Source organism: Cydia splendana, unplaced genomic scaffold (genome assembly GCF_910591565.1).
Source record: "Cydia splendana unplaced genomic scaffold, ilCydSple1.2 scaffold_49_ctg1, whole genome shotgun sequence".
NCBI lineage: Eukaryota > Metazoa > Arthropoda > Insecta > Lepidoptera > Tortricidae > Cydia > Cydia splendana.
The window spans coordinates 1,155-73,243 of NW_026946892.1; the positions used below are offsets into that span (position 1 = coordinate 1,155).

Consider the following 72,089-nt stretch of genomic DNA (forward strand, 5'->3'; position numbering starts at 1 on the left):
ACGACATTGGTCTAAGGCGACTGGCGGGGCGGCTGGCGGCGCGGCAAACGCGAGCGACCGCCAGGCATGCCACGTACTTTCAGTAGCGGCGGCAGCGACTAGAAGCGGCTGGGACGTAGACGTATTTAAAACATGTTTTTTTTTTCAAAAGTGGCACTTCAGTGCCTAGAATATATTTAATTGTTTGTCAATGGGTGCATGGGCTAAATACAGGACGAGAAATTTATTTACATCTAGTTTAGTATTTTATATTATATTGTGTATAGAAAGCACCAAAAAAAACACGAGTACACAAGAATGAGTGTGGAGACGTTACAACATAATTAAATACGCGAAAGTACATTTAAAATTTCAATAATAAACGCTTCCGTGTCCATGTCGCTCGATAAAAAAACAAAATGTTTTGTTCCGCACGCCACCGCTCGTTCCGTCTCGCCGCCTAGGCCGGTCGCGCCGCTCTAAAGTCGTGGCATCGCCCGCGCTGCCCGATACTAATGTTCGAGTCGCGCGCCGCCCCGCTCGCCGCCGCCGCCGGTCGCCCGGTGCACGCCGCGCGCGTTGCCGCTCGGCGACAAGGCTCGTGGCATGCATTATGCGTCGCCGGGTTATTGTTTTTGCGACTTACCGCCGGTCGCCGCCGCCGATCGCCTTAGACCAATGTCGTGGCCAGGCCGTTAGCGCTCGACCGCTGCGAGTGTAACGACGGCGTGTTGCTCCCGTCTCGGCCGTCGGTCGCGTCGCCGGTGGGATGCGCGGGAAGGGATGCGTCGCCGCTCGGCGGAACTCTGCTGGCGTCGACGACGGTTGAAGCCGCGGCCGTCTCTTTCTTGCGCTTGCTCGGTTGCCGCACCGCAACCTTACGAACCTTTGGTATTGCGCCGGTCTTCTTAAATTTGAAGGAATGTGATCTCGGTGAATATGTAGCGGTAGTATTGACGATCGCCTTGATTTCTGCCGGCTGCAATGTAGCTCCGCCGGCGGCCTCTGTAACCTCCTGTACGTTACGGTCCACAATAGTACGGTCTCCCTGCTCGGGATCGAGATTCTGTTGACTATCCTCCGCGTTACGCTTTGACTGCGACCGCGTAGTCATATGACCTAATAATTTGTCCATTTTTAAAACTATCACGAAAGTCAATCAACTAATACACAGGGAGCCTAAAACCGAACGTAAACCTAATTAGTAACGAGCGTAAGTATCGATCGCGACGAAATAATGTCCACGTGTTTTGAAATCTCCTCGCGAAACGAACACGACGTAAACCTAAAAATCACTACGACCCTACGTAGTAATATTCCTCCTAGCCTATTTTACGCGTGATTCGACCGCACTGAATTTATTGTGTAAGGATCATTATTTATTAATAGCTTATATTTTGATAATTCTTACTTTTATTTATGATTAGCTTATAAAAGAGTATCAATTGACTCATACTTGTCACTGGTTCCCGCCATTTTGAATTGTTATAAAAAGGCCGGTATAGCAGTGACAAGTGGCCAGTTCGAGTACGGACAAGTTAGAGTGAAGACGTCTTGAATAATTGATTGTAAATTGGTTGTTATAATGTTTGTAACAAATGAATAAAGTTAAAATATTGGTACAAGTAATAGTTTTCATCATCAACCCGGTAATAACCCAACAACTCAGAAGTTGGATCCAACAAAAATCGATAGGATTTTTGCCACGCCGCACGAACGTAAGGTTTTCTTTTCTTTTTCGTTTGTATCAGTGAGTAAACTATGTTTATCGAAAAGTGTATTAAATTATGGTAAGTCAGTTTTTATTTTATTTTAAATAAAATTGGTTTGATAACCTACCGTCATGTCTGTATTAAATATACTGTATAAGATAATGATGATGATTTGCCCAATTTTGGTATATGTATGTGTAGAAAGAACGTACGAACGGATGACAGGTAGTCTCGTTTATAATAAAAATACGAAATTTAAAATTTACAGTTGTCATTTAAGCGTTTTTGAATATTACATATGAGTTAGTGAAAATTAGATCAAATGTCATTATAATGCTTCTATCTTATCAAACTCGATTGTATGATGGTGTACCACATCGATTATATCAAGCTCAGGCTAAGGACTCATTATTTAGTTTTGTTGCGTAGCAAGATAGCATAGTACAACTGTAGTAGCAGACTACAGTAGGATATTGTTTTATGTACATTAAGATTTACGATCTGCTGCACCTTTTGAGATCAATTTGCGTTACTAAAATTGTATGAATACACTGGCTTTGTAACCGTGAAACCGATGAGTAAACTAAAAATAAAATCTTGCCAATTGAATACCTCTGAAGTAAACCCCTGATGCGTTTGTATTAGCAATGCCTCTAGTACGAAGTTTTTAAACGCGATTTACGTCAGTGTATAACTTAGTATTGTTACGAATGCATCTAAGAGATTTTTTATTAAAATGTTGGGCATTATAATGTATGAGCTTTCGGAAATCCACTTTAAAATTATTCTGATCACTATGTAAGTTTATTCATAATATTGCGAATCAATGCGCACAAGAAAAGAAAATGACGTGTCGATCTAAGTTCAAATTGGAAACCATAATGCAGGGTTACGTTATGTAACTTGTGTACTTAATGCTATTAGCTATTAATGTTTTTTTAACCTAGTGGTTTTATACTGATACCGGATTTCATTCAGCGACGCTGTCCAACGCAGCATTACTAAAAAAAGCCTAGCCTCGATGAAGCTAAATGACTAGAACACGTGTTTATAATTATCTCCCTTCTTGTATGGAAATACAACACCTCTATGACATGTTGGATGTTAAACGTAATAATAGTATGAATCAGAGTTGGGCACTTGTGATTGCAATCTGTGTGTTAAACTAAAATAAAGCTTAGTCACATGATTTAATAAGGAATAAAGTAGCGGTCGTAAAACGAACCTTATTTTAATTGTATCAACTAAAACGTTAGTTTGAGTAACCATGATAACCATCTGCTCGAATAATTAAAATACTTTCAAACCATGATCGATGATAAAATCATAAGTGTGTCATATCGAATTCAAGCTAATTGGTAAACTCATTTTTTCAAATTTTACAAAATAAGTTGCCGTTATTAAAACTAACGTTACCATTCTCATTTTTTTTTAATTTAACTAACTAATTTTGCCCAACTCTGGTATGGACATACATCTATATTAAATCTCCAGGTTATGGAGCGTATGTCGTTTGTTGAATACACGAGTAGTAACTCGTTAACGAATGTACTTATGTAATATGCTTCTATTGTTTTTCTATTGCCCACTCCTCAAGATACGTAACTCGTAACTTTGTGCGTAGAGCATTAAAGTATTTTTTGTGTCAATTTACACATACTAGATATCGTGAACTTGAATCTCAATAGATTCAATTTAATAACAGGTCACATTTTGTTTAGACTGTATAACTTTATGTCATCATGTCTAAGTTTTATGACTAACTAATGTAATCAGCTTTATCATAACAACCTTGTAAGGGCCAGTAATTTTGGCACGAGTACATAATCAATGTATATAAATCTATGTGTGTTACCATGATGATCATGGAGAAATACGAGGTCGATGGGAAATCGATATGCTTAACTATTTGATTGCGAGATACGCATACTTTAAACATTTAGAAACTCCCCCCCTTATTTATACCCCTTTATTTATAGGATGTGAATCATAATTTCAGTGTTTTATCTGACAGTAACGTTTGCTATTTCTGTTTGTTTCTGTAATAGTAGTAAATCATACTTACCTAAATGAAAAACAAAGGACCTTAATTGGAATAATAGTGTATTCTGTGGATATCTTTGAAAGTTGCGTGTAGTACTGTAGAGTTGGAAACTACGCTTATGCGTAATATGTAGTCATATGTAGAGTCATATGTAGAGTCATATGTAGAGTCATATGTAGAGTCATATGTAGAGTCATATGTAGAGTCATATGTAGAGTCATATGTAGAGTCATATGTAGAGTCATATGTAGAGTCATATGTAGAGTCATATGTAGAGTCATATGTAGAGTCATATGTAGAGTCATATGTAGAGTCATATGTAGAGTCATATGTAGAGTCATATGTAGAGTCATATGTAGAGTCATATGTAGAGTCATATGTAGAGTCATATGTAGAGTCATATGTAGAGTCATATGTAGAGTCATATGTAGAGTCATATGTAGAGTCATATGTAGAGTCATATGTAGAGTCATATGTAGAGTCATATGTAGAGTCATATGTAGAGTCATATGTAGAGTCATATGTAGAGTCATATGTAGAGTCATATGTAGAGTCATATGTAGAGTCATATGTAGAGTCATATGTAGAGTCATATGTAGAGTCATATGTAGAGTCATATGTAGAGTCATATGTAGAGTCATATGTAGAGTCATATGTAGAGTCATATGTAGAGTCATATGTAGAGTCATATGTAGAGTCATATGTAGAGTCATATGTAGAGTCATATGTAGAGTCATATGTAGAGTCATATGTAGAGTCATATGTAGAGTCATATGTAGAGTCATATGTAGAGTCATATGTAGAGTCATATGTAGAGTCATATGTAGAGTCATATGTAGAGTCATATGTAGAGTCATATGTAGAGTCATATGTAGAGTCATATGTAGAGTCATATGTAGAGTCATATGTAGAGTCATATGTAGAGTCATATGTAGAGTCATATGTAGAGTCATATGTAGAGTCATATGTAGAGTCATATGTAGAGTCATATGTAGAGTCATATGTAGAGTCATATGTAGAGTCATATGTAGAGTCATATGTAGAGTCATATGTAGAGTCATATGTAGAGTCATATGTAGAGTCATATGTAGAGTCATATGTAGAGTCATATGTAGAGTCATATGTAGAGTCATATGTAGAGTCATATGTAGAGTCATATGTAGAGTCATATGTAGAGTCATATGTAGAGTCATATGTAGAGTCATATGTAGAGTCATATGTAGAGTCATATGTAGAGTCATATGTAGAGTCATATGTAGAGTCATATGTAGAGTCATATGTAGAGTCATATGTAGAGTCATATGTAGAGTCATATGTAGAGTCATATGTAGAGTCATATGTAGAGTCATATGTAGAGTCATATGTAGAGTCATATGTAGAGTCATATGTAGAGTCATATGTAGAGTCATATGTAGAGTCATATGTAGAGTCATATGTAGAGTCATATGTAGAGTCATATGTAGAGTCATATGTAGAGTCATATGTAGAGTCATATGTAGAGTCATATGTAGAGTCATATGTAGAGTCATATGTAGAGTCATATGTAGAGTCATATGTAGAGTCATATGTAGAGTCATATGTAGAGTCATATGTAGAGTCATATGTAGAGTCATATGTAGAGTCATATGTAGAGTCATATGTAGAGTCATATGTAGAGTCATATGTAGAGTCATATGTAGAGTCATATGTAGAGTCATATGTAGAGTCATATGTAGAGTCATATGTAGAGTCATATGTAGAGTCATATGTAGAGTCATATGTAGAGTCATATGTAGAGTCATATGTAGAGTCATATGTAGAGTCATATGTAGAGTCATATGTAGAGTCATATGTAGAGTCATATGTAGAGTCATATGTAGAGTCATATGTAGAGTCATATGTAGAGTCATATGTAGAGTCATATGTAGAGTCATATGTAGAGTCATATGTAGAGTCATATGTAGAGTCATATGTAGAGTCATATGTAGTCAGAGCTATACATAGCTATACGTTGAGTGGTTTTCATGTAAAGAGTCGATGACGTATGTCCAGACGCTAGTATCAGTAGATAGGAAGCGCCATCTTAATCTTGTGGAATCGATGTGTTTGTGTAGGTATACACAATATACAACGCACGTGGATGGACGTGTGAGACTTTAATGCACGTGGATGAACGTGCCAGACTTTAAGGCACGTGGATGAACGTGTGAGACTTTGACGCGCGTGGATGAATGCGCTAGACTTTTATTCCAACTTTCATAAATATATTTACAACAATTTAAAATAATTAGTCAACCATATATCAGTATAATTTAATCATAAAAACATAATAAAAAGTAATAATAATAAGCAAAGAAAAATTTATAAAATTTCTACACGTCTATTACTAATATGTTGAGTTCTCATCTGAGTGCAGTTTAGATTAAAACGGTATGAAATATCATATTATGTGTGTTATACACGAGTTGCTAAAATCCTAACATCTTAATAATACTTTTATATTCACAAATTAAAAAAAAAGAGACGAAGGAATTAGATACCGACACTTGAATAATAAAGGAAACAACGATTATCGCTCGTTCGTAAATATAAAATTACATGTAATGGAAATCGATACACGCGTAGATTAATGATACCTGTTTTCTTAATGTTCAACTTGAACTTGGCTGGGCGCGTGAGCCATAGAGATTAGACATTCATAATGTAAAATATATATAAAACCAATGGTTATTACTGAGGAATATACGGTAAATTCTCTGCAAAAGAAATAAAATGTTGTTATGTTTAATTCATAAGTAAAGCTTTTAAATTTACACGGGAAGTCATTTCTTCCATTATTTCAATCACCATAGTACAACATCATTATGAAGTTTTATATATCAAATAATAATTGATAAGGTGCTCCGCTTTTAATATACTGTCAAACTGTTCAATATTACTTGACAATTAAACATGATTATTATACATATGTGAATTTACATATTTTTATATTCTAATACCGTGTTCGATAATCGATAATTCATAAGAAAGTCCCATTTATTTGAATGTCAATTTCAATACGAGTTATAAAGTTACAAAAATTAAATATATCGTTTTTATTTAATGAGGCTTCAGAATACGGTCCTTAATTTGTCTTACTTTAATTATTTACGAATATCTCGATCTAGTAAAATAGTATTATAAATAATATGCAAGATAAACTGTATTCTATATACCCACACTTTATTGTGTCCAGGGTTTTATACGTGAATTATAACAGTAATAATATTTTCCTTGTGACTAACGAATTAATTTATTAATAAGTCTTAATTTCGTATAGCCAGAATAATTTTAATAATAAACATACTCCAAGCATACATGCATAATTACATGCATTAATTGTCGAATCTGATTTAATTAGTATTATCATTAATAAGTCTTTAGATATGTCCGAATAAGGAATTAGGATAACAAATGCACCGTAATACCTATTAGACTTTAGTTTCCTTAAAAAAAACACGACTATAGCTGGAAATTAAATATTTGGTATTCAAACTCAACTACAATAATAAACTTGTTGGTTCAGATAAAACCTGTTGAAAAAAAAAACATAGTATTTCTTAGTCACTTTGTAACATGAATATTCTTCGATCTAGATTCGCTAAGAGTATTGTTATAATGACCAAATACTTTTAAAAATAAATCGCAATGTAGATGTTCATCATTCATGTGGAATAATTAATTAACTAGTTTATGTCTGATGTTTAAATCCATTTTATGTGATGAGGAATTTGTTCTTGTAATGAAGTTACGAAGTTCTGTAATAAAATTATTCATTCGTTCATTCAAATTTATAAAACCTAACGGTTACTTAGTTTATGTTCTTATACCTACTTGATGGATCTTTAATGGCTATATTTATGACCTAAGGCGTGTAAGCGGTTCGAATGAGGATTAGTCGGTCGCATTCATATTAAAATATAAAACTTTGACTGTTGGTAATAGCAGGTTAATAGAACTACCTCTACAATAAGATATCTTAATAAAAAAAAATCGTTGGCAACAGGTAACGTTCGAAGTAATATCAAAAGTTTGTGTTAATTTAAATCAACATATTATATCATCAGATAATCAGTAGCCCAAACAAAAAAATACATAATATGTCACTTTTATGATTGCATTCATGTCAACTACGGGCTGGGCCCGAAGATATAAAATCAGAACCATGCATTTTTTATAGAGATGTGACACTTATGCCCTATTTTCATTATTAAACCTTATTGCGCAATACATGATATAGTGAATTGTGGACTATTTTATTTACAAATATTATAATAACTAATACAAATTAGGTACAATTTGGTAGCCATGTCGTTTATGTACTAAAATAATTGAAACGTGAAACAATAAATTCATAACATGCTTAAATCGATATAACTATAAAGATTAATGATTAAATAAATCAATGAAATAAAACCACGAGTATTCAATAATAATTTAAAAAGGGAAGTTTTAATTTCATATATCTAAAGAAAGTCTTGAAAGTTTCAGAACGACCCAGGAGCGTCCAGGTGAAAGGGCCAGGGTTTGGTATTCCATTACCACCCAGGAGTGCCCAGGTGAGAGGGTCGGGGTGTGGAATCACTTCCGACCCAGGAGTGCCTAGGTGAGATGGCCAGGGTGATGACATTCCTGTTCCTTAGCAGAACTAAGGTGCTTCTACGCAGAAGTACGATCGTTGACTACACCGCAGAGTCTTCGAATGCTGGCATCATGGCACGCGAAGCTGCGGCTAGTAGCGGCACGAGATCCGGTGCCCCGTGTTGCGCAGCATCAGCGTGGTTGGCGGCATCATCATCGAGGACAGCTTCAGATGTGTCGACGGCACTATCGCAGTGGGCAGAGCTTGCGTGGTCGGTGGCACCATTGCAGTTAATGAGAACGTCCGGCGTCGGTTAGGCAGACGGCGCAACCCGCGGTGACGCAACTATCTTCTGTTGGGGAAGTGATCCATGTATAGCGGTTTGAATATTTACGTGCGAAAGTGAATGGTGTTGTGTACGTATATTATATTATATTTCTTGATCATAATTATTGAAATTTAACAAGTGTTAAAGAAAACTTAATAATGCTAGATTGCGTAATCTTACTATTACATAATGAAACATAGTGTACCGTCTATTACGCTTATCGTATGAATTTTCTATTGTTTCATATTTTGTTATATTTCTGCAGGCCGAACTAATTAAATTTATTCGTTTCTATGATGACATATAGTTTCTATAACCTTGATAACAGACTTGTGAAAATTCTTCGAAAACCATAATTTGAACGATTAATAATATTATGTTCTGGTACCGGCCACCTATTTCCTAATTATCATTAATTATCATTTTATTAATGCCTAATAATTAACAATAATACACATTATAATTATAATCTTATTAATAGTATATATCGTGCAATCATGAGTGCACATGAGTATTACGTGTTTGTAATTTTATTTTCTCTTGTTACTTATTATTATTTAATATGCATATTATGTGCATAAATATCATTCACATAGTAATATTGGATCAGTGAATCTTGGTTTGTTTTAATGTATACAATTTGATTCATTATTTTCATAAATTTGTCTTTATTTTTATCATTATTTTTAACTATTTTATATTAAGGTTTGGCGAAGGGTCTCGCCTCGAACAGGATGGCCGAGCTGTAAGGATCATTATTTATTAATAGCTTATATTTTGATAATTCTTACTTTTATTTATGATTAGCTTATAAAAGAGTATCAATTGACTCATACTTGTCACTGGTTCCCGCCATTTTGAATTGTTATAAAAAGGCCGGTATAGCAGTGACAAGTGGCCAGTTCGAGTACGGACAAGTTAGAGTGAAGACGTCTTGAATAATTGATTGTAAATTGGTTGTTATAATGTTTGTAACAAATGAATAAAGTTAAAATATTGGTACAAGTAATAGTTTTCATCATCAACCCGGTAATAACCTAACAATTGTTCAAATAAATCGCTCGCGAACACTTCTCACTTCGGCGACCGATATCTTGCACGACGTTATTCGTGGGGCACTCCTCCTGAAGCTGCAGGTCTTGATCCGGCTCGAAGGACCACGCAATGTAGGCGATGCACGGGGCCGGAACCCCGTAGGCCCACATTCGAACCTAACTTCTTCGATAACTCAGTTGAGTGCTCTTCGGTATAGTCCTATATACTTTTACCGGCTGCAAGTCTGTGCACCCACGAAGTCCTTGCCTACTACTTTCCGGGATACTGAAGAAAACACCACTAATATTGTTATTGTCTATAATTATCGTTATCACTGAATAGAAGACATTAAGTAAGGTAAGTAAGTCTTTATGCGTTTTCTAATTGTGAAACTACTAAAATACCACAGCCTGTTTATAACACACTAAGTTAAGTCTATATGTAAAAATAATTAAATCTGCTTAAACCACTGAACACTTTAGAATAAACTAGAATAGAATCCAGAACTTTCCGGACAGAGTAACCCCGAAATTATTAATATTTACTCGCTAACCGGTGAAGATGCACTGCTGGCGCGAGCGGCGCCTCTAGTTTATATACGCAATTTTGATCCCATATGGGTGGAAAAAATTGGGGAAAAATTAGCCAATAGTATCCTAGATATCCATTTCCGGTGGATTTCTAGAATGTTCCAACGAACCGGGTTGGTTGCGCAGGAGCAGCCTTACTATTCTAACATACGAGTATATTTCTACTGCCTCTTTCATGCCGTAGAAGGTTCTGGAAACTAGATCAAAAGAAATTTCTCTAACTACTAATACAGTATACCTTATTACAAGGACATAAGGTCCAGCAAATTCAACAGTGACTAGTGCATTGTTTTAATGTGATTAATTATTTATCTATAAACCTATACCTGGCAATTATTGTACTAAAAGTTGTGGAAAACTAAGTATTTATATAATCTTAAAGCTGATTTAGCCGGAAATGATTTTAAATGACATAAAATGCGTTTTTTGTTAATAATTCTTAGAATATACAATATTTTAGAAAATTACGACACTTAGGGCATTAAATATGTTATTCCACAAAAATGTATAACATTTTCATATTAATTAAAAGCCTTATTATAGAAAAAAGCGACAGTAACATAGTGGTAGTATGGCGCTGTCTCTTTCAGCGCGTCAAGGACAAAACGATTCCCTGCCGCTTCGCACGCGCAGTGACCTTGCGTTATGAACCTATTTAATGCCTTATTCTAGCCTAACTACATACTAAACTATATCTACGATTCTATATAATAAAATGTTAACTTATTAGGTACGTAGGTACTAAAATAGTCGCTGGGTGTCCGTAACACGGCCCACTATCAGTCATGCACGGCGCGCACCGAGACGTGTGACCCGTGCTGCATCCCACCACCGACTGGTGTACATACGACCTTTTTGCGCCGCGTTGCCGAAAATGTATGAGTGGTGGGGATAGCGGTATATATTGCGAGGTGGCTTCGCGCGCGACTCTTACATCTATGAAACTTCGAGGACTTAGAACTTAATATAATATATAGTGGCCCGGAATGAAAATCTCAATGCACCCTGCAAACTATGATCGTGAAGTTGACCGCCCCATATCGAGTGCCCGCAAATGGCATATCTATATCGTTAGTTCATCGTTAGTTCACGTTAGTTCAGTATATTAAATCGTTAGGATCCGACTACAACATCGATTTTTTTAAAAAACAAAAGTGGGGAGGTCAACTTCACGCTACCGCCCCAAAATCGATTTTATGGTTTTTATCAATTAGAATCGATAGATAATCGTTAGTTCACGTTAGTTCAGTATATTAAATCGTTAGGATCCGATTCTAAGTATTTTTTTTTTTCAATTTTGTGGGGCGGTCAACTTCACGTGAAGTTGACCGCCCCATATCGAGTGCCCGCAAATGGCATATCTATATCGTTAGTTCATCGTTAGTTCACGTTAGTTCAGTATATCAAATCGTTAGGATCCGACGCATAACTTGTGTACGAATTTTTTTTTAAAGTAGGGGAGCGCCAACACCGTCTTCCGCTCCAAAATTGTATTTATGGTTCCAATCAATTGGAATCGATATGTAGTCGTTAGTTCATCGTTAATTCATGTTAGTTCAGCATGTGAAATCGTTAGGATCCGACTACATTACGTATTTAAAAAAAATAACATAAGTGGGGCGGTCAACTTCACGCTACCGCCCTAAAACCGATTTTATGGATTCTTTCAATTAGAATCGTTAGTTCATCGTTAGTTTACGTTAGTTCAGTATTTTAAATCGTTAGGATCCGACTAAAAGATGTTTTTTTTTTAAAAACGAAAGTGGGGAGGTCAACTTCACGTGAAGTTGACCGCCCCATATCGAGTGCCCGCAAATGGCATATCTATATCGTTAGTTCATCGTTAGTTCACGTTAGTTCAGTATATCAAATCGTTAGGATCCGACGCATAACCTGTGTACGAATTTTTTTTTAAGTAGGGGAGCGCCAACACCGTCTTCCGCTCCAAAACTGTATTTATGGTTCCAATCAATTGGAATCGATATGTAGTCGTTAGTTCATCGTTAGTTCACGTTAGTTCAGTATTTTAAATCGTTAGGATCCGACTAAAAGATGTTTTTTTTTTAAAAACGAAAGTGGGGAGGTCAACTTCACGTGAAGTTGACCGCCCCATATCGAGTGCCCGCAAATGGCATATCTATATCGTTAGTTCATCGTTAGTTCACGTTAGTTCAGTATATCAAATCGTTAGGATCCGACGCATAACCTGTGTACGAATTTTTTTTTAAGTAGGGGAGCGCCAACACCGTCTTCCGCTCCAAAACTGTATTTATGGTTCCAATCAATTGGAATCGATATGTAGTCGTTAGTTCATCGTTAGTTCACGTTAGTTCAGTATTTTAAATCGTTAGGATCCGACTAAAAGATGTTTTTTTTTTAAAAACGAAAGTGGGGAGGTCAACTTCACGTGAAGTTGACCGCCCCATATCGAGTGCCCGCAAATGGCATATCTATATCGTTAGTTCATCGTTAGTTCACGTTAGTTCAGTATATCAAATCGTTAGGATCCGACGCATAACCTGTGTACGAATTTTTTTTTAAGTAGGGGAGCGCCAACACCGTCTTCCGCTCCAAAACTGTATTTATGGTTCCAATCAATTGGAATCGATATGTAGTCGTTAGTTCATCGTTAGTTCACGTTAGTTCAGTATTTTAAATCGTTAGGATCCGACTAAAAGATGTTTTTTTTTTAAAAACGAAAGTGGGGAGGTCAACTTCACGTGAAGTTGACCGCCCCATATCGAGTGCCCGCAAATGGCATATCTATATCGTTAGTTCATCGTTAGTTCACGTTAGTTCAGTATATCAAATCGTTAGGATCCGACGCATAACTTGTGTACGAATTTTTTTTAAAGTAGGGGAGCGCCAACATCGCTTTCCGCTCCAAAACTGTATTTATGGTTCCAATCAATTGGAATCGATATGTAGTCGTTAGTTCATCGTTAGTTCACGTTAGTTCAGTATTTTAAATCGTTAGGATCCGACTAAAAGATGTTTTTTTTTTAAAAACGAAAGTGGGGAGGTCAACTTCACGTGAAGTTGACCGCCCCATATCGAGTGCCCGCAAATGGCATATCTATATCGTTAGTTCATCGTTAGTTCACGTTAGTTCAGTATATCAAATCGTTAGGATCCGACGCATAACTTGTGTACGAATTTTTTTTAAAGTAGGGGAGCGCCAACATCGCTTTCCGCTCCAAAACTGTATTTATGGTTCCAATCAATTGGAATCGATATGTAGTCGTTAGTTCATCGTTAGTTCATGTTAGTTCAGCATGTGAAATCGTTAGGATCCGACTACATTACGTATTTAAAAAAAATAACATAAGTGGGGAGGTCAACTTCACGCTACCGCCCCAAAACCGATTTTATGGATTCTTTCAATTAGAATCGTTAGTTCATCGTTAGTTTACGTTAGTTCAGTATTTTAAATCGTTAGGATCCGACTAAAAGATGTTTTTTTTTTTAAAACGAAAGTGGGGAGGTCAACTTCACGTGAAGTTGACCGCCCCATATCGAGTGCCCGCAAATGGCATATCTATATCGTTAGTTCATCGTTAGTTCACGTTAGTTCAGTATATCAAATCGTTAGGATCCGACGCATAACCTGTGTACGAATTTTTTTTTAAGTAGGGGAGCGCCAACACCGTCTTCCGCTCCAAAACTGTATTTATGGTTCCAATCAATTGGAATCGATATGTAGTCGTTAGTTCATCGTTAGTTCACGTTAGTTCAGTATTTTAAATCGTTAGGATCCGACTAAAAGATGTTTTTTTTTTAAAAACGAAAGTGGGGAGGTCAACTTCACGTGAAGTTGACCGCCCCATATCGAGTGCCCGCAAATGGCATATCTATATCGTTAGTTCATCGTTAGTTCACGTTAGTTCAGTATATCAAATCGTTAGGATCCGACGCATAACCTGTGTACGAATTTTTTTTTAAGTAGGGGAGCGCCAACACCGTCTTCCGCTCCAAAACTGTATTTATGGTTCCAATCAATTGGAATCGATATGTAGTCGTTAGTTCATCGTTAGTTCACGTTAGTTCAGTATTTTAAATCGTTAGGATCCGACTAAAAGATGTTTTTTTTTTAAAAACGAAAGTGGGGAGGTCAACTTCACGTGAAGTTGACCGCCCCATATCGAGTGCCCGCAAATGGCATATCTATATCGTTAGTTCATCGTTAGTTCACGTTAGTTCAGTATATCAAATCGTTAGGATCCGACGCATAACTTGTGTACGAATTTTTTTTAAAGTAGGGGAGCGCCAACATCGCTTTCCGCTCCAAAACTGTATTTATGGTTCCAATCAATTGGAATCGATATGTAGTCGTTAGTTCATTGTTAGTTCATGTTAGTTCAGCATGTGAAATCGTTAGGATCCGACTACATTACGTATTTAAAAAAATAACATAAGTGGGGAGGTCAACTTCACGCTACCGCCCCAAAACCGATTTTATGGATTCTTTCAATTAGAATCGTTAGTTCATCGTTAGTTTACGTTAGTTCAGTATTTTAAATCGTTAGGATCCGACTAAAAGATGTTTTTTTTTTTAAAACGAAAGTGGGGAGGTCAACTTCACGTGAAGTTGACCGCCCCATATCGAGTGCCCGCAAATGGCATATCTATATCGTTAGTTCATCGTTAGTTCACGTTAGTTCAGTATATCAAATCGTTAGGATCCGACGCATAACCTGTGTACGAATTTTTTTTTAAGTAGGGGAGCGCCAACACCGTCTTCCGCTCCAAAACTGTATTTATGGTTCCAATCAATTGGAATCGATATGTAGTCGTTAGTTCATCGTTAGTTCACGTTAGTTCAGTATTTTAAATCGTTAGGATCCGACTAAAAGATGTTTTTTTTTTAAAAACGAAAGTGGGGAGGTCAACTTCACGTGAAGTTGACCGCCCCATATCGAGTGCCCGCAAATGGCATATCTATATCGTTAGTTCATCGTTAGTTCACGTTAGTTCAGTATATCAAATCGTTAGGATCCGACGCATAACTTGTGTACGAATTTTTTTTAAAGTAGGGGAGCGCCAACATCGCTTTCCGCTCCAAAACTGTATTTATGGTTCCAATCAATTGGAATCGATATGTAGTCGTTAGTTCATCGTTAGTTCATGTTAGTTCAGCATGTGAAATCGTTAGGATCCGACTACATTACGTATTTTAAAAAAATAACATAAGTGGGGCGGTCAACTTCACGCTACCGCCCCAAAACCGATTTTATGGATTCTTTCAATTAGAATCGATAGATATTCGTTAGTTCACGTTAGTTCAGTATATCAAATCATTAGGATCCGACGCGTAACTTGTTTGCGAATTTTTTTTAAAGTGTGTACCAAAAACGGTCACCCATCCAAGTACTGACCCCGCCCGACGTTGCTTAACTTCGGTTACAAAATTGGGTAATGTACGGAACCCTTGGAACGCGAGTCCGACTCGCACTTGGCCGGTTTTTTTCAACACAGTTTAATATTATCAATATCTGTGTCCGATTGTTTTCCTTTTTACGAGCATAGAGGGCTATTGCCATAGTAAATTTTGTAGTCACGGTACATTTACTGCCATCTATCGACACACGATTAAAACTTAAAATAAAATTGAAAATGTATAAATTAATCAAAATATGTATACGGATAAATGATTTTTAATTTTTATTGTTCCATAGTGACCCATGTTCTTTCACTGATATGTGTTCAAATTGTTCAACGTCAACGCCTTCTAGCCGAGAATAGGCCAAAGGTATGGCGCCATCTATTCGAGAATGACTTTTCTTGATTTCCGAGGCACGTTTTTTTCTTAGACTTTATTTATCTTATACGGAGTTACATAATATATATATTTGCTAGAGCCGAAGGGCTGTTTAAAACGATAAGCTTATGCGATTTATGCATACAATCCCGATCGAACACAGCACAGCGCCATCTGTTGTATACTGCTTTAACTACGTGGCCCCCGTATCTCTGCTCTGACCATCGGCCACGTAGTTAAAGCTGAAGTATACAACAGATGGCGCTGTGCTGTGTTGCTAAGCTTCTAGGCGAATTGAGCCTGGGTTACTATAAGAACCAGTGTCGCCAAAATTTGGGCCATACTATCTTATTACAAAAGAGATTATGAGCCATCACCCGTCCCGATCGTTTGAACTTTATGAACAAAGAAACTTTGTCGACATTGCCTTACACACTTTGATTTGTTGAAAATAACGCCATCTAGCATCGAATAGTTAAACTACACACACGGTGTAGTTCCACTTCTCCACTAAAGATGTCACAACCAACGCCTATGCTCTCCTGTAAATGTCGAAATATTAATTGGATTGCAGATTTTATTTTTATTTTATTATTAAGGTTCACCAACAGTGGCAACAACAACTTATGCACTAAGACACTTGCGTACTATTCAATTGTGATTGCGCCACCAATTACAGGCGAACACAGCATGCGTATTACTCTAAACATTTTAATATGATAAGAAGAAGGAATAAGGATATTGATTGATTGAGTTCAGTTACCTAGAATCAAGGAGTACAAGATGTGCAATTGTCACTTAAGTGTTTGCAGAAGGTACAGTTTTAAGTCGCTTTTAAACTTATTCTTATTTGGCTCATCCCGAATGTTCTCGGTTAGACTATTCAGGTAATACGAAATTCTTTTCCTAAGAGTTCTGTCACCATAATAGTTACTAACCCGGGGGACTTCAAAGTTTCGCGCGGTTACGGGACCCTATTACTAAGACTTCGCTGTCCGTCCGTCCGTCCGTCCGTCCGTCCGTCCGTCTGTCACCAGGCTGTATCTCACGAACCGTGATAGCTAGACAGTTGAAATTTTCACAGATGATGTATTTCTGTTGCCGCTATAACAACAAATACTAAAAACAGAATAAAATAAAGATTTAAATGGGGCTCCCATACAACAAACGTGATTTTTGACCAAAGTTAAGCAACGTCGGGAGTGGTCAGTACTTGGATGGGTGACCGTTTTTTTTTTGCTTTTTTTTTGTTTTTTTTTTGTATGGTACGGAACCCTTCGTGCGCGAGTCCGACTCGCACTTGCCCGATTTTTTATGTTTATGAGCCCTTATTCTTTAGTTTAGAGTTGGTTTAGAGCGAGCGTTCACCGATTGTGCGAAATAACACTCTCGATAGATGGCGTTAGCGCTCGGTACGCGAGCGCCGGCAACGCTAAGCGCGTTTCAACGCAGACAAGTATAATTTTGATACTTTTCAATTTAATTGCAAGTAAATTCATTTTAACGTTATATTGGCACTCTTTATTATTACAAGCTTGTATTTAGTTTCACCTGTCCCGTTGTCTGTAATCAAATCTTGCAAGTTAAATTTCAAAGTGGATCACCACTTCCCGGTAATTTTGCATGCATGTATAAATCGGATGCCAATGCAATATTATGGTACCATCGAGCTGATCTGATGATGGAGGTGGCCATAGGAACTCTGTGATGAAACAACGCAACCTAATCCGACTACATTACGTATTTAAATAAAATAACATAAGTGGGGAGGTCAACTTCACGCTACCGCCCCATAATCGATTTTATGGTTTCTTTCAATTAGAATCGATAGATATTCGTTAGTTCACGTTAGTTCAGTATATCAAATCATTAGGATCCGACGCGTAACTTGTTTGCGAATTTTTTTTAAAGTGTGTACCAAAAACGGTCACCCATCCAAGTACTGACCCCGCCCGACGTTGCTTAACTTCGGTTACAAAATTGGGTAATGTACGGAACCCTTGGAACGCGAGTCCGACTCGCACTTGGCCGGTTTTTTTCAACACAGTTTAATATTGTCAATATCTGTGTCCGATTGTTTTCCTTTTTAGAGCATAGAGGGCTATTGCCATAGTAAATTTTGTAGTCACGGTACATTTACTGCCATCTATCGACACACGATTAAAACTTAAAATAAAATTGAAAATGTATAAATTAATCAAAATATGTATACGGATAAATGATTTTTAATTTTTATTGTTCCATACTGACCCATGTTCTTTCACTGATATGTGTTCAAATTGTTCAACGTCAACGCCTTCTAGCCGAGAATAGGCCAAAGGTATGGCGCCATCTATTCGAGAATGACTTTTCTTGATTTCCGAGGCACGTTTTTTACTTAGACTTTATTTATCTTATACGGAGTTACATAATATATATATTTGCTAGAGCCGAAGGGCTGTTTAAAACGATAAGCTTATGCGATTTATGCATACAATTCCGATCGAACACAGCACAGCGCCATCTGTTGTATACTGCTTTAACTACGTGGCCCCCGTATCTCTGCTCTGACCATCGGCCACGTAGTTAAGGCTGAAGTATACAACAGATGGCGCTGTGCTGTGTTGCTAAGCTTCTAGGCGAATTGAGCCTGGGTTACTATAAGAACCAGTGTCGCCAAAATTTGGGCCATACTATCTTATTACAAAAGAGATTATGAGCCATCACCCGTCCCGATCGTTTGAACCAAAGTTTGAACTTTATGAACAAAGAAACTTTGTCCTCATCGGGGTATGACAGTTCAACTCCCAAAACAGTCGTTGCGGCGCTACCATCACGTCTCCCCTCGCCCCGCCCCCCAGCCCCCCACCATTGCAGCCGCCATTATACATTTGAAAAGTTTTGACGACTTTATTGTGACGAAAGAGCAACTGCTAAGGAGACGCGTGTGTGAATAACATTTCGACAAACATCAGTTTGAAAAGTTTGAAGGCAAAAGGCTTCGGTTTTCGTATCCTTGCCTATTTACGGATGATGAAATAACACACGGTGAACCCCTTGCAGCAGTTGGAACCGGTGAGTACACACATTTATTATAACTACGTAAATAAATATTAATTAAATACCACGTGCCTTGACATTATTATATCCTATCGATATCGATATTGAAAACACATAGCATTACTTTTTGTCAGGATAATTTTATTACGATAAGTACTTATTTGACTGTTGAATTAAAGCCAAGTGTATGTTTCGTCTCAGGGATTATAATATTTTGATCTACCTAATACTTAAACTTTAATTTTGTTCCAGTCTCACATGCTCTGAGTGACCACAATTATTTTAAAGATCAAGATGATGAGGAAGACAATGGAACAAACACTTGTCATTGGAAGGTCAGGTATGTGTTATCACTTAAGTACGAGTTTATTCATAGGTACCTACTAATTTATTACTTATAAATGCGAAAGTATTGAAAGTGACTCTGATCTATCTAATTTATATAAAATTTGGTATGGAGATGGTATCTCGCGTGAGGAAGGACATAGTTTTCACCAATCGTCATTGTGATATTCATCATCCCACATAGACGAGGTCGCGAGCATAAGCTAGTTTCTTATACATAGACTTACATAGACAATAAACATCACTTTGTGAATTTTATTAATATAAGTAAGTTGATGTTTACAATTTCATCTGAGTGGTCTTTTTATTTTAACATAGGAAATACATAGCTGCCCATTTTTAACCGACTTCAATTTCATTGTTAATATTATTTATAGTTCATGCTACCAATTATACAAATGTGTCATGGTATTTTAACCATGGGAAATATAACTGCCCACTTTTAATATTGTTTATAGAGTAGGTATGCTTAAATACAATTATGCAAATGTCTGCATGGTACTTTTATTATGGGAAATAACAACTGCCTATTTTCAAATAGGCTATGATGTTTCTGGTATGACTTGACATATGTCGACGACCGGTTTGGCCTAGAAGATTGTTCCCTGCCTATGAAGCTGATGGTACTGGGTTCGAATCCCCGCAAGAGCATTTATTTGTGCGATGACCACAGACATTTGTTCCCATGGTTCCAATTTTTATTTATATGAATACAGAAGAGAATAGTTTTGTTCATACTACATCTTTATGATGATGATATATTCCTGTTACTCATTAGGGATACTGAATCTTAATAGATATTAAATATATTACATGTAACAATTTCAGGTGAAGGCTTCCATGAACATCCGTCATGCTCATATTCTCAAGTTGTGGCCTTCGTCCCACAGAATAAAGGTATGTTAGAATATTACTACTTTTATGTCGCACTATAGTAAGTTAGTGAAAATTATTTGAGAGCTACCTAAGCTGCTACCAATTTTCACAAGCTTTTATGTCCTTTTGTGGCCTGTCCCGTAATCAGTGTCTGTATTCAAAAATTGCAAATTTAATTTGACCCACTTCCCGGTTTCCGTTTGAACTGAAATTTTGCATACATATGTAAGTCGGGTTACAACTGGTGACAATAAAATATTATGGTACCATCGAGCTAATCTGATAATGGAGACAGGAAGTGGCCATAGCAACCCTGTAATAAAACAACGCAAACTAATTGTGTTTGGGGTTGTTAAATTTGTCTCGATAAGTATTAGTGCCTGTGGAAAGAAAAGTACAGTCAACTATAAAAAACTTGTACCAGAAATTTAAATTTCTTTGCTATTACTAGGAATATGAATGGATATTAGTTATTTTATTGACGGTACCTACTAGGTATCTCACCTAAATGACAAGTAAATAAACCTTAATAAGTATATTAATAAACCATAAATATCCATACATCTTACCAATAATTACTATGTCATTGGTGGCTAACATTTAGATTTTACACTTTCAGGTGTGGTCGCAGTAGATGAAGTCTCATCATCCTTACCAAAAGTAATTGAAGAAGCCGTTCTGGAAATCTCCCCGGCACATACAGGTTTGTATCTCAAGTCAATTTATTCTTTTACGAGTAGATGTGGTTAATAATGTAATTATTTGTTTATGTTAATAGAGTTAGACCAAAATTAATCTGCTACGATTTTGATAGCACATCAAACTTCTATGAAATTATTCCTCTGTCTAACTCTATACTATACGTTTTTAAAATGAGATTTTTTTGTATTTAATGCTATAAAATTTTTGCATCTCAAGAAAGCACAAGTAAATTTTTATACCTTAAATATAATTAATGCGTCATTGGTGGCTAACATTTACTTTTTTCTTGTTCAGGTGTGGTAGCAGTAAATGAAGGCTCATCATCTTTTATTACCAAAAGTAGTTGAAGAAGCTAGAAGTCTCCCCGGTATGTGATTCAAGTTTTTTTTTCTTTTATATATGGTTAATAATGTAATTATTTGTTTATGTTAGTATACTTATCGAACGAGCGAGCGATGCGAAATACTTAATCTGTATTGTGACTTAAATCTATCAATTAAAGGTTCCACAGACATTGCAATAAATCGCACGTGGTTTTCTATCCATAGCTGACTTATGTACGATTCCCATCGAACGGGCGGAGTCGGCGCGCATTTCAAGTTTGTACGGCCGCAAGCCGGTCGACTGCTCGCGGACGCGGAAGACTCCGGACGGGCGTCATCGCTTCTACCATACATCATACATGATAATATATATATATAGGCACATTGAAAATGCGCTCCGGAGTGGCCCGACTCCAGCCGGTCAGTGGGAATCGTACATTACAGATGGAACAAATTCAATCGCTTTATAGTTCGTTTTTTTAGCATTAGAAAGAACTTCAAAGAAGGTAATAAGCGATCTTGACATGTCTTTTAATTGTAAAACGCTTTTTAAAAATCAGTAACTATTACTTATGAAAGCAGAAGAATATAAATCATCGTATTAAATTCATAATTGTTACATATTTGCCGTAACTTATTTTTAAAATGTGATTTTCAATTAAAAGACACATCAAGATTGTTTACCTTATTTCTAATGCTAAAAAAAATCGGACAAGTGCGAGTCGGACTCGCCCACCGAGGGTTCCGTACTTCTTAGTATTTGTTGTTATAGCGGCAACAGAAATACATCATCTGTGAAAATTTCAACTGTCTAGCTATCACGGTTCGTGAGATATAGCCTGGTGACAGACGGACGGACGGACGGACAGCGGAGTCTTAGTAATAGGGTCCCGTTTTACCCTTTGGGTACGGAACCCTAAAAACGAACTATATATCGTTTTTGGCAAACCGCGAGGTCTCAGATAAATTGAGAATTTAATGGTAACATTATTTGTTTGTGTTTGTTTAAATCTTTGGTTGCCGACTTGGTTCGTTATTTATTGTTTATTCTGTTTCAGATATCAAACCTACGCCGTCCAATTCCACCCAGGAGGTGGAACAAACACAGAAGCGTAAAGGTATACATTTTTCATTTTCATTTAAATGTGCGTGTGCGTTGTCGTGTTTCGCACAGATCTCTTTTGCAAGTATGAGTAATCTTTTGCATGTGTTATTTATTTCTTTATTAATATATAACTGGTCAAGCAGATCTTGTCAGTAGAAAAAGGCGGCAAATTTGAAAAAAGGGATATCATCACATAGAAAATTTTAATTTCGCGCCTTTTTTTACTGACAAGATCTGCTTGACCAGCTATAAACTGTTTTGTTACAGGAAATTTCTTATCTGTGGAAATGTATGTATATGTGTATTTAAACTTATTATTATTCATTACAGGTTCGATTATGAAGCAATTAAGTTCAAAGGGAAGGAAATTCGTTAAAAACGTGATGAATATTGCGTCATCAAGTTTGGGTCAGACAAGTGAAGAAAGACTTTCACAAGCTAAATCCTATGGAAGTAACGAGCAGTTGTTTAAGAATTTCGACCTACTTAACAAACAGGCACAGACTTTTGTGCTAATGCAATTAAAGCAATGCCGCAACAACAAAATGGCCAGAAGGTTCACGATGAAGCAAAAACTTATGGCTCTAATGCTGATGAAGCAAAGCCTAAAGGCATAATTAGAAACTCCTGGAAACAATAAGAGGACATTACATAGACTTTCTGAAAAAATATGTATGAAACCAGGAGTTAACGCACAGATATTTTCTCATATCCGAAATACCGTGAAACACTGGGGACAACAGCAAAAGTTATGCTCAATAGTATTTGATGAAATTGCATTGACACCGTACTTAACATACAATGAAAGTAACGATCTAATTCATGGTTTTGTGGATGTGGCTGGCGAAAGGAAAATGAAGTTTTGTGATCATGCCCTGGTCTTTATGGTAAGAGGCATATGTTCTTCATGGCGGCAATGTATATCATACCACTTCTGCGAAGGAACAACATCTACAGCCGAAATGCAGGAAATTTTAAAGCAAATTGTCTCAGAAGTAGCTCAAACAGGACTAATACCTTTTGGACTAGTTTGCGATCAAGGATCGACGTTTAGAACTGCGATCAAAAGGTTCCGAGAGGAAACAGTACGTGACTGTAATGACGAAGCCAATTCGAAAGATGGTAAATATAAATATTATATCATAATCAAATTAAAAATTAAGAGTCCGCAGCAAGCTCTGTTCTCCATACTAACATAGTTACGCTCTCATTCTTAAACGACTAGCCAGATTGCAACTTAAGTAGTACTTTTTACCAATCATCATCATTCTACGCATACGAAGTCACAAGCAGAAGCTAGTAATTACATAAATTAAGAGTTAAAAAATATGGCACGCATGCATACATAGTGAGTCGAATTATAGATTTGTTGACACTTTGTAATAAGGCGATGTATGTAGTTAAGTAGGTACATAATATGTATCTTCGACGTCAACACCATTGTTAAATACAGCTATAAAATGATACTGTATTAATATTGCTTATATTGCTGTATTAATTGTTTCAGATGGCACAATCAACATTGCTGGGCATCATTTAAGTATGTTATTTGACCCGCCTCATCTTCTCAAAGGGTTGGCGTAGCGGCGCAAGTTTTTAGTTCTCGAACGGCGGCCATGCTAAACTACACAGCTGCGCTTAGTAAGTTCCTATATTTAAATTTAACTATTTACCCCGTTCTGGCGTCATGTCACCGACAAGAGCCATTACTCTTAGGTAAATTATTATGATGATGGCGTCATATGTTAACGGTCTCCTAGCCTAGCCTATAGTTCGTTTTTTTAGCATTAGAAAGAAGGTAAGCAATCTTGACGTGTTTTTTAATTGTTTTTTTTTTTTAATTTGTAACTATTACTTATGAAAACAAAAGAATGTAAATAATCGTATGTGATTCATAATTGTTACATATTTGCCGTGACTTGACTACAATAAAAAGACACGTCAAGATTGTTTACCTTTTTTCTAATGCTAAAAAAACGAACTATAGTCGGTAGTGACCCTGCTTACGTAAGCAGGAGGTCCCGGGTTCAAATCCTGTTGAAGGCATTTATTTGTGTGTTTTAGACAAATATTTTAAATTCCTGAGTTTTGGATGTTTTATATGAATATAAGTATTTGTATATAACTATATATTATACATATATGTATATCGTCGCCTAGTACCCACAACACTAGGCTTATTTGAGCTTAGGTACTGTGGGACTAGGTCGATCCGTGTAAAACTTGTCCTATGATATTTATGTTGCCATGAAACTATGAAACCTTTCATATTGTAGGTGGCGATGCAATAGTTGAAAAACAAAATATGTCATCAATTAAGTATGCCAAATCTAGAAAAAACAAACTACAATAGACAAAAGACTTTTTTGCGACTGGACATTAAGAACCAGTATAATTTGCGGGTATTTAAGCTCATCAGAGACCTTTTAAAACGAAACTTGCATAGTAACTTACTAATGATTTTATTTTTACTTTCAGATAAGGGGCTGTCCATAAATAACGTCATCGATTTTAGACGATTTTGGACCCCCCCCCCCCTATAATCATCCAAAAATCATGCATCAAATGACCCCATTTCCTCCTACTTCATGCTACCGTCATCCGATGTCCAGACCCCCCCCCCTAATTTGAAATGACGTAATTTATGAATAGCCCCTAAGCTTCACACTGGTTCAGTCTCAAATGACACCATGGAAGCTACAGCTGAAATTATCGAATATTTCGACACCCTGTTCGACAATGTGAATGGCTCCCCTGGCGGCACCACAAAACGGAAACTGAGAAAAGCAGTAAAAAAAAACTCAGCACATCATCGTTTCTGGTTAGAAGCAATTGAAAAATTAAATAAATTGCAATATGAAGACACCAGTAGCAAATTGGCTCTAAGGCAAAGAAATCCTCGATTGGTTCGAGTACCGTCTCTGGAAGGATGGATTGTAACATTATCAAGGTTCAATAGGTTATCGAAGATATTGTTTGACGAATATGGCGTGGTATATTATTACCCTCGAAATATTAACCAAGACACACTGGAAAACTTTTTTGGAAGGGTGAGGGCTCTCAATTACAGAAATGTAAAGCCGAATGCTAATAGCTTCATTTATACTTTTAGATCATTGCTGCTGTCCAATTTGCTGAGCCCTCATTCAAAATTTTCCACTGTGAAGTGGATAACAGAGCTAGACAATATTAGACGCAAGTTTTCTCTTCGAGTTAGATGATGAACACAAAGAAAATAAAAGTCCCAACATTAATTCTCTCCCATCCACTTCACAGGATCGTCCAAGTGGGTCTAAATTAGAAAATATAAAAACAAAAAATGAAGTAATATTAGAAAAAATTAAAGTACAGTGTTCCGCTTATACCGCAGGGTGTCTATGCAGAAAAATTACAAAAACAATTGACTGCCAGAGCTGCATACAAACTTATATAAGCAGTTCTAAAGAAGAACACCACGCCTATATTCAACAATACAGAGAATATAAAAAACTAAAAAACAATAACCTTCAGTATCCAACAGAAACATTTTTAAAATTATACGGAAAAGCAAGTACTGTGATCCATAATTTCTTATGCTTTTGACCGCCAAAGACGGCAAATCACGTCGTCGACATTCTGTGCCACTCACGTCACTGACGTCATTTGCCGTCCAAACTTAATTTATCAAAAACTCTTGAATAAATAATTGTGTTTCTTTGTTTGTATTTGCATTATTTTATTTTGCCCTTCTACTTTATTGTATGTCTTTATTATAAATATTATAATTCAACTATGAATAGCAGGTTACAAAAAAACAACATTATGTTATACCACGACTTATACAGTAAATAGCATAGCTATGCAAAAGCGTGACTTGTTGTCGCCTAGTGATGTGACCGAGTCATGCAGGAATAATATTACCTATTATATTGAGTAACAGTCTCCTAATAGAAATGTCTCAAGAACCCATCAACGTGGTCACTAGCGCTACTGGTAAATAATTGTGATTATTTAAATTTTACGATAGAGAATTAAAAAGTAGGCTACGTACTGTATTTTGTTTTTAAGTACCTTTTGAATACATAAAAACTAGTTTTTATGTATCTGGATTCGTCGATCTATGAACTCAAAACAAAAACGGCCGTTTTAACTTTGGACGCATTTATTTTGTAGTTAGGACACTGCAGTTCGCTAATTAGTAGGTAATAATAATAGACAACAGCTTTGCACATCTCTGGGTAACGTGCGCTTATCAGTGTCCCGTGCGCCATTGACGATAAACAACGCTAAGTTTCTGATGAGGTTGCAGAGTTCGTGCCGGAAGAAATTGAAGGAGATTTTGAGGCGAGTCTAATTTTTTTTCTTTTACTTACCTTTAAAGTTTAACCCTTTGACCGCCGTTGGCATGTATACAAGACAACGATAGATGGGTACATTGGCGCCGCTGTCTTGTATACAAGACAAAAATTCAACCGCTCGGTAAATGTGGAAAAATTATCTATTATAGTTTTTTTACACTCATGTTAATGTCTTTGTTTTGAAAAAATGCATTTAAAGCTGCTATATAAATCCATTCTTTTATAATAAGGTTATCAAAATAATTGCTCCAGATTGCAATGTTTTTCATGTTCCTCGTCGCCATTGTCTTGTATACAAGACAGCTAGGGATGGGAATGTTAACTCGATATGAGAATATTCAAAATAAATATCAAATCGAAAATCTGCTTTTATTTAAGCATTTGAACACTTGTTAAATGCCAATTGGTTGTAACTAGTAACTAGAATAGGTACGTAAAACGAGACGAGAGACAGTTATAACTATAGCTGAAGTTCAGGGAGCTTCTACAGCTGTTGATAGTAGAGTCAGTCAAGTAAATCTGACCTTGTGGTTTATTTGCGGAACAAATGATTCATTTTAAGATGATAGTGTAGTGGAGAGTCATACCCTGCAGTAACCGCTTCGCACAAGAATGGTACAGGCGCACGCTAGGACTAGTCGGTGTCGCCTAACTATGAGAATGTTATATATTTGAAATTGACGAAAAATTGTCATGGCATACTTAAGGGAGGATGTAATACGGGAACTGAGAAGCTTATCTAAGGAACATGTCGAATGTGAAACATGCATTCTCGAACATTTCCGATCCCCGCCCTTTTCCAATATTATCGTTCTTCACTCATTGCCAATTCAATTAACCCACGTGTAGTAATTTTCCCCAATGCAGTTCCGGTACTTACATTATACTATCGACACACGATGCGCGGCTCTAACGTTACGCTTATAAATTTTACGTACCGGCAAGCGCTTACGCCGTTGACCTAGAGACTATTATTACTTAATCCGCGCGGAAACAGTCCTTGTCGGTCTGCACTGCGGACAGTCCATGCGCGCCGTTGTCTTGTATAAAAGACTTCTCGTACAGCCTAGTGCGGTGATATTACGTCATGAATCGATATTGTTTAGTGGTTGTTTTTAATGATAAAGACCTTTATTTTTAACATTGTCGTGTGTAAAAAATATGTAACATTTTGGCATTTTCGAAATAAATTAAAGTTGGTTAAGAACAAAGCCAAATTGAGAAGATTTTTACCATAAATTGTAAATATCGATATCACTATTTGCAATCCCTAAACTTTTTATTAGTTGTTTACTTAAAATTTGCTCTGGCGTGTGAGTGAGCGTCTTTGCGGACTAGGTCCGGCGGCCAAAAGGTTAAAAAGGCCACGCCAACCGACTTAGCACTTGGTATGTAGGAATAAGGCTGAATTTAACCAAACTGGAATAAGTTGTATTCGGAGATTAAGTAACAAAATGCCATAGAAATATTCCGGGTTGGTTGATTCCCACCCAAATTTGATTATGTGCTGAATGTGGAGACACAATATTTTTTGCCAGTCTGTGTCAAAAATTATTAGTGCGTAATGCACAACAATTTATTACTAATAAATAATAATACAAGCTGAAGTATCTTTTTAATAAAATAGGTAAAAAAGGGGCCATCCCAATATTACAATAGAAGTTAAGTTACATATTATATATTTATATTTTGTATATGGGTGGGTAGGTTATAAAAAGCCACCTAAGATATTTAGCTATGTTCATGATACGTTATCCTCAGTGAGCGAGTTCGACTCATACTGGACCAATTATTTATGTCTTAAATATAAACTATGGAATGTAAGGAAACACATATTTATATAAATTCATTGTTTTATTAATTTTGGGAGCCCTACATATAATAAATTATGACAGTAGGGCCCCCTATTTGTGCAACTGCCGCACGCCACCGCTGCTGGGCAGATAGGATCTCTGCCTTCGTCAGGGGTCGCCGGGGCTGCTCCGGTATTAACAGCTGTCGGTACAGCCGGAGTCGCTCCGGCAGGCCAGGGCGCTGCATGATGGACGGATGCCCTGGCTCCCGCTCGCCCAGCAGCGGCTCCTGCTCTGGTTTCCTATGAATATAACATTAATTATTGTTTGAGTTACCACTATATTTTGCACTTGTGATTATTTGCTAAACTCTGTTAATACTGACTTGTCTGCTTTAACCCATAAAAATACAGTATTATAAAAAAATTGACTTAAGTAGAAATCAACAACTTGGACAAATTTGTCACCATATTTCTAAAGTTTTTGTCCACCTTGTTATTGAACATAGAGATAGTGCAAATTAGATAAAAGCTTCTAAAAAAACTTACCTTTTATACCAGGGCCAGCAGTGGCAGCATGGCTCTTCTTCTCTTTGAATGGCTCTTTGAATGCTACAAATCATAAATAAGTAATATTAAACCATAGGTAATTAATTTCATAAAAATACAATAGATTAAGAAATCTTGTAGTTAGTAACAACATTCGGTTAATTAGTATCAGCTTATCAACGTAAAACTGAATTTACCATTTACCATTGCATTCCCACCACAAGTATTTTAGAGGTTAGTTGGACAACACAAACAACGGAAGGCAATATTAATTAAGGCAGCATAGAAAACTTTAAAACCAAACAATATCGATAACATTACCCATCTCAAGTGCAGTCTTATATTAAAATATTGGTGCCAAATCGAACCACACGAGCATAAATACCTTTAATCATCGTGTTTGTGTCAGCTATAAAAAATACGTAGGTACAGTATTATATTAATTTTAATAATAAATCTATTACTACAATAAGAATTTCATTATATTGTAACGTAAACTCTAAAACCAAATTGTTTACTTACTTATTTCCAATCATGAATCACGCGCACGATTTGTTTTTTAGTTGGCAATTGGCATCCGTCAAGTGAACGTTTTTTTTTCGTCCTTTTAGACAGGCTAAGACCATAGGCCATACTGCCCAAAGAATATATTATACTGTCTAAGTCGTCAAGTGAACATTCAAAATCATAAATCTAGTGTTAAGTATGGATTGGGAATGAGTGGTGGGAGGAACTGACACCACCGTAAATTTAGCAAGATGATTGGTCGGATTCATTTATTGCCCACCATAACAAATAATAGCCGTAACACACTACCGCACCGCACCAAGGTCATTGTGGGACGCACCCATAAGTAAGAGGGAGAAAGCAATATCTCTTTCTCCCTCTGACTTATGGGTGGTTGGCGGGAAATTCAAAAAATCTTGGGCTGGTCACACTTCGTGTAGTAGGAATTATAGTTTTGGTACTAGAAAATATTTTTGATTTTCTGTGCACACCTAATGAAATAAGTTAAATATACGTTGATGTGCACTCAAATTCACATAATTTCTACCACTATTTAAAGTACAGTCAACGACAAACACATAAGTTTACGTTCCAATGTTTTGATTTTATTGATATTTTCCAGAACTTCTAGTTGATCCGTTTTTGTCCTGACACACTTGTCCTGTTAATGAGATTTAGGTACCTATTAATAAATTCACGTACTTAATCAAAGTTATAGGGAATTAATGGTTAATGGGATTAAAGTGATTTTTTTAACGCGCGTTGAAAAAGCACTCGAATGGGGGCTAAGATGTGGTGGCCTTTGCACGTGCATGCATGTGCCTTGCGCGCCGCCCCACCCCGCGCCGTTTCCGCGCCCTGGCCACGTCCACCCTCTGCTTGGTACCGGAACCGGATGCTTATCGATTACATCTATTTATCAGAAAGTTTACTTAATTGTCATACACGTATATACTAATGGTTACCTACAGTGTCTATTGATGGACAAACGTACTTATTACTACTCGAGCGCTGATATGTAAACTTAAGGAAATACATATGTTCCAGAAATGCCGAACCGAATGGAACCAGTACGTTCATGTGACTCGTATGCTCATGTAACAAAATACTGTTAATTAAATTAAAATTGCCGTATTGTGCAGTATCTGGGGGCACGATAGTACCCCCGCCAAGACGAGCAAAGCGAAGCGCAAGGGCACTACCTAGTACCTACCTTTTCTCGAAGCGCTTCGTCGTTTTTTTTACCCTCATAACTTAATTGGGTTTGGATTATACCAGATAAACAAAACTCTCGGTATATAATGTCGACGAATCTGTCCGTGGAAATTAACGGTTACGTTTACAGCTCGCTAATTAGTACCCGGCTTTAAGGCTCGCACTGTCAAAAAGTTATCAGATCTCTTGTAGTGCCAAGCTTCTAACTCTGTAAGGGCCCTAATTTCACAAACTCCTACGCCTTAGTCAAAATATGTGGCTTGGCCGTTTCGCTACCACCACATGGGCGTAAGGTGAAAAATGTATTCACTATTCATTGTTTTTTATCATACAATAGTTCTTGTAGTAACGAAACGGCCAAGCCACATATTTTGACTGAGGTGAATTTAATCTGATATACACATAAAAAGTTTAAAGTCATTATTTCCGAATGTGAGCCTATATTTCCGTGAGTAAAATTATATTTTATTTCTTAGTACTTAACATACCTAGCTCATATTATATGCTCTATATTTAGCTAAGTACTCAAATGTTATGATGAAAGGCAAATATGTAAGTCATGTCATAATAAGTTTACAGGCACATAGGTACGACTTTTTGCTTTCGGATGTCACAGTACAGTCAGCAGCAGAAGTTGCTAAGCGGGACAGGTGTTCAAAATTATCTTGACGCGACTTTATTGTTAATCCATACTTAATATTATAAAGGCGAAAGTGTGTCTGTCTGTTACCTCTTCACGCTTAAGCGTTTTTATCCCTGAAATCATCCCTTAAAGGGGTGGAATTTTGTATGGGGACTAAAGAGCCCATCAACGTGCACACTAGCGCCACTGCTAAATATTCGTGATTATTGAAATTTAACTTTAACGAAGATATTGAAAAAAAAGGGGCCGCTACGTACTGTTTTTTTATATACCTAATAAAGTACCTTTTGAATATATGTCATCAAACTAGTCTTTATGTTGCTGGATTCGTCGATCTATGGACTCAAAACAAAAACGGCCGTTTTAACTTTGGACGCATAGATTTCCGAATACAGCAACATAAAAGCGGCTAAGTAACATAATGAAATTGCGGTTTACGATTTATGACGTAATAAAAAAATATATACTACTTACTAGATCTCGTTCAAACCAATTTTCGGTGAAGTTTCGTTTCTGTAAAGCTCGCAGTTCTAACCTAACCTAACCGGATCGAGGTATCTCTTAAAACCTAACATGTGCGGTGCGGTGCATATAGTATCAAAGTACTCGTCAAAACGAATTAAACGAGCCCAAACACGATGGGGTTGCTCGTTTAATTACAGAGTTCCTATGGCCACCTTCCAGCTCCATCATCAGACCCTTGTTACCATATAGTATCAAAGTACTCGTCAAGACGAATTAAACGAGCCCAAACACGATGGGGTTGCTCGTTTAATTACAGAGTTCCTATGGCCACCTTCCAGCTCCATCATCAGACCCTTGTTACCATATAGTATCAAAGTACTCGTCAAGACGAATTAAACGAGCCCAAACACGATGGGGTTGCTCGTTTAATTACAGAGTTCCTATGGCCACCTTCCAGCTCCATCATCAGACCCTTGTTACCATATAGTATCAAAGTACTCGTCAAGACGAATTAAACGAGCCCAAACACGATGGGGTTGCTCGTTTAATTACGGAGTTCCTATAGCCACCTTCCAGCTCCATCATCAGATCAGCTCTATGTCATAGTAATATTGCATTGTCGTCCGATTTATACATGCATGCAAAATTTCAGCTCAATCGAAAACCGGGAAGTGGATCAAATTTACCTTGCAAGATTTGATTACAGACCGACAGACGGACAGACAGACAGACCGACAGACAACGGGACATGTGAAACTAGATAAAAGCTTGTAAAAATTGAGAATTGCAGATTACATTGCCATAATATCGCATCGCTATTTTAAAGCTGCCGCGCGTGTCGGTAACTCTTTTGACTTTTTTTAAATATGCCGACAATAATTACAAACTCGACTGTATTAGAATACCATAAAGTTCAAATTAAAATTGACAGCTTTTCAAAGAAGGCGGCGCCTAGGCATCGTTTGTGTTTCACCGCGGGCCTATAGCGAGCAAGCCGATCCGTTTAAAACATGCCGACTAACGTTGCAAACTCGACTGTATTATAGTAGCATAAAGTTTAAATTAAAACTTACGGCATTTTGAAACGAAGCTGCGTTTGAGTGCTACTTGTTCATGTTCGATAATCATTGCAACGCGCGGAGGGATAATAAACGCACGTGGCTTTTTTCGTTCTCGTGGCGGACCAAATCAAACTTCGGAACGTTTGATGTGTATATTATAGTGCTACCACAGAATAAATTAACGTATAAATAATATAATGGAACAACGGTAAGTTAATTTGCTTTAATATACTGACTTAGGTATTTATTATAAGTATATCTTATACGTTTAAACGAGCAATTCTTGTATATTTATTTATATATTTTGGGGATCTCGGAAACGGCTCTTAGCTGTACAGCGAATAAAATTAAGCCCCTGCTACACGGTCGCCGACAAGCCCCCAAACCGCGTGGCCTTGGCCGGTCCCGGACCGTGTAGACAGTTGTTGCCAACAAAATTTGACCAAAACTGGCCAAGGACAGACCAAGGTCAGACGGTTAGAAGGCTTGTCCGCGACCGTGTAGCAAGCGCTTTACTGACGTCACAAAGTTTGTTACTCCCCCCTCCCCCTTGTCACATTTTCTTGACCCTTTCCCCCCCCCCCCTAAACGTGTGATGTAATTAATGGATGACCCCTATTTGGATGAAATTTTTACAGCCATACGATGTTCAAGAACACGCGCGCTGAGCTGCCATGTGCAGAGGTCGCGCCAATCCGGCTGACGGCGGAAGCCGCAGCCCATCGCCGCGCCCGGAGAGAGCGGGAGCTGGGTAACTATACCTTTTTTTAAATTATGTCACTAGCTCAATATGAACCAAGGAGGTTTTAAGTAAAATGCTTGTTAAAAGTTAAGGTATAAAATTAGTTTTTTTTTTAAATACTTACTAACGTTTATGTAACGTAATGTGACACCGTATTTAAGAATTATTTCGTTTAATTTTATTTTTCTTTGCTTTGCAGCAATGACGCCAGCGGCGACGGCCTCTCCGACCCCGAGCGGCCCGAGCTCGACCCATCAGAAACGCCTAGTCGCGAGGGTCCTGCCACTCCCGCCCCCGCCGCTACGCCTCCCCCATGGGATGCGCGAGAGCGACCGATGGGTCCCCCCGGAGCCGGTGGTCGACGTAATAGCCGGCGATCACGATCAGCCCGGTAATCGCGGCGGCAGCAGAGGGCTGCAGCGGGCCCGGGAGTTAGAGAGGGGTTCGTTGTCGGTCCCCCCGGAGCCGGTGGTCGACGTAGCCGGCGATCACGATCAGCCTGGTAATCGCGGCGGCAGCAGAGGGCTGCAGCGGGCCCGGGAGTTAGGGAGGGGTTCGTTGTCGGTCCCCCCGGAGCCGGTGGTCGACGTAATAGCCGGCGATCACGATCAGCCCGGTAATCGCGGCGGCAGCAGAGGGCTGCAGCGGGCCCGGGAGTTAGGGAGGGGTTCGTTGTCGGTCCCCCCGGAGCCGGTGGTCGACGTAATAGCCGGCGATCACGATCAGCCCGGTAATCGCGGCGGCAGCAGACGCCGACTGCGATTGGGGCTGCAGCGGGCCCGGGAGTTAGGGAAGGGTTCGTTGTCGGTCCCCCCGGAGCCGGTGGTCGACGTAATAGCCGGCGATCACGATCAGCCCGGTAATCGCGGCGGCAGCAGAGTGCTGCAGCGGGCCCGGGAGTTACGGAGGGGTTCGTTGTCGGTCCCCCCGGAGCCGGTGGTCGACGTAATAGCCGGCGATCACGATCAGCCCGCGTAATCGCGGCGGCAGCAGACGCGTACTGCGATTGGGGCTGCAGCGGGCCCGGGAGTTAGGGAGGGGTTCGTTGTGGGAGCCCCCGGAGCCCCATATTTAGGATTTTATTTTATTTTTATCATGAGTGATTTAATTGACTCTTACTAAATTCATTTATTTAGTTCAACATGAAAATATATCTTAGCAAACGTTGTGCGCGAACAGTTTTCATAATAATTGTGACTCAAAATGTTTGCATGTCATGCCGAATATTCGGTCGCCCAATATTCGGTATTCGGCCGAGAGGGGGGCCGAATATTCGGTATTCGGCCAAATTCACTATTCGGGGCATCTCTAATCGTGACTATTTAAATTTAACGAAAGATATTTAAAAAAGGGGGCCGCTATGTACTGTATTTTGTATTTAAGTACCCTTTGAATACATCAAAGTAGTTTTTATGTTGCTGGATTCGTCAATCTAGGCGTCAAAAGTTAAAACGGCCGTTTTTGTTTTGAGTTCATAAATTTCATTCAGTTCATTTTTAAATATCTTTCGTAAAAAATTAATAAGTCACGAATATTGAGCAGTGCACGCCGCCGCTCTCATCGCAGGGCGCACACATATTATATTTAATAAATAAACGATAATTTTATGTTGATTATTAATAAATAATAAGTTTATAAATAAAAGATAATTTTATATTGTTGATTAGTAATAAATAATAATTTTATAAATAAATGATAATTTTATATTGTTGATTGTTAATTAAATGTTTAAAAATTGTCCTAATTTCCTATAAGGTTCTTCAAATTTAGTTCCTATTACCGCACTAAGGGCGGTAAAATAGCACCATATGTACTGTACTGGACCTTTGTACTGTGTACCTTTTCGCACGTGTATTGTACAACGTTTTACAGTACATATGGTACATATGTACATAACCCCTTTAAATTTTTGACATAGGCACGTACCTATTGCCCTTCATCGTGCCCCAGGGCGGTAAAGTAGCACCATATGTACTGCAATAGTAGGTACATTAGTTAGTAGTTCTAGAAAATATCTATAAAATCAAAACATTGGAACGTAAACATATGTGTTTGTCGTTGACTGTACTTAACATAGTGGTAGAAATTATGTGAGCGAACTTTGAGTGCACGTCAACGTATATTTAACTTATTTCCAGTCGACGCCAAAGATATGTTTACACTTTTTGCCTTATTACAAAGGAGTAAGGTGCAAAAGTGTAAACATATTTTTGACGTCGACTGTACCTTACGTGTGCACAGAAAATCAAAAATATTTTCTAGTAAGTATTAAAACTATAAGATGATCAAGCAAATCTTGTCAGTAGAAAAAGGCGAGAAATTCAAATTTTCTATGAGACGATATCCCTTCGCGCCTACATTTTTCAAATATGCCGCCCTTTTCTACTGACAAGATTTGCTTGACCATCTATATAATTCCTAGTACACCAAGTGTGACCAGCCCAAGATTTTTTGAATTTACCGCCAAAACTTAAGTGTAATATTTCACTAGCCATACTCTACGAAGCCGCGTTTAATCACCGCTCATGGCGCTCATTGTAAATTGAACCCTAGGGGCTATTCATAAATTAGGGGGGGGGGTCTGGACATCGGATGATGGTAGCATGACGTAGGAGGAAACGGGGTCATTCGAAGCATGATTTATGGATGATTTTAAGGGGGGGTCAAAAATCGTCAAAAAAGTGTAAGAATTGTAAGAAGAAAGATATGATCTCATATCATCGCTAAGTAATTTCTGATTAAGTACGTTTATTTATTGCTTAAAACAAATTTTAAACGATAATTTTATTTCATTCTTACGCGCAACTCGCGCAAGTGATGTTCGCTCGTACGTAGGGTTACCAGATGACAGGAATTTTCCTGACATGTCAGGAATTTTGGCCTTTTGTTAGGAATGAGGACGGAACACGAAAATGTCAGGAATTTTTTGAATTGATAGACTTTTTTATAAAGTACCTTTTTATTTACTTCAATTTTTCCAAAAAATATTTGTAAAATATAATAAATGAGATCCACTCTACTTATCAATAAAACAATGTACCAAAATAATACAAATCGGGTGGCCATTGCTAACGGCTAGACCCCCCCCCCCCGCGCCCCGTCGTCGTCGTCAAAAATATGAATGTCAGGAAAAATATTCGGAAATCAGGAATTTTGTCAGGAAATTCTAACTTTGTATCTGGTAACCCTACTCGTACGTCATATATGTATAGCGCTAATGTACCTACTTATTAACCTTGTAAGGACGTCATTACTCTTTGGAAGTAGAAATGCATAATGCGATATTTATATAGGTAAATTTACTTAAATATGGTTACCTACCGGATATAATTACCGAAATTAAAGTATCTACCTATTATCTGTCTTATAGACCTTTTCCCGTTTCTAAACATAATGCTTAAAAACATTCAAAATAAGAAGATCAAGTAATTGGTATTGTTTTATTCGTTGACTTAGGTATATATTAATTCTTACAGGTATAATCTTTTAATGAAATGTAGGTTATATTTATATTATACTTACTCAAAAAAGTTTAATTGGTAAGCGCTAGAAACAAAGCGCGCATATTCAAACACCGACTAATTCACATCGCTGCTGTATTTATTAAGTACTTACTTACTTTGAATTGCTTATATTTTTGCCGTGGAACGTCACATAAATCTTTACTATTTCATATCTAGATCTAGTGCATCTCGCGCCGATAGTTATTCACCGCATTTTACGCGCGAAAGCGCGGGATTATCGGACTGGTAGCTAGTAGCCCGGCCAACTTGTTGACCTTGACAGAGCCGGCTTACTCAGGCGGCACACGCACACCGCATGGCGCGAATGTTTAAAATATTACATTGCCGCCTGAGAAGATACATCACGAAATAACGTAGATTAACGGGAACTTAGATAAATTTGTTTGAAATATTGCAAATCTCCTTGTTTTTATAAGGTGTAGTGATGGCACATTAATATTCATACATTTTAATACAATAAATATCGTTTTGATTAACCATAAGCGCATCGAGCGCTTGCTAGGCGGGATATGGCCGATATGGGCGTAACTCGCGTAGTTTTACGCAGTACCTATGTAACAGATGGCACTTTTTTGCTGACATCATCACGCAATTATAATATGTTTTTCGTTACCACTTAAAGTACTTTAACTTTTTGAATATAATTATGCTTATAGTTATTTTATTCTCATCGTATATCTGAAGTATTTAACAATAATAAATCACTGCACCAACGTTTACGTCCTAAGGGTCTTTTTTTAGGGTTCCGTACCTTAAAAGGAAAAAAAAATTCAACTGTCTATCTATCACGGTTCGTGAGATACAGCCTGGTGACAGACAGACGGACGGACGGACGGACGGACAACGAAGTCTTAGTAGTAGGGTCCCGTTTTACCTTTTGGGTACGGAACCCTAAAAAAAACGGAACCCTTATAGGATCACTCGTGCGTCTGATGTCTGTCTGTCCGTCTGTCACAGCCACAGCCCATTTTCTCCAAAAATACTGGACCAATTAAGTTGAAATTTGGTACCTACACATATGTAAATTCGTGACCGGAAGACGGACATCTTACGTAAACAAATGAATTTTAAACATGGAGGCCACTTTTGGGGGGTGAATGAGAAAATTAAAAAATAATGTTTTTTAAACTACTTATATCGTGTTACATGTATATCAAATGAAAGAACTCATTTGAGGATTTCAAATATGTACATTTTTTTTGTAATTTTAAAATAAATAGTTAACAAGTACTTAATTTAAGAAAATTGGCAAAAAATGACAATCCCCTCCCCTTTATCTCCGAAACTACTTTGAAAAAAATATACAAAATAGTTCTTTACCTATAGATGACAGGAAAACCTAATAGAAATATGCAGTCAAGCGTGAGTCGGACTAATTACTTAATTTTTGTTCCGACCCCTACGGGTTTTTTAAAGGTAATTCACTCGCGTTTCACATATAAAAAATACATTGTTAAAAATTGGGTAATGTATGGAACCCTTGGAACGCGAGTCCGACTCGCACTTGACCGGTTTTTTATTTAAAACCAGCGTTGTGGCCAAATCATTTTTTTCGATTAACATATTCGTAAATTAAAGATAAGCGATAAAATCGATATATTTATAAACTACAGAATATACAACAATAGGGGACATATTATGATATTACAATTAAGAAAAATTTAAGTTAAAAAAAAATACTTTTAAAAGCCATTATAATAATAGATCTTTACCGTAGGTACAATTTGCAAAAAATATTACGATTTCTGATAATAGGTAATCGATTCGATTTCACAAATCGTAACTGTAATCGATCCGATTGCTGGATTTGACATAATATGTTGTCTTAGCCATGCCATGTGTCAAATATGTGATGTTAGAATGTAGTTTATATCGATGGATTTTAGAGAATATCGCCGTCGCGCTGACGGGGGAGCGCCGCGTAGCGAAGCACTATCCTTGTGTGTGTGGTGCGCGCACACACACAGACGCGCACATTATTTACCCTTTGCGGCCTCACGCGGCGCGGCGCCGTGGCAAGACGCGGCCCGCTTACAAACTTAGGGCTCGGTTACACGTACCGAGTAGAGTGGCGAGACAGTAAAACGAAGTATGGAATTTTTACTCGGCCGAGTAACAATTTCATACTTCGTTTTACTGTCTCGCCACACTACTCGGTACGTGCGATCCTGGCATTATTCTTCGAAACTCGTTAGCCCGCTACCGACCGCTACGACAATAATAGTATTTAGGATATAAGTGCGGAAAAGAGGAAATTCGAATTACCTATTCGCACGTGTATCGTACAACGTTTTACAGTACATTATGGCCCTTTAAACTTTTGACATTGCTATTTTACGCACTAAATAATAGGACCATACCATACCATAGGACGGTAGGTACTGTAAATTATATTTTGTCTTTCAAAGTAAAATGCAAAAAGTACCTATATTATATAATTTGCACAAATCTGCTCAAAGAGTAGCGACGCGATTCGGGAAATGAATTAGTGATTCACTAATTCATTTACACGTCACGGCAAAAGGTACCTTTTCTACCAAGGTCATGTTGCAGAAACTGTGGTTGTCTGCCGTCTGGCACATGCTTAATCTTAATCACACTTGCGTGATTTTTCAATGTTTCTCTTTATCAATTTATATGTGTGTGTGACAAGTAAATGTCGTGTACACAAATAAATTTGCGACGTTGCCCGGCCGACCACGCGGCGCGGGGCGCGACGACGCGACGTTGCGACGTTGTTGCATTGCCGCCTTGTTGCGCGTTTTAACTTTGTACACTAAATACTTATTTAGCTCCACTGCGTATACCTAGGTATATCTCTTTGTATATATTCAAATTTTGTAATTTAAATTTGAACCACTTCCGGACTTCCGGGTGTCTGATTGAGCTGAAATTTCGCATACTTCCATATTTCCGATGACAATGCAATGATATGCTAACATGGAGCCGCTCTGATAATGCAGGCGGAAGGTAGCCAAGAAGTACTTGATAGACATGCAAAGGAGACAAAGTACAGTAGGCAATAAAAGTGTGTATCAAAAAATATGATTGACCGTTACTTGTTATTTACTTAGTTGACACTTGACAGTGTTGACACCAAACAGAATTTTTACGGTAGGTACCTACTGCAAACTAAAATTTCCATCAATATTTTGGGGCATAATTTTGCGTTACGAATGTTACGATCAAATCGATTGAATAGGTAAGTATGCTAGTAATTTTGAGTTCTGGATCTGTGAGAATCAGATCTTCAATATTTTTTTTATAAAAAACGCTCATAAGCTAAGTGATTGATAATACTTACTTACTGATATGTTGATAACACAAAAAACCGGCCAAGTGCGAGGTGCGAGTCGGACTCGCTTTCCAAGGGTTCCGTACATTAAGACGAAACAGGAGCTGTTTTAAATATTTTAGGTAAATATACCCGTCTCGCTAACGGAAGCGGCACCTAAAAGTAGTGCGATAAGGACAAGGCGAAAAATCCTGCGTAAAAATCTCAAAAATCGAGGTTTCGTACTCCTCTGTTTCCTCCTCCAAAACTTAACCAATCGTAACCAAATTTGGAAATCTAAATGATTATGAAATTATCTGTGTCGGACCGTTTTGCTTTTTTAGCTAATTGATATCAGTTTTGAATGCCACGCCTCTCATTGCGGCATAGTCAATTAGGCCATTTTGGCCATTTTTGAAGGGCTCTAGCGCCTTAAAAAACAAAAATATCAAAAAAAGCAAAACGGTCCGACACAGATATTGACAATATTAATGTGTTGAAAAAATCATTGCTCTAGCTTCAAAAACCACGGAGGAAAACGAGGAGTACGTTTGTATGGACTTCGCTGTCCGTCCGTCCGTCCGTCTGTCTGTCACCAAGCTGTATCTCACGAACCGTGATAGCTAGACAGTTGAAATTTTCACAAATGATGTATTTCTGTTGCCGCTATAACAACAAATACTAAAAACAGAATAAAATAAAGATTTAAGTGGGGCTCCCATACAACAAACGTGATTTTTGACCGAAGTTAAGCAACGTCGGGCGGGGTCAGTACTTGGATGGGTGACCGTTATTTTTTTGCCGTTTTTTGCATTATGGTACGGAACCCTTCGTGCGCGAGTCCGACTCGCACTTGCCCGGTTTTTCAAACCGTTTTCGTACATTGACCCCAAACCGTTATAATAATGTTCTTGGTTTCAGTAACGCCAAAGTACCTATACCTACATTTTCCGAGAATTAGAGAAGCGCAAGCAGCGGCGTCCATTTCAAAGGATCGATCGTCCTTTGCTATCTCTACGTGGACGTTGGATTGGTTGAATTTAAACTTAACTTTTATTAGTTGCGAAATGGTGTGTATACGTAATATCGAAAAACGAGAATGTAAAATGAGAACGAAACTCCGTTTGTATGGGTAGGTGAAATTTGTCCGAACTTTGCTGGGGACCAGAGTTGGGCGTAATCAATTACTTTTGGAAATAAATTACACATCACTACACTTACAGTAATCATTATTCCTTTGTAATCAATTCCTTTCATAATCTAAATTACTGTAATCGATCCCGCTGATTACTCGGGTAATTGATTCCTTTGGAATTTAATAGGTATATTATCTAACTACAAGTGTAATTGTGATTCCTCGGTAATCAAATTACTCGAGTAATCTGATTACTTACGCGATATTTTCCGGACTAAATTACAATTAAGTAAGTTACTCAATGTCATAACTATTTTGGAATCTAAGATGGCGGCCATTTTGGAATGAAAATGTTATGTAATTTTTTGTGACAATTACAAACTATACCCCCCCCCTTTTTTAGGGGGTATGCACGGTACGATCTCGTGGCTACCGGGCAAATCAGCTTTGTTTGACCCACTAACCTAAGGAACAATCATGCCAAGCGGCATCGCCTGAGACTAAAGTAACTTTTCGGTAGGTAGGTATCGTTAAAATAATATACAAAATCGTCACTTTAATTCGTGGCACCAGTACGTCTACCATCAGTTTTGACATTGACATATACGCTCACGTCTACGTAACTTACTTTCTATGCATCTCGCTCGTACTCGCATATGCGAGCAATAGTGCAAGCGAGATGTACAGAAAGTAAATTACGTAGACGTGAGCGTTATGTCAATGTTAAAACTGATGGTAGAGGCTCAGGTATTGCTGTGTGGTTAGATTACTTGTGACAAATACGAGTAAGAAGATTCATTATTGATTATAGTATTGACACTATATTACTAAATATACCTACCTACACACAGTGGCAAAAAAATAACTGCATTCCCGTTGCCAGGAAGGTTTTGGACTCTACTGAGCAACTTTTACTATGGGACCAACCCCTTAATCGCGAAAAAAAAATTACCCTCGCATAGACGCTTGCTCAGTATAATCCCAAAACCTCCCTGGTAACAGAAAATCATGTAGTTCGTTTTTTTTAGCATTAGAAAGAACTTGAAAGAACGTAAGCGATCTTGACGTCTTTTAATTGAAAAACGCTTTTTAAAAATCAATAACTATTACTTATGAAAGCAGAAGAACATAAATGATCGTATTAGATTCATAATTGTTACATATTTGCCGTAAATTATTTTTAAAATTTGTTTTTTAATTAAAAGACACATCAAGATTGTTTACCTTATTTCTAATGCTAAAAAAAAAACTATAGATCGAAAATGCTGGCACATAGATTTAGGCTTTGCACTGCGCAAGTAAAGATAACCTTGTTTCGAGCCTCTCGTTGGTGTGGTGAAAGAAAACGTCTCCTTTGTGTTTCACCAGGGCAGAAAAGTTTGTTCACCTCTCGTGGCTTGAAACCCTCGCAACACTCAAAATTCCACTTTCTTAACCCCTTGCTACGCTTGTGGTCATGTGCGACGTTACTATTAAACAGTTTCAACAGTTCCATTTTAAAAGAATGAGAGAGTTGCAAGGATTGTAACTCCTATCTACATTACTTATTATACCTACTAAAATGTTTGAAAATTTTGCATTTTGTATTTGCATTTTAAATAGGTAGAAGTATTTCAAATAAGTCACATCACTGTCATTCTTTTTCTAAACCAGTGGTCGGCAACAGGCGGCCCGCCGCGATCCTCTCACTTGGGGGTACGCGAGCCCCCCTGGCTATTTGTATGTAATACTAAATATTATCAAACTATAATGTCTAATAAAGTCACACATATAAATTTTTTTATCTGTAAGTTAGGCGTCGAGGGCTATTAGCATTCGTTCAAAGCATAGAGTAATATAAGTAAGGAAAGAGTGGCAACTCGATACATCAGTTTTCTTACCAAAACGCTAGTTAGGTATTTTGTAGGTAGTCGACATCTAACGTCAAGTAGTGGAACTATTAGTACCCGTACTTGACACCAGATGTCAGAAGGGTCGCTACTGATAATCGCCTCGCCGCCTCGATCGCCTTCAATAGGCGTGGTCTAAATCCCTATAGTGGGGCGCGCGGCCAGCGTCGTGTGCACATGACACACAGCCGTCCACTAACGACGAGCGATCGACCGCCCCACAAGGTGGGGCGCGACCCGAAACTGCCTCCGCAGCCCGACGGCGGAAGAGGCCCGTCACACCTTCTCAAAAGAGGGTGTCGAAAGACATACAGTCAGCCAGCGTCGTAAGTCCGGTAGTGATAAAGCAGAGCTGACCCACACCCGACACACAGCCGTCCCCAAAATGACGCGCGAACGACCACCCCACTTGTGGGGCGCGACCAGACACAGCCTTCGCAGCTGGAAAGCGAAAGAGGCCACTCACACCCTCCCAAAAAGAGGGTGTCGAAAGAATATACTACTACCAGCGTCGTAAATGCAGACGCATGCGCATGAGGAAGACGAGAGTAGTAGTATATATATATATTAGAGATGTATGTAAGTAACTATATATGTAAAACTGATGATGTATGTAATTACCACTCTTCCTTTACTTATATTACTCTATGTTACAAGTCAATAAAACATTTACAATGACATCATACATTGACATGAAATAGTTTGTGTCACCACACCAGCTCGGAAATGCTTTCTTTGCACTTCAAAAACTGATAGCAAAGTTGCATTTTATTCACATGTGAGGCAAAGTAATCAAATTCAAATTTTGAGTAGTTTTCTTATGTTTGCTAGTAGAATCGACTTTTAAATGATGATTTTGGATGATAAATATTTAATAACATTCATTTGGATTTGATTTGGTTTGATTTAGTTTGATATTTTACATTTAATAGGTATTTGCTTCGGGTAGGTGTGGTGAAAAGATTTGTGTTTTACTCGGGGGCAAATTTTGTTTAGCCCTCGTGCTTTGAAACCCTAGCAACGCTCAAGATTCCATTTTTCGAACCAAAGAACAAGTTCAATTTTGGAATCTTTCGCTTGCTCGGGTATCAATATTAGCACGAGCGTTTAAACAACAACTTTGCCCCCTTGTAAAACAATAGCTATCAGTTTTTCAAATGCAAAGTAAGCCTTTCCGAGCTGTGAAAAATACATTATATCAAATTGCATAAAAATAGGTATTTTCTATGATGTTAATATTCAGCGGGGAAAATGGATGGGGACTCCATTTGAATGAAAAGGCGATCTCCCTTTTCGTCTTAACGACAAGTTCGGTTCGAGGGAAATGCAAATAAAAATAAAGACATGTCTGGATTAAATATTATTATTTATTGAATGTACTAATGCATGCATAATACAAATTGAAGTTTAAAATTAAGAAATGATTTATTTAGGACAACATAGAATAGAGACTAGAGAGCGTGATTAACACAATTTAACAATAAAATGTAGGACATAATTAGGATTTCTGCTCGAGAATTCTGGAGGCGAGAAATCTCGAGAAATTTGTCCTTTGTCGAGACAGGAAATAAAAACTCAATGCCTAGAGAACTCGAGAAATAAATATCTTGTTAAAGGTAAGTAAAAACACAGGCATATAACACGTGATGTGTCTATAGTGTATTTCTTTAGGTAGCCAATATAAAGTAAAGAAGGTTTTTATTGACATTTTAGGTACTTAAAATAATTATTAAAGAACCAACCAAATAGAAAACTGCCCTGATCCGTCCTCTATCGTTCTGGCTTCAACCGATTTTCATGTGTTGAAATTAAAACAAAAATTATAAATCAAATCTATATATACATTCCTATGCAAAATAGCACAATTTTAGGTAGTAAAACTGTAAGTTTGTCACATCGATTAAATTTTTTTGACTTTAATATTCTTGCCCAATAAAATACCATATAATTGTATTGTGGTTAGTTTACATTTTGTTACATTTCGAAAGAAGTACTTACACTATAGAATGTCACCGTTGGCGCGTGCGAATGCTGCAACTATAGTTTTTTTTTGTCGAATTTTTGATTATTAAGTGCAATTTATGGTAACTAAAAATGTATCATTTGTACATAATGAATTTATACATATTGAAGCAATGAAATAAAGCACAAAATTTAAAATAACAGTGGTTTTTGAAACTTTCAAAATTTCTCGAGATACTCGGGAAACTGGAGAAATCCTGGTCGAGAATTCCCGTGCCTCGAAAATAAAAAAGGTCGAGAAACCCAGAAACCCTAGACATAATAGTACATTGTGCAATGTGCACGATAGCCGCAGTCTGGAGTGAATTTAAAACTCGAGTAACAATATTCTTACGCCCTGAGTTACACGCAATGTTTTTCATCACACTTGCGATGAAAAAAGTAAATTTTAGGCGAAATCATTCTTAAATTATGGTGACGTTTCAAATTTCAAACATTCGTCCAATATAGGCCTTTGTCCTTCAGTACACCTGTATAAAATAATAAAAATCTTTTTCAAGCAAGTATGATGAAAAAACTGTAAACCTTTAAAAGTATAATTCAAAATCGATTACATAATGTCAATAAAAAAATTGGCATCTTTATTGACTTCGGTCATATCAATATGAAACGGGAGAATTGGAGAGCGCGCGCGCGTTAGCATCCTTTTATGTACCAATTAAAGGCCAATGGAACACATTCATTATTTGTATTAGTTATGCCGTGGCATAAATGCCGGGATAACGCGAGGAAGAAGATTTTTTTATTTATTTATTTATTATCAAGCCAAAGCTTACCAGGAGGATAGGACTAGGCATGTGTTGAACTCAAGCGAAAAAGTAGGAATCTCTACTTGTGTAGGTATAGTAATGAGGAGGCAAACTGACATTATCTCAAACTCTATCAAACACACAATTAATGCCCTTACCGGGATTCGAACCCGGGACCATCGGCTTCATAGGCAGGGTCACTACCCACTAATAGGACAGACCGGAAGCCCGTTGTTTTCGGTGTGCCTCCTCATTGGTAGTTAGCGGAACGCCGGGTCGATTCACATAAGGATAAATTTGCAAACAAGTTTAACACGTTCACTGCGACACAAATTGATGGTCCAGGTCCTATACGAGGCGGGGCATAGCCCAAGTAACACACAAGCAGGATAATAGAGTAAAATTATCATTCTTATTCAAATTAAGATTGCATAAATTTTGTGTATAAGCGGTGGAAATTACTAAATTCGGAATAAGAAAATATGTGGGCCTAGTGGGGCCTATATACCAATAAATGCTGAATACATTTGGCATAGTATCGGTTTTGCATATTAAAGCTGAATAATACTTATTTCTTACACAGTTAGTCAGACATTATTCAGCTTTAAGCATTTGTGGTTACTAAAAGCTGCATAATAGCAGCATTAGCAGCAATTAGCTGTATATATTCTGTGTTGTGAGATATTAAGCAGACAATATTAAGAAAAATGTGATAGTGGCTACTAAATGTTGAAAAGAAGCGTCGGTGGAGACTTTCAACTGTATAAAAGCGGTTGCGGTTTCTGTTTTAATGCTAGTTTTTGAATAAAGATGGACGCTATTACTGGAAGCAGTAATGAAATCCACATCTTATTTGTTATTCAGTAGCTGCATATACGGGTTAATTATGGCTTTTATAGACATAAAGTCTAGATAATAAATACTAAAACAACACTTATACTTAAGTTATAGCGATTTTAGTACACATATACTATCTTTTCTAGCTAACAGCTGCAAAATGAACGCAATGATGTACCTTTACCTACTACATATTTGTCGGAACTGATAACGAAAAAAATAACTGTGTAATCTGCCGTGCCCCCAGATTTATCATATAACTTAAATATTATATCGCGTTTATAATATTAGTAGGAAGTAGGATTGAATATTGCCCGTGTTACATACCTATAATGTTTCTCATCAAACTAGTGAGGATCTGTGTGGTTTTTACTATTTGTGTATAGAACCCTAATAGGCTTGAAGATTGAGAAAACAATTACTATTATACTGATGTTATCAAAACTTGTTGTTCTAAAACCATTTTTATCTAACATGTAGCTTAGTAACGCGAATAATTTGAATGCTTATTCAGAAATTTAGCACAATAATAGCTGGGGCAGCAGCTTATATTCAGCACAGTCGGACGCCATTACAGTTGCTCATATTCTAACCTCTACAATTTTATAGGAATTGAAAATGAATTTTATTCATTTATAAAACTAGTTTTAGTAGCATAACTTGTTAGAGTACATTTTCTATCACTAAAACATCTAAACACCGCAAAAAAAAAATATATATATTTACTTTTTAAACTGCATTATTTACGCGGCGCTTTAAAATTTTAAATAAAATGTATATATATTAACAGTAAAGTCGCATGCGCAATGAAATTGAAGTTATGTAAACATCAAATAAATATATGGGTGATGCCCTCCTTATTTTGTAAGTATTCACTTCAGAAACTACACTTTGACACGAGTTCACAAATTAAAATGGAAGACAAATCATTGATTTAACACAAATATCTGAATATATTTTCTGTAAAAATGCACTTTGGAACCAAAAGCTTCATAACGTGTGAATAACTGATGCATTGTGTACAAAGCTGGATAACTTTGGTTTAAAAGCGGTATAGAAGCTTTTGACAGCCTCTATACAAGTGTTATTCAGCGATTCAATGTGTGGGCACACACTTATAAGCGGCGTGGGCACTGCCCACTTTGCGCCCAAACCTTCTGTATAACGTCTGTAATAGCGCTTATAGAGACGATATACAGCTACCTTATTCAGCTTATAGTACGGCATGCTCTATTATTCAAACAATATCCAGCTACTTTTGTGTTACTTGGGAGTGGCGTGCCAGCAGTTGTCCGAAATTGGATGGTGAATGAGCAGAATGTTGGTGAAGTAGTCATTTAAAAGTATTTGCGGGACGAAAATAAAGAAAGTAAAACCAATAAAAAAAAACAAAAGACCAATAAAAAAAACAAAAGACCAATAAAAAAAACAAAAGACCAATAAAAAAACCGTTAGTGCTAGAAAGCTGCAATTTGGCATGGATGACAAATTGATAGGGCAAAGTGACTTGCAATAATATGTTACTCTTCGAAGGCCACAAAAATATGTGCCACGCCCTTATGGCTCTACATCTTGTCTTGGGTAGCTCCTCCATCAAACTCTGAACCGCGAGGAAGAACTGAGGCAAATACTAGAAACGTGTAGTTATATGTATAATTTATACGATACAATATGTACATATATGAGCAAATAAAAAAGTGGCCACATAATTAACAATTTTATTTATAACTACGTATAAGAGTTTTCGTTTTCGAAGCACAGTATCAAGACTAAAGTATGGCGTCGATATTAACATAAAAATTAAAGTCATACTCATCCTCATTCTCATTCAGTAATTTCGTCTTAAAATGCTTTTATCAAGCTAGCTTTGTATGTTAAGGTTGTATGCTAAACTACTGGACCAAATTAAGTTGAAATTTTGTACACATATGTAAATTAGTGACCCAAAGATGGACATATTTTTTTTATGATTTAAAATAAATACATAGGTTGGAAGTTATTTAAGGAAATAGCCAAAAAATTACCATCCCCCTCCCCTTTATTTCCGAAACTACTGGGTCTAAAATATTGAAAATAATATACAAAATAGTTCTTTACCTATAGATGACAGGTAAACCTATTAGAAATGTGCAGTCAAGCGTGAGTCGGACTTATGTACGGAACCCTAGAAACGCGAGTCCTACTCGCACTTGGCCGGTTTTTTCTTCTAGCGCCTATTGAGCGGATTTCAATAAAATAGACATCAGTAGATCCAGATTTCTCTAATTTTCAGCAAAAGAGTCGAAGACTTTTTTTGTGTAGAATTTAATCAGCTTTAATGTTGCCTTACATCATACTGTCGTAGAGAACTTAGCTGCAAATTTCTTCAATATGGTACACATTTTCCATATATGTATTACGGATGTGTCGGAAACTGCTCTAACGATTTCTGAAATTGAAATCTGATTCGTGGTAAGGTTACATGGTGATGAGTATGACTTCAGTTTTAATATTAACATCAACTCCAATACCTCACTTTAGGCTTACCGTGCTATCAAAACTCTGAAGCCTATAGCGAATTTTAATTTGAATATGTATAGACAATAATTTATACCTAGCGCGTCGAATGATGATCCCCTATGTGAGTACATTGTATAATAATATATATTTTTTTATTTAAAAAAGCGGATTGTATATTAATTGGTAATGAAAAACAACAGTACATGCACCAAATAAGCGCTTTGTATGTCGGAACGCAAGACCGCGTACGAGGAAACTAATTGTAAAAGAAAATATTGCGGCACACGATAGGGTAAAAGTAAATAGACACATCGTAATAATTCAATTAATTTATAGTCTTAGTAGACTTCTACCTATCCCAAAGCGACTTGGAGGAACAATGGTAGAGTACATCACTCGACGCGTCAGGTAATTAACTCCTTTTGACTAAACTTGTCACTTGTTAAATTAGTACGATTTAAAGTGTTTTTTTTTTTTCAATTAATCCTGAATTCTCATTGTTTGAGTAGTTAAAGGAGTTTTAGCTCTAGAAGAAAACTTGTATGATTACGAAATGGATGATTTGATAACAGGGATTGTGATTCAGGGATCGGAAATTCGGATGCTTTTATACCTAAACTTCGGCCTCAGTTCCTACATGGAGGCGGGCTCAATTTAATTTTGCTAATAAATTTACCGGGATTTCTCGAAATACCGGCAAATAGGATACCTATACACATACGTATTAAAATATTTAAATAACATATTTCAGTTGTTTCTTTTTACAAAATATGTGGTTTGTTTAACTAACAGTACCTATTACACTTTAACATCAAAGAAAAATAATGGTTATTATTGTTGTTAAATCACTAAATTAAAACAAATGTACGTCAGCAGCAGATATACCTGAGCGGGCAAGGTGTCCAAGAAAACATATACACTTCAATCGTCCCAAAAATAAGGACATATAAGTTGTCATTTTCACGTAGGCTTTCAGTTCGTCACATATATCTTAACTTCTGAGTTTTTCTTTAACACATACACCCTTCTTTAATCACAATGACAATAACGGTTAGGAAGTCAGTGGTAACTAAGCACTCAAATTCAAGCTGCTGTCATTAATACCTACACGCACTGCCAATCACGTACGTCAGCAGCCAGGGAGCCACCAGTTGCTAAGCAGTTGTTATTTCAATGGTAACTAAGCATCAACATTTTATCTGTTTAATTTAAAAAAAAATACTGTAGCAGCTACGAATAGACACCTCCTTTCTTAAAGAAGTATTTTATCGTCAAGTGTCAAACTTAAGACAATAAATACGTAGGTTCTACGAGAATGATCGGTTTTTTTATTTTAACTGTCATAGGCGGCCGTTCTTCCAAACCGTATATATGTATATGTTAATATATTTTTCATCACACTTGCTCGAAAAAGATCTTATTTCATGCAGTTGTACTGAAGGACAAAGGCCTATATTGTTCCCGCGGGAGTTATAGATTCTGAAAAAATAAAGCTATAACTCACGAGTGAGTTTTGCCTTTTTTTAAATTAAGTATGTCACTAATTTATACGAAAAAAGTAGTTTTAAATGAGTTTTACATTGAAAATACTGACGTTAATACATTATTTTTTATGTGTATGTTTAAAAATATTTAATTTGATTAATTTAATAGCCGTTTAAATAATTTTTTACACAATTTTCGATTATGGCTGAATCCGGGTGGGTCTGTGCCTTCGAATCCTAACCTGCCAAAACAAGACAATATGGCGGACGAATGTTTGAAATGTCACCGTATTTAAGAATGATTTCACTTAAAGTTTAGTTTTTTCTTCGCAAGTGTGATGAAAAACATTGTGTTAAAATATCTTATTGTACTAAAATATCGACTACCGTAGGCTCAAAGGGCTTAACGGACAAAACGTGATTTTTCAGCAAAGCCAAAAAACAGTTTTGTTTTGAGAAAAAAAAATCATAACTTTTTTGTTTGTTTGAATAAACTGATGCCTGTATTTGGCTTATTCTTAACTTTTTGAGCTCTTTTAAACTGATTGCTTGAAGTTATAATACAATGCTTATTTACGAAAATAGCATGTCCGTTACGCCAAAAAACATGACGGTTTTTAAGAAGGGCGTCTCTTACGCCTCTTTTTTATGGTTTATGTTATTAGAAAAAGGGCGTAATGTACAAAAAAATCACTTTTTTAGTACCATTTGGCGTAAATCCAACAATTTCGTTGCAATATTGGCAACTTGCATTTAAGGAACACTAAGTACTATAATTTTCATTTTTTTTTCAAAAACGTACCTATAGAGATGTATTCACTGCTAAGATTCTCCCCCATTTTTGTTATTTTGGATACTTAAACGTGGAAAAGGTCTTTTTTTAGCCACAAAACCAATGTTTTCTTTTTTTATTTGTTTATATTACTTCAACATAATCACTGCTGTCCTACCATCTATATCTATATATGTATATCAAAACAATTTATAACAATTACTTTTACTTTAGAAAGTACACATATATGCGTTATTTCTGTTTGTAATCTTAATTTGATCATAAATTTTACTTTTACATACTATTAGGTGCAATAGTAGTTTTGACATTTCGTACGTCTGTTCAGTAAAACTTAATGAATATGCGATTATTTATGACATAACGTCAGAGTAGGTAGCAAAAAAGGCATACGGCCAGGCCTACGTAATTCTATGGATTTAAATCCAAACGTTATAGACAGTAACTTTCATAAGGTTAATCCTATAAATTAGGGTTTAAACAAAAAAGTATTAATATTACCTACGTCTAATCAAAATTGCAAATGGCTCAGTCACATACAAAACTAAAAGTTATACGTCTAACCTTAGTTAATCGCCATAATTATCATTTGAATATAGTCATGTTTCATTATTTTCATAAAACTGATGAACAAGGTACCCACTAGTTCAGTATATAGTGTCAAATTTTAGTAATCGTAAAATAAAGCATTAATGAGCACATGAGCAGGTATGCAAGTACCTACTAAATAAAAAAAATTACAAGAAAAGTACTAGGTCATCCCACTTTAAACACAAAAAAGCAACAATTATAAACTGGAAATTGTTCATAGTATGTTGGCGTATTTCTTACATTGAATTCTCTAACACTCGTATAAATATCCACTAGTTGTGGGCGTAACGTACATTTAGCACTCAAAAATGTACTGCAAATAGGCGTAACTGACAATAAATTAGCACAGATTTAATAAAATTTCCGATGCAAAAGGGCGTTTCGTACAAAAAATTGGGATTTACGCCAAAATGTCTTGCAAAATTTATTTGAATTGGCAGATACGGCAAAATGCGTTGGAAAATTGTGTTCAAGCATTGATTTTTCATAGGGCTTAACGGACATTTTTTTCAAGTTATCGAGACGTTAAATATACCATTCGATAGAGAAAAAAATACTGAGTATAACTGCATTCATAACTCATTTTCGCCAAATTGTCCCTTACGCCCTTTGAGCCTACAGTAGTCGATATACTATACAGGGTGGCCCATTTACATCGGTCAGTATGGGAAAATCTGAAACTATACCATATACACCGATCTCTTCTTAGGAACCATGTCATCGATTTTAGTAACAAGAAAAACTGCATTTATACGTTTAAAAAAAATGTGTACTCAGCTCGGGAATCGAACCCCGATCGTTTTTTGAAAAATAAAACTAAGACTATTTCTATTTAGATATCGATTGTGTAGGTCTTAAGCAGTAAATGTTACTATGAAACATATGATGTCTGAAATGAATAAAATGCATTATTTTCATATCCTTTAATTTATTTCAGTAAGTTTTCGAAAAGACCACCATGTTAAATTTTTTTTATGTATGATTGCAGTTTTTCTTGTTCGATCGATGACATGGTTCCTAAGAAGAGAAAGGTGTATGTCTTATAGTTTTAGATTTTCCCATACTGACCGATCTAAATGGGCCATGCACCCGGTATAGTACTAAAATACGATGCTCCGAATCAATCAAAGAACGAAGGAGAAAATAATTGAATTGAAACGTAACACGTTCACTGTCCCAATCTGACATGTAAACCTTATGGCTTTGTAATAGAGGCTAGCCGTGGCCCCACGTCAGGAGCACGGGCAGTAAAGGTGTTAAACATATCCAACTATAACTCCTCTCTTATTTTGTTGGTTGGACTGATGATAAAAACAGCACTGCCATGCATATACGTAATATGCTAACTGTTGACCATAGGAATGACGAATTTTGTTTTTACAACTTAGCAGAGAGGTTAGAGTATACGGAGTTATATATATCTTTGAACTTATTGTTAGTATAACTTAGCAGTAAACATCAAATGGCATTCCGCACAGGAGTAATCTAAGGAACGCCTACTGCGGGTTCAAACCTACAACGTCCTGTTAGAAAGTCGTACATACGCTACATGTGACATATCTTCAAAAATTATATAAACTAATGCGAAATTAACAGTAAACCAGAAGACACAAATTAATAATAGAAATGAAATCCAAAAAAAAAAGCTGTAATCTCTAGGTGCGTGCGACTGCGATTTGAACCCGCGGTCTCTGCTTTGAAAAGCAAACGCCTGTTACTGAGACCACAACGTGCCTTGACAATTGGCTCTAAATTCGGCTTCAGTTAGCTTTCGCTATGTGTCATTCGTTTTGACGATTCTGCTAAAATAAATAGTTTGCAGTAAGTTGACCGAGAGGCCCCTGTCAAATGGTTGAAGGACAAAACGTGAGATAGATGTATGTGATGACAAGACTGTACTGCTTTCGGTGATTGTCAAAACGCTTTACCTGAAATTAACATGACTATTTTTCATTCAATATTCGACCATACTTGTATGCTTTAAACGTCTATTTTTCCATATTGTTTAGATATATTTGACACGTTGACCGCTTAGATAGGTACCAGTGGTTTTTTGACAGCTAAGGTATCAATGACTTGTTGTAAGTGTAGAAATTAATGAATAGCGACTGTTAAGATATTGGTGACACGTTGAGCGCTCACAAGTTTGTTACATCCTGTTTGTGCTTAAAACTGTTCCAACATGTAGGCATGTTAAAAATATCACTGAAAATTGTCATAAACTAAATATTTTTCAGTTATCACTATTTCCTGTTTTATACGATCCCGGAATCCCGGAACTTAAATAATTAAAATAATATTTTTAAGAAGCCGACTCCATACTATTGCTAAGTTTAGGTATAAAAGCATCCGAATTTCCGATCCCTTTATTTATTTATTAGTTTAGCAGAAATTAGATAAAATACAATAAAATGTGTATAAAAAACTGTAACTTGTGTTAAACATATCAGACTAGTGTGTTTTAACCGATCTTAGCATTGTAGGTCAAAATTAAGGCTATATTTAGTTATTTATTTAATCTTTATTGCACAAAAGAAAAACTTATAATACCAAAAGGCGGACACAATGCCGAAAACATATTACTCTACCGACCAACCTTATGGCAAAACAGAGAGATTATTAAACTTTTACATACATAAGTATGGAAGGCCAAACTTTTGTACTGTCCTTGACGCTTTTTTCTTTGGCGTGCAAATCATCGAACTCTGTCCAGTGTTGTGCATTACAGCAGTAAGCAATGTAGTGAAAAGTACTGTAGTGCACAACACCGGAGAGCTTGAATTCTTGTTCCCCGAGGAGTAATTGCCGGGGTATTTCTGCCAGCGCGTAATGTCTGGCGGTACTGCTATTACTCCCCGGGATACCTTGTGTCAAGAATTCGACGTCCACAAAAATGTGGGGACCGTAGGTAACTCTACATTTATCACATCTGATTAACGTCACAAGGGCTTCTTCAAGGCCTACAATGCCAAGCTCGGTCAATGCTCGGGAGTCCGGATCTAAAGTCGTTTTATTTGTTGTATGGTTTGGAACCTCACACGTCACTCTAAGTGACGCATGAGGTTCTACCATCAGTTTGTTCAAAAGTGCTGCCACATTGCCATAGGCGTCGTACTCTAGTGCTAGAGTACGACGCCTAGTAGGCGGTATATCTAGTTGCCCTTGAGGCTCCAGCACCGCGGCTAGGGCCTCGGCGCGAGCCTCATATGTTTTGGCTGTGGCACCGTCATGCGCAAGGGACTTGGCTGTTTTTACTAGATTATTTACGCTGTTTGCCATTTGGTCGCGATAGCACTCGAATAAAGTATACGAGTTGGCGACCAAATGGCAAACAGAGTCGAATGTACATGTATTTTTTACGAGGAGGACGGTGCCACTTGCCGTGACTGGTTTCGCTGAGGAGCCGTTTTTTAGCAGCCTATTCGCGGGCGCTTTTAAGATTTTTTTGTGAATGTCTAAATCGGCGCCAGGCATAGCAGTGACGTATTTTGCCTTATGTTTAGGTTGACCTAGACCCCGCCAATTCTCCCTGTTGTTCAGATCATCCATTTCGCAATCGTTTAATTCTACTTCCGAGCTTTTTATTTCTTGGGCGCGTATAGGCTGCATGTCGGCCAGCCTACACGCTCCTTCAATGGCATTTATATGCGTCGCTACAAATGTATCAACTTTTAGCGGTTTTGACTCCCCTTTCAAAACGCGGCACTTTAAATCGGCGAACTCGCTTTCGATTGGTGCCGAAGTGCCGCGTTTGAAGGGGGTACCAAAGCCGCGAGTCATAACATTCGACCACAGAACAAATTCTGAGGCCGTGCGCAAGAATTCGTCCGCTACCGTTGGACAATGGTAGGGGTTGGGTCGGCCTTCTGGGTCGTCTTGTATAGAATCTATTGCGTTTTGTTGTACAGTTTTTACCCAACTGTGCAAGGCAGACCCCTCCCCATCATTGTCCGCCGGATCCAGATCCAAAAAATGGTCCGTTACGTCACCGACCTCATCGTCATCGTCAATTGGGGTGATGGCGTTATCCCCAGATATAACCCTTCCTAAAAAGGATAGCTTCTCTTCCATAGGAAGAGGGTTTTGGAATCTATCCTTTTCCGCCGGGGATAGCGCCACCACCAAAACGCTTTCCAGTATCTCCTCGTATTCCTGGAGCTCTTCTGCGTTTAGGAGAGCCCCCAAGCACTTCATGTAAAAATATTTCAGTCTTTTTTTTGATTTATCGGCCCAGAAGGACCACTTGCATGCCGCGCTTATAAAGTGCGCGACATCAAGCCGAATGAAACATTTTGGCAAAGGGCCCCCAGCGCTTATTAAATAATTGAGACATTGGTTTTTGTAAGTCATAATGTCCGTGCCGGCAAATACTTTTGTGACGGCACTCTTTAGTGCCGCCGAATTATCAATGACCACTTCATTGGGCACGGGTGCCCCGGCCCTTCTCCACTCATTCAACCAATACACTATTGTATTTGTGTCATGCTTCTCAGACAACATTTGGCACGCCGGTAGGTTTCCTTTTTTCAAGTCATTTGAAAACACCGCCTCGTACAGGAATATGTAACCAGACGTATGGTTACCTGGACCATCAATTTTTTTTACTACGCCTCCGGTAGCGTCCACACTTAACTTCGTGTACGCGGAGGCGCAGTACTTTTTAAAAATCAACATTTGTGCCGCTGTGAAGTAATGCACATAAAATTTATCAAGGCTTACATCGTGAATCGACCCAGCATACCTACCGTGCTTCATAATACTCAAGTTCAACACTGGGTTGGTAGGGCCTTTAATGCCTAATTCTTCAGTCCTACCCTCCTGTTTCGCCTTCCGTAGGACGTGTGTGGGCCACAGGTGGGGAGGCTTGAGGTCACCCTGGTCCATTGTGTTCAAGGCCATTTCCTTCTGGAAAACTGACGCGCACTGTCCCTTCAATTTCGAGGCGACAGTTCTGCGTTCCTCCCCAGAAAGACACCGAGACCTCGAGTGAGGGACGGTACGGGTGTCATGCGCGCGCCACATGATTGAAACACTTTCGCCTTCTACGGGCTTACTCAATATTAAGCCTGTGGCGCGGGCACCGCACTCCTTGCAAATCGCTCTTATTTTAGCATACTCCGTACCCTCACTGGAAGCCACCTGCCCTCGGGTGATGGTGTATGGGCAAGGCAATTTATGATTTTCCCATATTTTTTTGACTACCACGTTCGCCCAAGCATGTTGTGGGAAAACATCGCGGATGCGTACGCCTGCGCGGTCTTTTCTAGTGTACGTGATTTTTTTAGGCTGAATTTGCTGCCACTCGTCTGCTGTGAATATTAATTTAAAAGTTTTTTTTGGTTGCACCATAGACTTGGCATCTGATGGTGACGCAAAATCTATAGTGCAATCCGGACTTTCCGCAACTCCATTAATGGATGAAACAATGGATGATTCATCCATTGTCTCATCTATTAACGGAGTTGGTGGCCGGTTGATCTCAAGTATCACTTGAGAATCATGACGATTCTCTTTAACAAATTGGTAAATATACCTGGGCGTTAATTTGAATTCGAGTTTCTGCGCAATTTCACTCCAAACTGCTGCTGTGGGACCGTAGATTTGCCCGTGTCCATCAACAATCTGTTGTTGTTGATGGTGTGCTTTAAGCACACCTAAGAGGGTCTCGTGAGGCACAGCTGGTTGTCGTGGCATCCTAAAAATCATGCATAAACAATTAATTAACATAAAAAAATGCATATAAAGAATGCATGCAAACCAAAAAAGTTAAAAAAATTACGATGCACAATATTAAGAACAGCACACAATTTTGTACTTGTTTTGTCGTTACATATTCCTAGTAGCAATGTTAGAAAAAAAAACACACTACATTATAAATTATAATAATAAGATAAAGGATGACTCACGTTAGATCGGGCCGTGTCCTGGGCGGAGCTTCCGGCGCATCGTTTTCTATGGAAAGCATCACGTGATCGCCTGTCACGTCATAGAAAAGTAAGCGCTGGAACCCCCGGCACGGACACGGCCCGGTCTAACGTGAGTCATCCTTAATGGTCCGAGAGCTTAAGAAATTGGTAAAATTTATTGTAAAATATTTTTACAGGCAGGGAAGGTTAAAGACCCGACCAAATGAATTGGCTTTTTTTGTACCCTGTCAAAGTTTTTATAATGACAGATTCCTTCAAATAATTTTTTGTGCAAAAATATATATAATATCTTTGAATATATAAGGGTTGATTTAGTAAGGTAATGAAGTAATTAAGGTAAATTGGTTTGTTTATATTAAATTTAAATTAAGTATTCGCAATTAATGTTAAACTTCACTTTACATGGTAGCCGAAGTAACAGTGGGGAGAGGAAAGGGAAACAACCAGGGCTTGTTTCCACCGACATTTTTTGTCCCTGTACGCTTAACCCGATTGCACGGCGACATATCTTGCGTGACAAAGACTACCCGTCCCTTTCTAATCAAAACAGAAAAAATGGGCTCGTGTCGCAGTGCACTAGTGCTAAGTTAAATGTTTTTTGCCGAATGGGACCATACTATTGAAATATGTGTGAAAAAAGAACGGATTATTCCCTGATTTTACCACAGTTGAGACCAGTGCTAAAATCAGATTCCCAGTTCCCAGTGGTAATATTCCCAGACTTAGTTTAATACCTATTTTAAATGCGAAAGTGTTTTTTTTTTGTAGGTACATTCATGTTGAACACTACCTACATAAATGTTGATGGGATTACCTACTGGGATTGTTATTTCTGAGATGGTTACTATTACTGGGGATAACCCAAAAGAACGTGTGACATGCATTATGTCGGCGGTCGATCGGAGAAGCCGTCAGGTCGTAATATTCCTGCGTAATGTTTTGACGGTAGTCAAGTCCCATTAAACCAATCGATAGGTAGGATAGGTTCATTAGCTTGCTTCAGATGCCCGAAAGGCAAACTGTTCAGAGCTCTGTTGACCCAGGGAACGAGACAATGATTTTCACGTCTTACGATATGCCTAGGAATTTCATGATCTGGCGAATATCGGCTGCCGACACACATAAAATACAATTAAGAAATATTAAAACAACTTCAATTGTCATGTGTGTAATATCACTAAACATGCCTTCATGCATATTATGAAGTAAGTACCCTCAGAAAAATGAAAACAGTGACGTCTTCATTTGTCGTGAGTGTAGATAATTTATCACTTAAAGCTAACCTAAGTATGCCTTCATGCATATAAGATACACTCTAGAAAAATTAAAACAATGACTTGTCTCCATTTGTCAGATATGTGAAATGCAATAATACCTTTTGCAGCTAAACTAAGCATGCCTTCATGCATGCATGCATTCATGCATAGTTCATTGTTTTCATATTACTTAACCTACCTTGGTGAATGAGGTGAATGTGCTAATGTGTCAAACACTGATACCACGATTTACTCCCTATAAATCCAATTTTCGGTTGTAAGAGTACTTGAAACAACTCACCATGGTGATGTAGGCCGCTCTCGTGTCTCGTGTAGACGTGGTGCGGACGCCTTCAAAAATTCTAATCTTCCTCTCCAAAATATATAAGCCTCGGCCTGGCATTTAGGCACCTTCCATCCCTCGGCATCAATTGACTATATACTTGTACGCGCGGGCATCTTTCTCTGTCACTCTAATTACGCCTTAGTTAGAGTAAAAGAGAAAGGTGCCAATTTGCGAACTTCGGGTGTTCGCCGTAGGCCCTCTGGCAATAAGGCAAAATATATTTGACGTCGACTGTTCCGTAGTTAAGGGCTTCGTTTTATATCGTACACTGATGTGTATAGGTACGATAAATAAGTCATAATTGGACGTAGTTACAGGTAAAAGATCCAAACCACAAAAAGTTGAACAAAAGTTATGGCAGTTTAAAGTTTGAATCGGTATTCCTCTATACTGGTAGATATTTTTTATACTATGTGTTTGGATGAAAAACGAGCCAAATCGCCTTTTATATATTTATACATATATTGTTCAGTTTCATGCAACATTTGTCGAGATATTTGACCAAATGTAGGGTTGGATCCTTTTCGTAAAAATACACTTTTCATGGACTCTCGTTTTTTTTAATTATGCAATAACGATCTATTCAATTAAATTGGATAAAAATCATAAATATATTATTATTAAAAACAATTGAATTAATTATTATGTATTATTTTACCATAAAAAAATTAAATTAGTTTTGCTAAACAGTATTAAACCTAATAATGATCACAACATTTCTTAAAAATTACCTGTTACCGTTTTAAATTTAGTTTTCAAAATTAAAAAAAAAATAACATAATTACTGCCTCACGATTAAAGGACCCCCCGCAGCAAACATAGGGAAAAAGTGGTTTCAGTTAAATCTCACGAAATTTTAGTATGATGTTAATTTGGCTCTCCTGATTATTTTTTGTATGGGCACAACTCTCTCGGAAGTATACTTTCAGAAATAATCAAGTATTTAATTTTCTATATACGCGACATGTTTTCTAAAATCGATATATTGTTATGACACGCACTGACAGTTACTGACGTTATAAGTTGCAGCCACCAACTGTCATGAGGAGAAATTACGTAAAAATGGTTAACAAACACATATTTTGTATAAAACAATTACATTGATTATTTCTGAAAGTATACTTCTGAGAGAGTTGTGCCCATACAAAAAAATTATCAGGAGAGCCAAATTACCATCATACTACAATTTCGTGAGATTTAACTGAAACCACTTTTTCCCTATGTTTGCTGCGGGGTCCTTTGTCAATGCGCAGCAACACTATGACACGAACAGTGTTGCAAGTTACCAAAAAGAGAACAAAATACCAAAGTTTGTGACTTCTATAGCCATTTCCGTCAGTAGCAAAAAGCGGCAAATTTAAAAAAACGTAGGCACGGAGCGTTATCGTCGCATAGAAAATTTGAATTTCGCGCCTTTTTTTAATGAGAAAGTTGTTTGATATTCTATATATGTATAACTTGCTAAAAACTTAGGAGACAAATTCAAAATATATTTAATTATTTTTGCTTGTTTTATTATTTATAAATGAACAAAAACTATTGATATGTTTATAATCCTATTTTATTCTTTTAGTGATAATTTAACAGTTATAGCTGGTCAAACAAATCTTGTCAGTAGAAAAAGGCGCGAAATTCAAATTTTCTATGGAACGATAACCCATCGCGCCTACATTTTTAAAGTTTGCCGCGTTTTTCTACTGACACGATTTGCTTGACCAACTATAATACCGCGTTGGGTCGCTTTTATGTTTACCGTTAAATAAAAATTGTAAGTAGTGTCAATAAAAAAAATGGTTTGGGTTGTTGCACATTTTGACAATTAATGCATATTGGTCCAAGCCAATACTTACAGTAAAAAAATAGCAGTGAGGACTTAATCATAATAGTTAAAAATAACGCCATTAGAATTTAGAAAGGAATCTTAAAAATATAGATTTAGATATTTATTCTCATAATATTAAATTACATTATAGCTGGTCAGGCAAATCTTGTCAGTAGAAAAAGGCGGCAAATTAAAAAAAAATTAAGGTTGCATAAAGAAAAGTCTGCAGCGGATTTGATAGCCCACGCAGTGCATATATATAAGTGTTATTTATACGTAATAATTTCATAGAAGTTTGACGTTTAAAATGACACTTGCACTGCGTGGGCTATCAAAATCTCTGCAGACTTTTCACGGTCTGACCTATAGACGCGAAGGGTTATCGTCCCATAGAAAATTTGAAATTCGCGTCTTTTTCTACATTTTCTTGATCAAGTATACCTACATGGATTGGCTTAAAGGGCTCGTATCCAGGCCATAATTGTTAAAATAACCGGGCAAGTGCGAGTCGGACTCGCGCACGAAGGGTTCCGTACCATAATGCAAAAAAAGACGGTCACCCATCCAAGTACTGACCCCGCCCGACGTTGCTTAACTTCGGTCAAAAATCACGTTTGTTGTATGGGAGCCCCACTTAAATCTTTATTTTATTGTTTTTAGTATTTTTAGGGTTCCGTACCCAAAAGGTAAAACGGGACCCTATTACTAAGACTTCGCTGTCCGTCCGTCCGTCCGTCCGTCTGTCTGTCACCAGGCTGTGTCTCACGAACCGTGATAGCTAGACAGTTGAAATTTTCACAGATGATGTATTTCTGTTGCCGCTATAACAACAAATACTAAAAACAGAATAAAATAAAGATTTAAATGGGGCTCCCATACAACAAACGTGATTTTTGACCAAAGTTAAGCAACGTCGGGCGTGGTCAGTACTTGGATGGGTGACAGTTTTTTTTTGCATTTTTTTTTTCATTATGGTACGGAACCCTTCGTGCGCGAGTCCGACTCGCACTTGCCCGGTTTTAATCTTATTTAAAGCCGCAATCCGACTGACTGATTGACACGATTGTTCTCCCAGAAGGGGGTTCGTGGGGTATTTGAGTTTGGTACGGTCGTATAGAGGGCGGCCTGGTGACCTCCAGAAAAATCCGACTTTTGGTCTACCGCTTCCGGTCAGAAAAATGTTGGACGGCCTGGCGTAACGGTGAAACCTAGGTGGGGGGTGGTCGACCAAATGTCATAGAGGGACCCTGGCAGTTTTTGAAGCCACCATTTTTTTTTCAAAATGGCCGACTTTTTTTTTTTAATTTTTTCAAGTTTGTCCTAGCGCGCTGAAATTTTGCTCACGGAATCTCGGGGTCCTCTAGATTCGTATGGGAAAAAAAAATTTTGAAAAAATCCAAGATGGCGGACAAAATGGCCACTTTTATTTTGTATGGCAACTTTTAAACGGTGCGAGATAGGTGGGGGGTGCTCGACCGAATGTCATAGAGGGCCCCGAGGCAAAACAAACTGCATTTCAAAAAATTCAAACGGGCCGACTTTTTTTTTTTAATTTTTTCAAGTTGGTTCGAGCGCGCTGAGATTTTGCATGGCGAGAGATAGAGGCCTCTAGATTCCTATGAAAAAAAAAAAATTCGGAAAAAATCCACGATGGCGGAAATAATGGTCATTTTAATTTTGTATGGCAACTTTTAAACGGTGCGAGATGGGTGGGGGGTGCTCGACCAAATGTCATAGAGGGCCCCGAGACAAAACAAACTGCATTTAAAAATTTTCAAAATGGCCGACTTTTTTTTTTTTTTTTTTTCAAGTTGGTCCGAGCGTGCTGAGATTTGGCATGCGGCGAGCTAGGGGGCCCAAGATTACCATGTGAAAAAAAAATTTTGGAAAAATCCAAAATGGCGGCGGACACGGGCAAAATTCAAATTTCCAAGTAGGTTAAGCGAGCCCGAAGGGCGAGCTTCAGGCCGGGAGGCCGAAGGCCGACCCCGCGGAGGGCCGTCAGGCCCGGAGCTTCACCCCGAATGTCCAAGCGTGCCCCACCCCCAGTAATTTTGGGCGAGGCCGAAGGCCGAGCTGCGGGAATGACCAACAAAGCAAAATCCTATACAAAAAGTGTGTTAAGCGAGCCCGAAGGGCGACCTTCATGCCGGGAGGCCGAAGGCCGACCCCGGCGGAGGGCCGAAGGCCCGGAGCCCCCACCCCGACTCCCAAAACGCGAGGCCGAAGGCCGAGCTGCGTGAATGCAGTTCCCCCAAACGTTCTACAGAGTCAACTGTCTTGATAAGCGAAGCCGGCGGGCCGAAGGCCCGACGGCGAAGCGTCGAGGCTCGCGAAGGCCGAAGGCCGAGCTCCGCGTAGGGCCGAAGGCCCGAAGCGTCACACGAGAGGGGGAAGTTGGAGCTTAAACACGACCCAATAGGAAAAGTGTCTTAGACAAGCGAAACGGCGGGCCGAAGGCCGAAGGCCGTAGGCCCGACGTGAGCTTGTCAAGACACTTTTACTATTGGGTCGTGTTTAAGCTCCAACTTCCCGCTTACCCCCCAAAGCAAAACCAACCCTCCAAGTGTTTTAATAAGCGAAGCGGCGGGCCGAAGGCCCGACGCTGAGCTTCGAAACCCAGCGAAGGCCGAAGGCCGAGCTCCGCGTAGGGCCGAAGGCCCGGAGCGTCCCTTACGAGTTCCCAAGCACGCGAGGCCGAAGGCCGAGCTGCGGGAATGACGTGCTTCCACGCGGATCTTTTCGTCCTAGCAAAAGTACAACTTTATTTCTTTTTCCCTTTGGAAAACAAACTACTACTACTACTACAACAACAAAAACAACAGCACAAACAACAGCACCAACAACAACACATCAACAACAGCACAAACAACAACACGCGCACCGCGGGGCCCTCGGGCCCCGCGCACAGGGCAAATACTAGTTTATTTATTATAGCGGCAACAGAAATACATCATCTGTGAAAATTTCAACTGTCTAGTTATCACGGTTCGTGTGATACAGCCTGGTGACAGACAGACGGACGGACGGACGGACGGACAGCAGTCTTAGTAATAGGGTCCCGTTTTACCCTTTGGGTACGGAACCCTAAAAAATACCTACATGGATCGTTTGTGCTGATTAGTATCACACCAAAGTATAATTTACAACTTCTCAAAAGGATCCAAATGAATTGGATCATTTTCGTTAATAATATTAAGGATAAAAAGTGTGAATTACATTTTCTTAAAAATGATCCAAGCAGGTTGGATTTCTCTCGATAAAATAAATGTGGAGCAGTTCCGTAATTGATCGAATATAACTAAAGGTTCCAAGAGAAATGGATACTTTTTAGCGAATATATATTTTAACCCGTCTTACATGTGGGATGGTATCCAATGTTGATTAAAATATGAAAACGCAGTGTAAACTGGGCCTCTTTTTGCTGAATGAAAATAGACACCATACACTGAGAGAAAAATCATCACCAGGAATTAATAAACAGTTCTGTACTGGGGGAAAAAATGAAGTTTTAGTAGTAATCATGGAAGTTTCACTATTTCTGTAAAATTTATTTATTTCTACAAACAGCTCAGTAATACTAAATCTAATTTCAGCAAACAGACTTTAGTAAATGGAGCATTAAACAAAGTTCAGTATTTGTTACAATCCATTTTTATTACTACTAAAATTCTCCGATTTTTACTAGTAAAGTTTGTGATTTTTGGAAAAAAGCATCTGTGATTTCAAGTTATAATTTTAGTAAATGTCTCACTTACATAGTTTTGTAATATCTAAAAAACGAGTTCGCGGGAATAACATTACCCCATTTAAAATAACAATTCAGTTGTTACTATAGCGACATTACAAAGTTTACTGGTATTTAGTAGATAGACTTGTTGTGTTTATGTTCATTGTTGTACCAATCACTAAACGTGTTTTGTAATACCAACACAGCGAAACGAATGTTAGTGATTTTAGTAAAATTTACTACTTGCTACGTTCATTTGGTTAGAGTTAGTATTGTGTCGGATGTCGGGCGGGCGTGTCTCGTGTCTTCTTTGTTTAAAACATACTTAAGTTAAATAATAAATTTAGGATATATTGTGGGCCATGGAAATATTAACCCGCGACCTACTGTATAGTTGGGGTCTACAGGAATATATTGTTCTGCAACTTCGAGCTAGCTGTTGTTATTCTAGTGATAATGACATCATAGGTAAATCTAAACTGTTTGCAATTCTAACCTCCCTAGCACAGGTGCGCCGCGAGACCATGTCGCGCGCGTAATAACTACTAGTCTCTTTCTGACTGTATGAATAAGAAAGGAATGGGTAGAATATCTCGACAGGCTTTTATAGTGCCTCTTTAGTACAGAGATATACTACCAAATGCTTTTTTATTCATACAGACAGAAATAGAGACGGGTAGCTACCACGCGCGCGACATGCTCTCGCGGCGCCCGTTTGCTAGGGGCGGAGGAATTGCAAACAGTTTAGTTTTTGCCTGTGACGTCATTATCTCTAGAATAACAACAGCTAGCTTGGAATCGCAGTACAGTTTAGTAAAACCTATGACGTCATCGTCTCCGATATTGCTAAAGCACGCTTAGAATTACAAAACGGTTAGTTTTCACCCATGACGTCATCACCTCCGATATTGCTAAAGCACCTCTCGGAATAACAAAACCAAATTTCTGAAATTACTCTAGCATACTTCAAATTACAAATATAGAAGTTGTATTTCCTACTAAATGGAAATTGCAAAAGTCAATTTGTTCCTATTAGTTGACTCTCCTTGACCCCGGATTAAGTTTTATTTTTGTAATTCTAAGTGTGTTTTTGTTAGTTTTTTGTCTCAGTGTAGAAACCTCTCTGGTATACTTAACTCATGTTTTGGTAATTTTGTGGATTGGATCTTTTACCTGAAACTACGTCCAATTATACTTAAGTATTATAAATTCATTAATTCATTAAAAATTCATTAGGTAATAGTCTTGTAATTTGTAACTACAAATGTTTACATGCGTTCACTACTATACTTCCATTAAACTTACGTTTATTTTAAAATCCTCTTCTATCAGCCCTGTCTCCGCCAAAGAGGTTTGTATTTCCACTGAGACCTAAAATTAAAATTATATTAGAATCCAAGCGTACTCTGGGAAGTCTGGGAAGTGATTGAGGAGTCATACCTACTCATAGCATAAAACAACTTTCAGTAACCCGAAAATACCTACCTAATACTTTCAATGTTGTTACCGCCCGTGGTTTGTCTAAAGTTTTACGTCTTGCCTTGGCCAGGAAGGGAGAATTTCTTCTCGCGTAGCGGGAAGAAAATCCCACTTAGGTACGGGCCTAGGGTGACGTAATAGTAGTTTATGTGACTGCTACATAATGCCTAATTATGTACAGTTACATACACTGCTTTATCTACACACATATTATAAACTTTCTATGATATATTTACTAACCTCATGTTACAGCCGACATTGGGGCACTTTGCTCTCTGGCGGAACTCGCGGATATGAGATGGCGTCTCCGAAATATCTTTATCGCACATTTTACACGAAACTTTTGTTATAGTTACTTTAAAAACAACAAAACAAATTATTTTTTACTTACAAACTAATTAAAAGATAAACTGTACGTCAAATGGCGGCAAATGAAAACTTTTTTCACGCACGTCACGCATCCGTAGTTTTTTTTTAAATTCAAAGACAAACTAGAGTCGGGGTCGATTACCATATCGTCCGATACCAACTTACATGCGAGATTTGTCAATATTGTATGCAATTGTCATTTGATTTCGAATAAAACGTCATCTCGACTGATATTAGAATAGGGATCAAATCAATTTGCTTTTTTTTCAGAGATGTTCGAAATTTGAATGCATTACCAAATCGATTTTGATATAGTAATGAAGCTATTACCACATTTTCACAGATAAGAAATTTGCTGTATCAAAACAATTTATCGTAATGTGGGCCATTATTTACGGATTTTGAAGGCACCATAGAGAGTTTATGATATGTGTGTAGATAAAATATATTTGACGTCGACTGTTCCGTAGTTAAGGGCTTCGTTTTATATCGTACACTGATGTGTATAGGTACGATAAATAAGTCATAATTATACTTAAGTATTATAAATTCATTAATTCATTAAAAAATCATTAGGTAATAGTCTTGTATTTTGTAACTACAATTGTTTACATGCGTTCACTACTATATTTCCATTAAACTTACGTTTATTTTAAAATCCTCTTCTATCAGCCCTGTCTCTCCGCCAAAGAAGTTTGTATTTCCACTGAGACCTGAAATTAAAATTATATTAGAATCCAATCAACTTAAGCGGACTCTGGGAAGTGATTGAGGAGTCATACCTACTCATAGCATAAAACAACTTTCAGTAACCCGAAAATACCTACCTACTTTCAATGTTGTTACCCCCGTAATAAAAATGAATCGAAGGATTCCTCATTTAGGTAGGTACCCAAAAAAGGCTTAAGGCTTCGTCACACAGACGCGTTTTCCGGGCGGGGCGTGAGCGGGGCGCGCCGGAATCGGTCAAATGGTGTTTTTTGAAAAACAAATTACATATAGCCAGCATTCAATGAATGTAGTATGATACCTTTGGGTATGGTGCTTTACGCACACTAGTGTCCCATCCCCTCCCACTGACCCCTGACGCAACCCCCTCCCCCCTTTTTAGCATGAAATATGTGCCGGTTGACAGTTTTTTTTATGTTTTGGGGAAAGTATACAATGTAGGAAAAAAGTGTCAATGAAAGAAATAATCCCTATTAAATTCTTCACAAAAAAGGTTATATTCATTTTTGTGATATGACGCACCATATTCATGTTATAGCTAGATGAACATCGACAAAATATACCGTTAAAAAACTTGTTGTAGTTCAATATAACATAGTAGGTACGTGATAGTACTGAAAGAAATCTTACACGGAGAATAACCTTGCAAGCTTACTCTCTGTATAAGATTTCTTTTAGTACTATCACGTACTGTATTATATTGAACTTCAACAAGTTAATAAGTACATGAATATGGTGAGCCTTACCAAAAATTTGCATGTAACCTTTTTTGTTTAAAATTTATTAAGGATTATTTCTTACCTTGACACTTTATTCCTCACTCTAATACTTTTCTCAAAAATTAAAATAAGCCGTCAACCGGTACATATTTCATGCTAAAAAAGGAGGAGGGGGGGGGGGGGGGGGTCGTCAGGAGAGGGGGGGTGGGACACTAGTGTGCGTAAAGCACCATACCCAAAAGGTATCATACTACATTCATTGAATGCTGGCTATTATAATTTGTTTGTCTTCCACATACATTAGAACACAACTTGACCGAATCAATATACCTACATACAAATCGCTCACGCGCCGCCCAGCAAACGCGCCTGTATGACGGCACCTTTAGGTAATTACCGACGCTGCTGTTCAACACGACACAAAATACGGACACGCATATACAGATGGTCAAATGCGAGCTCGTTTAACTCGCGCACCGAGGGTTCCGTACAAACTATAAACACGAAAGACTTGACCAGAAGTAGGTATACAAGAATACAAGGCATAAAGGCCTGTGGACACAAGCTTGTGTGCTTGTGCGTAGGCGTAGACGTGCACATGCACGTTGTAATATACCTACAGATGCTTCTGAGAGACGGCACACCGCTTGCGTGACGTGTGCGTGCACAGCGGTGAATGAAAACATCGTGAGGAAACCGTACTAATCCCAATAAGGCCTAGTTTCCCCTCTGGGTTGGAAGGTCAGTGGCAGTCGCTCTCGTAAAAAGTAGTGCTTCGTCAAATCGTGGGATTAGTTGTCAAGCGGACCCCAGGCTCCCATGAGCCATGAGCTAACGCGAGGAAGAAGAAGATTACTCGTATATTTAAAAATATGTATAATTTCATCGTTTTCACTCACCTATTAAATCGCGAAATAACTTATTATTAAAGTACTTACTTAGTACGTACTTACGTAACTGCGTCAGCCCGCTAGCAGGTACGGCGCCGATAGCGACGCGGCAGCACACTAGTCTAGGTACTAGACTAGATAGGGTAGGTTATGTGGCTAGTCTAGGCTAGGTGCGCAGCTGACGACAGGCTTCACTAAAAAAAAATTAATGCCATTAAAATAATGTACGACCGCAGTGCTTATCATGACAATTAATTCAATATATAACAAGCCTATAGCTGTATACCAGTGGTGGGCAAACTTTCTTCATGGGGGGCCAGAAAGTTTAGGAAATTTAAGTGGTGGGCCAGAATTGTAGCCAAAATTTATTTTGATTTGTGATAATCGTGGGCCAATGCCATATAGCCCATATTCAAATTATGATGCCAGATGAAATCCATTCGCGGGCCGTACTTTGCCCACCACTGCTGTATACCAACAGTTTGTAGATGTACATTGTAGTAGGTACCTATTACGGAGTTCCGTTGAACAATTAATATGGCCTTTCTTCCGTTATGATTTTCCTCTTGGCCGTCTCAAAAAGAGGACATATATAATATTATTGGTAACGCTCAGATGCCCTAGTAGTTTCAGGGCCCACTCAATATTTGCTCGCGACCAGCAGCAGTTTAAGTTACATGTGTGTGTTATCCTTCGACACCCTTTTGAAGGGGTGCGAGTGGCCTCTTCCGCCTTCCGGCTGCGGAGGCTATATCTGGTCGCGCCCCACCTTGTGGGGCGGTCGATCGCACGTCTTTTTGGGGACGGCTGAAGTTACATATTAACTGCTGCTGGTTTAAATAGTCACGAATTCATATTTAAATAATCACGAAACTAAAAACACCCCCCCGCGTGACCCCACACTTAGGTCTCAATTTGTCACTAAACTACCTAAAACCGCAACGCAACAATCACGTCACGGCGCTAAGAGACGCATAAACCCACTTGTTTTAAAACTGCTGCTTAGAGTAGAGGTTATAATAAGATTAATACTTAAGTAATACCTACCTCTTCTTCTCTTGTTTCTTTATATTTAAGAGCTGTGCTCTTGTCGGTGGAGCAATCTCCAACTCGTCCGAACCTCCTTCCTTATGGTACTACACGACCTGAAATAGTAATATCTAAATTAAATATATCAAGAACCGGTCACACACGTAAGGGGCCTCTAAGTTTTGGATGTATAGCCCCACGCAAGACTATCAAAAAACCGGGATGTATAGGTCCGTGAAATCCAGGGAGGTACAAATAATATATTTAATATCTGGGAGACCGAGCTTTGCTCGGAAAACATATAAAAATTCAAAAATGCGCGTTTTTCCAGAGATAAGAGCTAGCTAGATCGATTTATCGCCCCCGAAAACCCCCATATAGCAAATTTCATCCAAATCGTTAGAGCCGTTTCCGAGATCCCGAAATAGATATATATATATATATATATAATATCTGGGACACCGAGCTTTTGCTCGGAAAACACAAATCTCAAAAATGCGAGAATTCCCAGAGATAACCTTGCTAGATCGATTTTTCGCCTCAGAAAAACCTCATATAGAAAATTTCATCGAAATCGTTAGAGCCGTTTCCGAGATCCCCAAAATATATAAATAAATATACAAGAATTGCTCGCTTAAACGTATAAGATGTAGGTATACCTAAGTCAGGCAAGGCAAAAATACTAGTATATTAAAGCAAATTAACTTACCGTTGTTCCACAGTACAGGAGCACAGTAGTAATATTCGTTATTCTGTCTAGCCTGATAGCATATATCCATCTACACAACACATTAAACCACGAAAACGAAGAAAAAGAATAATCCACGTGTGATCCCACTGCGAGCGTTGCCGTTGCAATGATTATGACGGGCATGAACAAGTCACGCAGTGTTGCCAACTCGGATTTTGAAAAAATGCTAGACTAATGTCTAGATTATGCCAAAATTATGTCAAAGTTTTTTTTAAATATGCTAAAAAAAATGCTAAAATGTCTGTCACTTGAAAATACAGTCGGTCCAAAAAAAGCCTGCAGCGGATTTGATAGCCCACGCAGTGCAAGTGTCATTTATACGTCATAATTTCATAGAAGTTTGACATTTAAAACAACACTTTCACTGCGTGGGCTATCAAATCCGCTGCAGACTACTCTTGGTCTGACTCTAGACACTTAAAATAATATGGTGTCTAAAAATATTCAGTAGGTATCAAGGAGTATCCAGATTAGTCAATTTTTCGCCAATCTGATTAAATT

General features: G+C 37.8%; 1 long non-coding RNA gene across 1 annotated transcript; it reads left to right on the forward strand.

Moving 5' to 3' along the window:
* Nucleotides 1-22,386: 22,386 nt before the first annotated feature.
* LOC134805697 (uncharacterized) lies at nt 22,387-24,022 on the forward strand. Its single transcript, XR_010146367.1, has 3 exons — nt 22,387-22,449; nt 22,767-23,558; nt 23,944-24,022. It is a non-coding gene; the product is annotated as an uncharacterized LOC134805697 (long non-coding RNA).
* Nucleotides 24,023-72,089: the final 48,067 nt, after the last annotated feature.